We start from the raw sequence: 70,730 nt of genomic DNA, 5'->3' as shown, positions 1-70,730 counted from the left end.
TACGAGAGTGAGATCTGATAGATATGATAAGATAATTTTTTTGGTATTTTTGTGATAAAGATGCAAAGTAAAATAAAGGCAAAGTAAAAAAGAAAAGGAAATAACTAAGTAGTAGGAGATTAATATGATGAAGATAGACCCGGGGGCCATAGGTTTCACTAGTGGCTTCTCTCGAGAGCATAAGTATTCTACGGCGGGTGAACAAATTACTGTTGAGCAATTGATAGAATTGAGCATAGTTATGAGAATATCTAGGTATGATCATGTATATAGGCATCACGTCCGAGACAAGTAGACCGACTCATGCCTGCATCTACTACTATTACTCCACTCATCGACCGCTATCCAACATGCATCTAGAGTATTAAGTTAAAAACAGAGTAATGCCTTAAGCAAGCTGACATGATGTAGAGGGATAGACTCATGCAATATGATGAAAACCCCATCTTGTTATCCTCGATGGAAACAATACAATACGTGCCTTGCTGCCCCTAATGTCACTGGGAAAGGACACCGCAAGATTGAACCCAAAGCTAAGCACTTCTCCCATTGCAAGAAAGACCAATCTAGTAGGCCAAACCAAACTAATAATTCGAAGAGACTTGCAAATATAACCAATCATACATAAAAGAATTCAGAGAAGATTCAAATATTGTTCATAGATAGACTTGATCATAAACCCACAATTCATCGATCTCAACAAACACACCGCAGAAAGAAGATTACATCGAATAGTTCTCCACAAGAGAGGGGGAGAACATTGTATTGAGATCCAAAAAGAGAGAAGAAGCCATCTAGCTAATAACTATGGACCTGTAGGTCTTAGGTAAACTACTCACACTTCATCGGAGGGGCTATGGTGTTGATGTAGAAGCCCTTCGTGATCGATGCCCCCTCCGGCGAAGCTTCGGAACAGGCCCCAAGATGGGATCTCGTGGATACAGAAAGTTGCGGCGGTGGAATTAGGGTTTTGGCTCCGTATCTGATCGTTTGGGGGTATGTAGGTATATATAGGAGGAAGGAGTACGTCGGTGGAGCAACAAGGGGCCCACGAGGGTGGAGGGCGCGCCTGAGGGGGTAGGCGCGCCCCCTACCTCGTGGCCTCCTATTTTGTGTCTTGACGTAGGGTCCAAGTCTCCCGAGTCTTGTTTGTTGAGAAAATCACGTTCCCGAAGGTTTCATTCCGTTTGGACTCCGTTTGATATTCCTTTTCTTCGAAACCCTAAAACAGGCAAAAAACAACAATTCTGGGCTGGGCCTCCGGTTAATAGGTTAGTCCCAAAAATAATATAAAAGTGGATAATAAAGCCCAATAATGTCCAAAACAGTAGATAATATAGCATGGAGCTATCAAAAATTATAGATATGTTGGAGATGTATCAAGCATCCCCAAGCTTAATTCGTGCTCGTCCTCGAGTAGGTAAATGATAAAAACATAATTTTTGATGCCGAGTGCTACCTGGCATAATTTTAATGTAATTCTTCTTAATTGTGGTATGAATATTCAGATCTGAAAGATTCAAGACAAAAGTTTAATATTGACATAAAAATAATAATACTTCAAGCATACTAACAAAGCAATCACGTCTTCTCAAAATAACATGGCCAAAGAAAGTTATCACTACAAAATCATATAGTCTGGCTATGCTCCATCTTCACCACACAAAATATTTAAATCATGCACAACCCCGATGAGAAGCCAAGAAATTGTTTCATACTTTTGGTGTTCTCTAACTTTTTCAATCTTCACGCAATACATGAGCGTGAGCCATGGACATAGAACTATAGGTAGAATAGAATGGTGGTTGTGAAGAAGACAAAAAGGGAGAAGATGGTCTCACATCAACTAGGTGTATCAATAGGCTATGGAGATGCCCATCAATAGATATCAATATGAGTGAGTAGGGATTGCCATGCAACGGATGTACTAGAGCTATAAGTATATGAAAGCTCAAAAAAAACTAAGTGGGTGTGCATCCAACTTGCTTGCTCATGAAGACCTAGGGCATTTTGAGGAAGCCCATCATTGGAATATACAAGCCAAGTTCTATAATGAAAAATTCCCACTAGTATATGGAAGTGATAACATGAGAGACTCTCTACTATGAATATCATGGTGCTACTTTGAAGCACAAGTGTGGTAAAGGGATAGTAACATTGTGTAACGCCCCGAGATCGATGTGCCAGGTGTCCTCCAGTTATTCGCTGTTGTTGCCATGTCATTCGCTTGCTTGTTGCATCTTGTCATGTCATCATGTGCATTGTGTGTCTGTATTCATGCATGTTACACTGTTGCTTGCCCTATGCATATGGCCCATGTATTATCACCTCTCCTTTCCTTCTTCCTCATGTTTTTGCAAGTGACATTATTCCCTCCTCCTTTAATGTTCATTTATTTCCTGATGATCTTACTCCATGCCTTATACCTCTCTGTCAAATATCATCCATTTTGGAGTTGTTTTGGTAGGGTTCAAAAATGGCTCAAGTTTGAATTAAATTCAAACTTGAATTATTTTTCTGTCCTTAAAAATTCCCAAAGCAATTTATTCAAATTCTGCACAAATTCTGGACTCCAGGGATATTCTTATATCTCTCAAAACGCTCTCCAGTTCCTCTGTGCTTTTGCTCTTTTATTTCTGTTTGAAGAAATAGAAAAGGAAGAGCAGCAGCAACTCAGCGCAGCAGGGAGCAGCCCGGCAGTGGCCCATCTTCAGCGCACCCGCAACAGCCCACCTAGCCCTCCAGATCCTTTTTCCACCTGATACTCATATACCCCTCTCTCTCACTCGTCCCACGTGGCATAGCTGGACCCACGCGTCAGTGGCTTTTCTGTAGCACTAACCCACCTTTCTCCTACCTCTCCCCTCTCCTTTACATGCACGCCATGGCCACGGTGGCGAGCCAGCCGAGCCCGCGCCCCCTATAAGACCTCCCCGCTCCCTCTCCTAGGGTTTCCCCTCTTCCCCTCTTGCCGCCGCCACCTCCTTCCCATCCCTCTGCTTCTTCCACAAATCAGATGCACCGAGAGCAGGGAGATAAGCCTGTCGACGTCCGTCGTCGTTCTCGCGGCTAGAGGGCCTCAAGCTCGTCTTCGACATGTCCTCTTGCACCCCGTCTCCATCCTCGGCCGATTCTGATGGGTGGTCAAACTGGATCGCCTCCATGCCGTCGTCCATGTCCACGTCGCCGTCATCTTCCCCTGCTTCCTCTTCTTCAGGAGACCGAGCTTCTCTCTGTCGTGATCCGACAAGCAGCTGTCGTCTTCTTCGTCCGGAGCCTCTTGTGCCTCGTCGTCGTCTTCCTCGACTACGCACACATCCACACGGTCCCGTAGCTCCTTCCACGACGTCCTCTACATCGTCTTCTTCCTCCGGCTAATCCATCGCCGCCCCGATCAGCGCGCCTTCTCGCCGTCTTCGGTCTCCGACGACCTCGTACAACTCCAGCAGCCTCCCCTCGGTGAGCATACGCTCCTCCCAGCCTCTCTCTTGTTCAATCCGTCGCCGTAGTCATCTTCTCGAGCCGCCAACTCCATATCCGCCATGGCTGAGTTTCTGGAACTCACCTCGCTGCCCCTGCACACTCCCGCACGCGCTCAACCCTCTCTGTTCGCGCTCGCACACGCAAGACCGAAGCGCTGCACGCGCAGCAGCCGCGGAACACCACCCGCGCGGCTTCGGTCGTCGTCTTCCCCATGTCCGAGACGAGCTCCTGCTCGTGCACAAGTGCCTGCACGCACGCCACCCCCGGAAGCAGCCTTCGCTCGCAAGAGCGCACCCTAGCACATTTCCGCACCCCCGCCGATGATCCGCTGCACCTGTAGCCGCTGCTTTGCTCGTCCTCGTCGCCTGCAAGTTGCTGTGCGTTCATGGCGGTTCCAAGACCGAGCCTCTGCTTGTTCAAAAGAACTATGCCCCTTCCTTATCACAAACACTCAGTCAGGCCAGCTGGTCAACGCTCTGCTCCCCTACGCAGGAGGTCGTGGGATCAAGTCCCAGCAGGCCCCATTTTTTGCTCTATTTTCCCCTTTACTGCTGCACACACACGCAGCGCTCACTCGGGCCTCATTCGCTCCCGGGCCGCTACAATCAGGCCCGTGCATGTTTTTTTTCACTCTGTGATTTTGGCATATTTCCAGTGCATGCATATTTTCAGAAATGCCATTAATTTGCTTTGCTCATATCTAAATACCCATGCATCTTAATAAAGCATGTAATATATATATAATGCTTAGGATTTGGCCCCATTTTTTGCTCTATTTTCCCCTTTACTGCTGCACACACACGCAGCGCTCACTCGGGCCTCATTCGCTCCCGGGCCGCTACAATCAGGCCCGTGCATGTTTTTTTTCACTCTGTGATTTTGGCATATTTCCAGTGCATGCATATTTTCAGAAATGCCATTAATTTGCTTTGCTCATATCTAAATACCCATGCATCTTAATAAAGCATGTAATATATATATAATGCTTAGGATTTCATGTACTGTCATAATATGCACCTTTCACCCTTGGCAAAATGTTTTAAATGTTGTTTGTTTAAATTTGCTTAAATAACTTGCTAAAATGATTTAATTCATAACTAAATAACCATAACTCGGTTTGTAATAAACTTTATATGTAAATGGGGTAGAAAAATGCCTAGTTTAACATGTTGCACTCACCTAGCATGTTTAACAACTCCAAAATTATGTTTAGGGCAGAACAGTAACAAACCTAATATATGCATATGAGGAGTTTCCGGACTTGTTGTTTTGTTGTTCCGGCCTCATTTAAACTTGCCTAGATTAGATAGTTTCATCATGCTTCACCTCTTGCCATGCTAACAACATTTAATCTTGTTGGGTACATAAACGAGAGAGAACTAAATAAGTCATGTGGTGTTTTTCTTCAATATGTAACTCCGTTGCATATTGAGCTCCACTTAATTTGTAGTGTTGTTTGTTGCACTTTGCCATGCCATGCCCTCTTTAAACCGGACATGCATCATACTTGTTGTGCATCATGCCATGTTGTTGTAGTGGTTGTTTACTATGTTGTTTGCTTCTTTCCGGTGTTTGCTTCTTCGGGTTGGTTCCGGTAGCATCGTGTTTGTGAGGACTCGTTCGCCTACGCCCGTTTGTCTTCCTCATGGACTCGTTCTTCTTCCTTGCGGGATTTCAGGCAAGATGATCATACCCTCAAAATCACTTCTATCTTTGCTTGCTAGATGCTCGCTCTTTTGCTATGCCTATGCTGCGATACCTACCACTTGCTTTTCATGCCTCCTATATTGTTGAACCAAGCCTCTAACCCACCTTGCCCTAGCAAACCGTTGTTTGGCTATGTTACCGCTTTGCTCAGCCCCTCTTATAGCGTTGTTAGTTGCAGGTGAAGATTGAAGTTTGTTCCTTGTTGGAACATGGAGATGTTGTTCCTTGTTGGAACATGTTTACTTGTGGGGATATCATAATATCTCTTATCTAATTAATGCATCTATATACTTGGTAAAGGGTGGAAGGCTCGGCCTTATGCCTGGTGTTTTGTTCCACTCTTGCCGCCCTAGTTTCCGTCATATCGGTGTTATGTTCCCGGATTTTGCGTTCCTTACACGGTTGGGTGATACTGGGAACCCCTTGACAGTTCGCCTTGAATAAAACTCTTCCAGCAATGCCCAACATTGGTTTTACCATTTGCCACCTAGCCTTTTTCCCTTGGGTTTCGCAGACTCAAGGGTCATCTTTAATTTAACCCCCCCGGGCCAGTGCTTCTCTAAGTGTTGGTCCAACTGAGCGATGTCCGAGGCTACCAGGGGCAACTCTGGGCTGGCTTACCTGACGTCTGGCTCATCCGGTGTGCCCTGAGAACGAGATATGTGCAGCTCCTATCGGGATTTGTCCGCACATCTGGGTGGCTTTGCTGGTCTTGTTTTACCATTGTCGAAATGTCTTGTAACCGGGATTCCGAGTCTGATCGGGTCTTCCCGCTAGAAGGAATATCCTTCGTTGACCGTGAGAGCTTGTCATGGGCTAAGTTGGGACACCCCTACAGGGATATGAACTTTCGAAAGCCGTGCCCGCGGTTATGGGCAGATGGGAATTTGTTAATGTCCGGTTGTAGAAAACCTGAAGTTTACCTTAATTAAAATGCATCAACCGCGTGTGTAACCGTGATGGTCTCTTTCCGGCGGAGTCCGGAAAGTGAACACGGTGTGGAGTTATGCTTGACGTAGGTTGTTTTAGGATCACTTCTTGATCATAGTTTCTCGATCGTGCTTTGTCTTCTCTTCTCGCTCTCATTTGCGCATGTTAGCCACCATATATGCTAGTCGCTTGCTGCAGCTCCACCTCATACCTTTACCTTACCCATAAGCTTAAATAGTCTTGATCACGAGGGTGCGAGATTGCTGAGTCCCCGTGGCTCACAGATTACTTCAAAACCAGCTTGCAGGTGTCATTGAACCATGCAGATGACGCAACCAAGCTCAGGAGGAGCTCGACGAAGATTGTGTCCTTTATGTTGTTTCGTTCTAGTTGATCAGTAGTGGAGCCCAGTTGGGGTCGATTGGGGACCGTGTCGCATTTGGGGTTCTTCTTTTATTTTGGTTCCGTAGTCGGACCTTGATTGTATTTGGATGATGTAATGCTTTATTTGTTGGGGAACGTACCATAAATTCAAAAATTTCCTACGTGTCACCAAGATCTATCTATGGAGTCATCTAGCAACGAGGGAGGAGTGGATCTACATACCCTTGTAGATCGCGCGCGGAAGCGTTCAAGAGAACGGGGTTGATGGAGTCGTACTCGTCGTGATCCAAATCACCGATGATCCTAGCGCCGAACGGACGGCACCTCCGCGTTCAACACACGTACGGAGCAGCGACGTCTCCTCCTTCTTGATCCAGCAAGGGGGGAGGAGAGATTGATGGAGATCCAGCAGCACGACAGCGTGGTGGTGGAAGTTGCGGCATTCCAACAGGGCTTCGCCAAGCACTGCGGGAGGAGGGAGATGTGTCATGGGCGGGAGAGGGAGGCGCCAGGGCTTAGGTATGGTTGCCCTCCCTTCCCCCCACTATATATAGGGCCAAGGGAGAGGGGGGGCGCAGCCTTGGCCCTTCCTCCAAGGAAGGGTGCGGCCAGGGAGGAGTCCCACCTCCCCAAGGCACCTAGGAGGTGCCTTCCCCCTTTAGGACTCTTCCTTTCCCTTATCTCTTGGCGCATGGGCCTCTTGGGGCTGGTGCCCTTGGCCCATACAGGCCAAGGCGCACACCCCTACAGCCCATGTGGCCCCCGGGGTAGGTGGCCCCACCCGGTGGACCCCCGGGACCCTTCCGGTGGTCCCGGTACAATACCGGTGACCCCGAAACTTGTCCCGATGGCCGAAATAGCACTTTATATATATAATTCTTTACCTCCGGACCATTCCGGAACTCCTCGTGACGTCCGGGATCTCATCCGGGACTCCGAACAACTTTCGGGTTACCGCATACTAATATCTCTATAACCCTAGCGTCACCGAACCTTAAGTGTGTAGACCCTACGGGTTCGTGAGGCATGTAGACATGACCGAGATCGCTCTCCGGTCAATAACCAACAGCGGGATCTGGATACCCATGTTGGCTCCCACATGTTCCATGATGATCTCATCGGATGAACCACGATGTCAAGGACTTAATCAATCCCGTATACAATTCCCTTTATCTAGTGGTACGATACTTGCCCGAGATTCAATCGTCGGTATCCCGATACCTTGTTCAATCTCATTACCGGCAAGTCTCTTTACTCGTTCCGTAACACATCATCCCGTGATCAACTCCTTGATCACATTGTGCACATTATGATGATGTCCTACCGAGTGGGCCCAGAGATACCTCTCCGTTTACACGAGTGACAAATCCCAGTCTCGATTCGTGCCAACCCAACAGACACTTTCGGAGATACCTGTAGTGTACCTTTACAGCCACCCAGTTACGTTGTGACGTTTGGAACACCCAAAGCATTCCTACGGTATCCGGGAGTTGCACAATCTCATGGTCTAAGGAAATGATACTTGACATTAGAAAAAGCTTTAGCATACGAACTACACAATCTTTGTGCTAGGCTTAGGATTGGGTCTTGTCCATCACATCATTCTCCTAATGATGTGATCCCGTTATCAACGACATCCAATGTCCATGGTCAGGAAACCGTAACCATCTATTGATTAACGAGCTAGTCAACTAGAGGCTTACTAGGGACATGGTGTTGTCTATGTATCCACACATGTATCTGAGTTTCCTATCAATACAATTCTAGCATGGATAATAAACGATTATCATGAACAAGGAAATATAATAATAACTAATTTATTATTGCCTCTAGGGCATATTTCCAACAGTCTCCCACTTGCACTAGAGTCAATAATCTAGTTCACATCGTCATGTGATTAACACTCACAGGTCACATCGCCATGTGACCAACATCCAAAGAGTTTACTAGTGTCACTAAACTAGTTCACATCATCATGTGATTAAGACTCAATGAGTTCTGGGTTTGATCATGTTTTGCTTGTGAGAGAGGTTTTAGTCAACGGGTCTGCAACATTCAGATCCGTATGTACTTCGCAAATTTCTTATGTCATCTTGTAGATGCAACTACTACGCTACATTTGGAGCTATTCCAAATAACTGTTCTACTATATGAATCCAGTTTACTACTCAGAATAATCTGGATCAGTGTCAAAGTTTGCATCGGCGTAACCCTTTACGACGAACTCTTTTACCACCTCCATAATCGAGAAAATTCCTTAGTCCACTAGTTACTAAGGATAACTTTGACCGCTGTCCTGTGATCCATTCTTAGATCACTCTTGTACCCCTTGACTAACTCATGGCAAGGCACATTTCAGGTGCGGTACACAGCATAGCATACTGTAGAGCCTATGTCTTAAGCATAGGGGACGACCTTCGTCCTTTCTCTCTATTCTGCCATGGTCGAGCTTTAAGTCTTAACTTCATACCTTACAACTCAGGCAAGAACTCCTTCTTTGGCTGATCCATCTTGAACACCTTCAAGATCATGTCAAGGTATGTGCTCATTTGAAAGTACCATTAAGCATTTTGATCTATCCTTATAGATCTTGATGCTCAATGTTCAAGTAGCTTAATCCAGGCTTTCCATTAAAAAACACTTTCCAAATAACCCTATATGCTTTCCAGAAATTCTACGTCATTTCTGATCAACAATATGTCAACAACATTCATCAGAAATTCCATAGTGCTCCCACTCACTTCTTTGGAAATACAAGTTTCTCATAAACTTTGTATACACCCAAAAACTTTGATCATCTTATCAAAGCATACATTCCAACTCCGAGATGCTTACTCCAGTCCTTAGAAGGATAGCTAGAGCTTTGCATACTTATTAGCATCTTTCAGGATTGACAAAACCTTCCGGTTGTATCACATACAACCTTTCCTCAAAAATCGTCGAGGAAACAATGGTTTTTGGCATCCTATCTGCAAGATTTCACAAATAATGCAGTAATTGCTAATATAATTCCAACAGACTCTTAGCATCGCTACGAGTGAGAAAGTCTCATCGCAGTCAACTCCTTGAACTTTGTCGGAAAACATCTTAACGACAAGTCGAGCTTTCTTAATGGTGATACCTACCATCATTGTCCGTCTTCCTTTTAAAATCCATATGTACCTAACAGCCTTACGACCATCAAGTAGTTCTCCCAAAGTCTACACTTTGTTTTCATATATGGATCCTCTCTCGGATTATATGGCCTCGAGCCATTTTGGAATCCAGGCCCACCATCGCTTCTCCATGGCTCGTAGGTTCATTGTTGTCTAGCAACATGACTTCCAAGACAGGATTACGTACCATTCTGAAGTAGTACGCATCCTTGTCATCCCACGAGGTTTGGTAGTGACTTGATCTGAAGTTTCATGATCACTATCATAAGGTTCCACTTCAATTGGTGTAGGTGCCACAGGAACAACTCCCTGTGCCCTTCCACACACTAGTTGAAGAGACGGTTCAATAACCTCATCAAGTCTCCACCATCCTCCCACTCAATTCTTTCGAGAGAAACTTTTCCTCGAGAAAGGACCCGATTCTAGAAACAATCCCTTATTGCTTTCGAATCTGAGACAGGAGGTATACCCAACTATTTTGGGTGTCCTATGAAGATGCATTTATCCGCTTTGGGTTCGAGCTTATCAGCCTGAAACCTTTTCACATAAGCGTCGCAGCCCCAAACTTTTAAGAAATGACAGCTTAGGTTTCTCTAAACCATAGTTCATACGGTGTCATCTCATCGGAATTACGTGGTGCCCCTTTTAAAGTGAATGTGGTTGTCTCTAATGCCTAACCCATAAACTATTGTGGTAATTCGATAAGAGACATCATGGTATGCATCATATCCAATAGGGTGCAGTTATGATGTTCGGACACACCATCACACTATGGTGTTCCAGGCTGTATTAGTTATGAAACAATTTCCACAATGTCTTAATTCTGTGCCAAACTCATAATTTAGATATTCATCTCTATGATCATATCATAGATCTTTTATCCTCTTGTCACGCCGATCTTTCAACTTCACCCTGAAATTACTTGAACCTTTCAATAATTCAGACTCGTGATTCATCAAGTAAATATACTCAACATCTACTCAAATCATCTGTGAAGTAAGAACATAACGATATCCACTACATGCCTCAGCACTCATTGGACTGCACACATCAAAATGTATTACTTCCAACAAGTTGCTTTCTAGTTCCATTTTACTGAAAACGAGGCTTTCAGTCATCTTGCCCATGTGGTATGATTTGCATGTCTCAAGTGATTCAAAATCAAGTGAGTCCAAACGGTCCATTTTGCATGGAGTTTCTTCATGCATATACACCAATAGACATGGTTCGCATGCCTCAAACTTTTCAAAAACGAGTGAGCCCAAAGATCCATCAACATGGAGCTTCTTCATGCGTTTTATACCGATATGACTTACGTGGCAGTGCCACAAGTAGGTGGTACTATCATTACTATCTTTTGGCATGAACATGTGTATCACTACGATCGAGATTCAATGAACCATTCATTTTAGGTGCAAGACCATTGAAGGTATTATTCAAATAAACAGAGTAACCATTATTCTCCTTAAATGAATAACCGTATTGCGATAGACATAATCCAATTATATCTATGCTCAACGCAAACACCAAATAACAATTATTTAGGTTTAACACCAATCTCGATGGTAGAGGGAGCGTGCGATGCTTGATCATATCAACATTGGAAACACTTCCAACGCATATCGTTAGCTCACCTTTAGCTAGTCTCCGTTTATTCCGTAGCTTTTATTTCGAGTTACTAACACTTAGCAACCGAACCGGTATCTAATACCCTGGTGCTACTAGGAGTACTAGTAAAGTACACATCAACACAATGTATATCCAATATACTTCTATCGACCTTGCCAGCCTTCTAATCTACCAAGTATCTAGGGTAATTCTGCTCCAGTGGCTGTTCCCCTTATTACAGAAGCACTTAGTCTCGGGTTTGGGTTCAACCTTGGGTTTCTTCACTAGAGCAGCAGCTGAATTGCCGTTTCATGAAGTATCCCTTCTTGCCCTTGCCCTTCTTGAAACTAGTGGTTTCACCAACCATCAACAATTGATGCTCCTTCTTGATTTCTACTTTTGTGGTGTCAAACATCGCGAATATCTCAAGGATCATCATATATGTCCCTGATATATTATAGTTCATCACGAAGCTCTAGCAGCTTGGTGGTAATGACTTCGGAGAAACATCACTATCTCATCTGGAAGATCAACTCCCACTCGATTCAAATGATTGTTGTACTCAGACAATCTGAGCACAAGCTCAACAATTGAGCTTTTCTCCCTTAGTTTGCAGGCTAAGAAAATCGTCGGAGGTCTCATACCTCTTGACGTGGGCACGAGCCTGAAATCCCAATTTCAGCCCTCGAAACATCTCATATGTTCCGCGACGTTTCAAAAAACATCTTTGGTGCCTCAATTCTAAACCATTTAGCATTACACACTGAACTATCATGTAGTCATCAAAACGTGTATGTCAGATGTTCGCAACATCCACAGACAATGTTCGAGGTTCAGCACACTGAGCGGTGCATTAAGGACATAAGCCTTCTATGAAGCAATGAGGACAATCCTCAGTTTGCGGACCTAGTCCGCATAATTGCTACTATCAACTTTCAACTAAATTTTCTCTAGGAACATATCTAAACAGTAGAACTGAAGCGCGAGCTACGACATAATTTGCGAAGACCTTTTGACTATGTTCAGGATAATTAAGTTCATCTTATGAACTCCCACTCAGATAGACATCCCTCTAGTCATCTAAGTGATTACATGATCCGAGTCAACTAGGCCGTGTCCGATCATCACGTGAGACGGACTAGTCATTATCGGTGAACATCTTCATGTTGATCGTATCTACCATACGACTCATGCTCGACCTTTCGGTCTCTTGTGTTCCGAGGCCATGTCTGTACATGCTAGGCTCGTCAAGTCAACCTAAGTGTTTCGCGTGTGTAAATCTATCTTACACCCGTTGTATGTGAACGTTAGAATCTATCACACCCGATCATCACGTGGTGCTTCGAAACAACGAACTGTCGCAACGGTGCACAGTTAGGGGGAACACTTTCTTGAAATTTTAATGAGGGATCATCTTATTTACTACCGTCGTTCTAAGTAAACAAGATGCAAAAACATGATAAACATCACATGCAATCAAATAGTGACATGATATGGCCATCATCACTTTGCTCCTCTTGATCTCCATCTTCGGGGCTCCATGATCATCATCGTCACCGGCATGACACCATGATCTCCATCATCATGATCTCCATCATCGTGTCTTCTTGAAGTTGTCACGTCATCTATTACTTCTACTACTATGGCTAACGCTTTAGCAATAAAGTAAAGTAATTACATGACGTTTATGTTGACACGCAGGTCATAAATAAATTAAGACAACTCCTATGGCTCCTGCCGGTTGTCATACTCATCGACATGCAAGTCATGATTCCTTTTACAAGAACATGATCAATCTCATACATCACATATATCATTCATCACATCCTTTTGGCCATATCACATCACATAGCATACCCTGCAAAAACAAGTTAGATGTCCTCTAATTGTTGTTTGCATGTTTTACGTGGCTGCTATGGGTTTCTAGCAAGAACGTTTCTTACATACGCAAAGACCACAACGTGATATGCCAATTGCTATTTACCCTTCATAAGGACCCTTTTCATCGAATCCGATCCGACTAAAGTGGGAGAGACAGACACCCGCTAGCCACCTTATGCAACTAGTGCATGTCAGTCGATGGAACCAGTCTCACGTAAGAGTACGTGTAAGGTCGGTCCGGGCCACTTCATCCCACAATGCCGCCGAATCAAGATTGGACTAGCAACGGTAAGCATATTGAACAAAATCAACGCCCACAACTACTTTGTGTTCTACTCGTGCATAGAAACTACGCATAGACCTAGCTCATGATGCCACTATTGGGGAACGTAGCATAAATTCAAAAATTTCCTACGTGTCACCAAGATCTATCTATGGAGTCATCTATCAACGAGGGAGGAGTGGATCTACATACCCTTGTAGATCGCGCGCGGAAGCGTTCAAGAGAACGGGGTTGATGGAGTCGTACTCGTCGTGATCCAAATCACCGATGATCCTAGCGCCGAACGGACGGCACCTCCGCGTTCAACACACGTACGGAGCAGCAACATCTCCTCCTTCTTGATCCATCAGGGGGGAGGAGAGGTTGATGGAGATCCAGCAGCACGACGGCGTGGTGGTGGAAGTAGCGGGATTCCAACAGGGCTTCGCCAAGCGTTGCGGGAGGAGGGAGATGTGTCATGGGAGGGAGAGGGAGGCGCCAGGGCTTATGTATGGTTGCCCTCCCTTCCCCCCATTATATATAGGGCCAAGGGAGAGGGGGGCGCAGCCTTGGCCCTTCCTCCAAGGAAGGGTGCGGCCAGGGAGGAGTCCCACCTCCCCAAGGCACCTAGGAGGTGCCTTCCCCCTTTAGGACTCTTCCTTTCCCTTATCTCTTGGCGCATGGGCCTCTTGGGGCTGGTGCCCTTGGCCCATACAGGCCAAGGCGCACACCCCTACAGCCCATGTGGCCCCCGGGGTAGGTGGCCCCACCCGGTGGACCCCCGGGACCCTTCCGGTGGTCCCGGTACAATACCGGTGACCCCGAAACTTGTCCCGATGGCCGAAATAGCACTTCATATATATAATTCTTTACCTCCGGACCATTCCGGAACTCCTCGTGACGTCCGGGATCTCATCCGGGACTCCGAACAACTTTCGGGTTACCCCATACTAATATCTCTATAACCCTAGCGTCACCGAACCTTAAGTGTGTAGACCCTACGGGTTCGGGAGACATGTAGACATGACCGAGATCGCTCTCCGGTCAATAACCAACAGCGGGATCTGGATACCCATGTTGGCTCCCACATGTTCCACGATGATCTCATCGGATGAACCACGATGTCAAGGACTTAATCAATCCCGTATACAATTCCCTTTGTCTAGCGGTACGATACTTGCCCGAGATTCGATCGTCGGTATCCCGATACCTTGTTCAATCTCGTTACCGGCAAGTCTCTTTACTCGTTCCGTAACACATCATCCCGTGATCAACTCCTTGATCGCATTGTGCACATTATGATGATGTCCTACCGAGTGGGCCCAGAGATACCTCTCCGTTTACACGAGTGACAAATCCCAGTCTCGATTCGTGCCAACCCAACAGACACTTTCGGAGATACCTGTAGTGTACCTTTATAGCCACCCAGTTACGTTGTGACGTTTGGCACACCCAAAGCATTCCTACGGTATCCGGGAGTTGCACAATCTCATGGTCTAAGGAAATGATACTTGACATTAGAAAAAGATTTAGCATACGAACTACACGATCTTTGTGCTAGGCTTAGGATTGGGTCTTGTCCATCACATCATTCTCCTAATGATGTGATCCCGTTATCAACAACATCCAATGTCCATGGTCAGGAAACCGTAACCATCTATTGATTAACGAGCTAGTCAACTAGAGGCTTACTAGGGACATGGTGTTGTCTATGTATCCACACATGTATCTGAGTTTCCTATCAATACAATTCTAGCATGGATAATAAACGATTATCATGAATAAGAAAATATAATAATAACTAATTTATTATTGCCTCTAGGGCATATTTCCAACATTATTCATGTATTGTGTGAAGCGGCGATTGTAAGCCAACTATGTATCTTTGTCCCTTTTGTATTACATGGGTTGTTTGCGAAGATTACCTCACTTGCGACATTGCTTTCAATGCGGTTATGCCTCTAAGTCATGCTTCGACACGTGTGAGATATAGCCGCATCAAGGGCGTTACACATTGTCCCTTCTCTCTTTTTCTTTTTTTATTTGGGTATTTTCTCTATTTTTTATGGCCTCTTTTCTTTCTATTTTTTTCGTCCGGAGTCTCATCCCGACTTGTGGGGGAATCATAGTCTCCATCATCCTTTCCTCACTGGGACAATGCTCTACTAATGATGATCATCACACTTTTATTTTTCTTACAACTCAACAATTATAACTCGATACTTAGAACAAAATATGACTCTATATGAATGCCTCCGACGGTGTACCGGGATATGCAATGAATCAAGAGTGACACGTATGAAAGAATTATGAATGGTGGCTTTGCCACAAATACGATGTCAACTACATGATCATGCTAAGCAATATGACAATGATGGAGTGTGTCATAATAAACGGAACGGTGGAAAGTTGCATGGCAATATATCTCGGAATGGCTATGGAAATGCCATAATAGGTAGGTATGGTGGCTGTTTTGAGGAAGGTATATGGTGGGTGTATAATACCGGCGGAAGGTGTGCGCGGTATTAGAGAGGCTAGCAAAGGTGGAAGGGTGAGAGTGCGTATAATCCATGGACTCAACATTAGTCATAAAGAACTCATATACTTATTGCAAAAATCTACAAGTTATCAAAGCAAAGTATTACGCACATGCTCCTAGGGGGATAGATTGGTAGGAAAAGACCATCGCTCGTCCCCGACCGCCACTCATAAGGAAGACAATCAAAAAATAAATCATGCTCCGACTTCATCACATAACGGTTCACCATACGTGCATGCTACGGGAATCACAAACTTTTAACGCAAGTATTTCTCAAATTCACAACTACTCAACTAGCACAACTTTAATATCACCATATTTATATCTCAAAACAATTATCAAGCATCAAACTTCTCATAGTATTCAACACACTCATAAGAAAGTTTTATTATTAATCTTGTATACCAAGCATATTAGGATTTTAAACAAATTACCATGCTATTTAAGAATCTCAAAATAATCTAGGTGAAGCATGAGAGATCAATAGTTTCTATAAAACAAATCCACCACCGTTCTCTAAAAGATATAAGTGAAGTACTAGAGCAAAACTATGTAACTCAAAAGATATAAGCGAAGCACATAGAGTATTCTAACAAATTCCAAATCATGTATGGCTCTCTCAAAAGGTGTGTATAGCAAGGATGATTGTGGTAAACTAAAAATTAAAGACTCAAATCATACAAGACGCTCCAAGCAAAACACATATCATGTGGTGAATAAAAATATAGCTCCAAGTAAAGTTACCGATAGAAGTAGACGAAAGAGGGGATGCTTTCCGGGGCATCCCCAAGCTTTGGCTTTTAGGTGTCCTTAGATTATCTTGGGGGTGCCATGGGAATCCCCAAGCTTAGGCTCTTGCCACTCCTTGTTCCATAATCCATCAAATCTTTACCCAAAACTTGAAAACTTCACAACACAAAACTTAAAGTAGAAAATCTCGTGAGCTCCGTTAGCGAAAGAAAATAAAAGAACACTTCAAGGTACTTTAATGGACTCATTCTTTATTTATATTGGTGTTACACCTACTGTATTCCAACTTCTCTATGGTTTATAAACTATTTTACTAGCAATAGATTCATCAAAATAAGCAAACAATACACGAAAAACAGAATCTATCAAAAAACAGAACAGTCTGTAGTAATCTGTAGCTAGCGCAAGACCTGGAACCCCAAAAATTCTAAAATAAATTTCTGGACGTGAGCAATTTATCTATTAATCATCTGCAAAAAGAATTAACTAAATATCACTCTCCAAATAAAAATGGCAGCAGTTCTCGTGAGCGCTGAAGTTTCTGTTTTTTTACAGCAAGTGTAATAAGACTTTCCTCAAGTCTTCCCAACGGTTCTACTTGGCACAAACACTAATTAAACACAAAAAACACAACCAAAACAGAGGCTAGGTAAATTATTTATTACTAAACAGGAGCAAAAAGTAAGGAATAAAAATAAAATTGGGTTACCTCCCAACAAGCGCTATCGTTTAACGCCCCTAGCTAGGCATAAAAAGCAAGGATAGATCTAGGTATTGCCATCTTTGGTTGGCAATTCTTCAATGAGACATCTACCATCTTTAGGAATTTCTTCCTTTTTATTGATTATCAAATTTTTAGGCACAAGATCGAAAAAATCATTTGTAATAAATGGTTCCTTAATGATAGCAAAAAGATAGGGATGAATACTTATATATTTGAGATCCACGGTTTCCTTACTAGAGGATTCACCCTTATTCTTAGGACATACATAAGCTTGGCAATTTTAGCGGGAGTACTTGGAGTGTTCTTTACGAAAGAAAAAGCGGTTCCCAAGTTGGTAATAATATCCTCAAGTTTATCGATCCTAGTGGAATCATGATTTATTTTCTCATTAACTATGGGTTCCTTTTCTTTAATATTTTTCAAAGTAACGCCGACTTTAGATCCATATTGAGAGATTCGGCTATGGATATTTTTATCCAAATTTTCAATTAACTCTACGGTAGCAACCTTATTTTCAATAATTTCAAGTCTTTGCATTACATGCTCCAAAGTTAATGCAGTTCCATTAACCAAAAGAGGGGGGAGCCAAATAAATCTATCATAGCATTATAAGAATCAAAAGTATGGCTACCCAAGAAGTTCCCTCCGGTAATAGTATCAAGAACATATTTGTGCCAAGGAGTAATGCCTACATAAAAATTGCGAAGAAGAACGGAAGTAGATTGCTTCCTAGTAGATCTATTTTGAGCATTGCAAATTCTATACCAAGCATCTTTTAGATTTTCTCCCTCCCTTTGCTTAAAATTTAGAATTTCACTCTCGGGAGATAACGGAGAAGATAAGGGACTAGCCATAACGACAAATAAGCAAACTAACACAAGCAAACAAAAAGCAAGCGGGCAAAAAGAGGCAAATAGAGAAAGAGAGGGAGGATAGAGAGAGAGAGGGCGAATAAAACGACAAGGGTGAAGTGGGGGAGAGGAAAACGAGAGGCAAATGGCAAATAATATAATACGGGATATAAGGGTATGTGATGGGTACTTGGTATGTTGACTTTTGCGTAGACCTCCCCGGCAACGGCGCCAAAAATCCTTCTTGCTACCTCTTGAGCACTGTGTTGGTTTTTCCCGAAGAGGAAGGGATGATGCAGCAAAGTAGTGTAAGTATTTCCCTCAATTTTTGAGAACCAAGGTATCAATCCAGTAGGAGGCTACGCGCGAGTCCCTCGTACCTGCACAAAACAAATAAATCCTCTCAACCAACGCAAATAGGGGTTGTCAATCCCTACACGGCCACTTACAAGAGTGAGATCTGATAGATATGATAAGATAATATTTTTGGTATTTTTGTGATAAAGATACAAAGTAAAATAAAGGCAAAGTAAAAAGCAAATGAAATAACTAAGTAGTAGGAGATTAATATGATGAAGATAGACCCGGGGGCCATAGGTTTTACTAGTGGCTTCTCTCGAGAGCATAAGTATTCTACGGTGGGTGAACAAATTACCGTTGAGCAATTGACAGAATTGAGCATAGTTATGAGAATATCTAGGTATGATCATGTATATAGGTATCACGTCCGAGACAAGTAGACCGACTCCTGCCTGCATCTACTAATATTACTCCACTCATCGACCGCTATCCAGCATGCATCTAGAGTATTAAGTTAAAAACAGAGTAACGCCTTAAGCAAGATGACATGATGTAGAGGGATAGACTCATGCAATATGATGAAAACCCCATCTTGTTATCCTCGATGGCAACAATATAATACGTGCCTTGCTGCCCCTACTGTCACTGGGAAAGGACACACACGATTGAACCCAAAGCTAAGCACTTCTCCCATTGCAAGAAAGACCAATCTCGTAGGCCAAACCAAACTGATAATTCGAAGAGACATGCAAAGATAACCAATCATACATAAAAGAATTCAGAGAAGATTCAAATATTGTTCATAGATAGACTTGATCATAAACCCACAATTCATCGATCTCAACAAACACACCGCAAAAAGAAGATTACATTGAATAGTTCTCCACAAGAGAGGGTGGGAACATTGTATTGAGATCCAAAAAGAGAGAAGAAGCCATCTAGCTAATAACTATGGACCCGTAGGTCTGAGGTAAACTACTCACACTTCATCGGAGGGGCTATGGTGTTGATGTAGAAGCCCTCCGTGATCGATGCCCCCTCTGGCGGAGCTTCGGAATAGGCCCCAAGATGGGATCTCGTGGATACAGAAAGTTGTGGCGGTGGAATTAGGGTTTTGGCTCCGTATCTGATCGTTTGAGGGTACGTAGGTATATATAGGAGGAAGGAGTACGTCGGTGGAGCAATAGGGGGCCCACGAGGGTGGAGGGCGCGCCTGGGGGGGTAGGCGCCCCCCTACCTCGTGGCCTCCTCTTTTGTGTCTTGACGCAGGGTCCAAGTCTCCTGGGTCTTGTTTGTTGAGAAAATCATGTTCCCGAAGGTTTCATTCCGTCTGGACTCTGTTTGATATTCCTTTTCTTCGAAACCCTAAAATAGGCAAAAACAACAATTCTGGGTTGGGCCTCCGATTAATAGGTTAGTCCCAAAAATAATATAAACGTGGATAATAAAGCCCAATAATGTCCACAACAGTAGATAATATAGCATGGAGCTATCAAAAATTATAGATACGTTGGAGACGTATCATCACTTCGGGGTTAACGGATCATAACACATAATAGGTGACTATTGACTTGCAAGGTAGGATCAAGAACTCACATATATTCATGAAAACATAATAGGTTCAGATCTGAAATCATGGCACTCGGGTCCTAGTGACAAGCATTAAGCATAGCAAATTCATAGCAGCATCAATCTCAGAACATAGTGGATACTAGGGATCAAACCTTAACAAAACTAACTCGATTACATGATAAATCTCATCCAACCCATCACCGTCTAGCAAGCCTACGATGGAATTACTCACGCACGGCGGTGAGCATCATGAAATTGGTGATGGAGGAAGGTTGATGATGACGATGGCGACGGATTACCCTCTCCGGAGCCCCGAACGGACTCCAGATCAGCCCTCCCGAGAGAGTTTAGGGCTTGGCGGGGGCTCCGTATCGTAAAACGCGATTAATCCTTTTCTCTGATTTTTTCTCCCCGAACACGAATATATGGAGTTGGAGTTGAGGTCGGTGGAGCGTCAGGGGGCCCACGGGGCAGGGGCGTGCCCAGGGGGGTAGGCGCGCCCCCACCCTCGTGGACAGGGTGTGGGGCCCCTGACGTGGATTCTTCTTCCAGTATTTTTTATACATTCCAAAAATAATCTCCGTTGATTTTCAGGTCATTCCGAGAACTTTTATTTCTGCACAAAAATAACACCATGGCAATTCTGCTGAAAACAACGTCAGTCCGGGTTAGTTCCATTTAAATCATGCAAGTTAGAGTCTAAAATAAGGGCAAAAGTGTTTGGAAAAGTAGATACGACAAAGACGTATCACTGAGCCAGTTTTGAAGCACCCTCCCCCTTGCTCCGCATCCTCCTTTGTGAGATGTTGATGTGTTGATATTCCTAGGTCTCGGTTGGAGACAAGAGACCGGAATATCCTGATATCTGCACTAAGTTTATATCCAAAGCCACATAGGTTGATTTCTGCGTTGAGATCTCTTGTTTGTTGACGACTTCGTTTCCTCACAAGTTATTTCTTGTAGTCTAACATGTGAATATTCTTTCCCCACTGATGAAAATAATAATGTCAATCGTCAATTGATCAACTTGCTATCGGCCCCTGCATAAGTACTATCTTTGATTTTTCTGACTTCTGAATTTTCAAGGAAGATATGAGAAAAAACTTCTAGGGACACAATCATGTTTCCTTCTTTTCTCACGTGCAACTGTGCATTTTATATTACTTATTAGCATATAGTACATTTTTAATAACCGTATGTATTTCTTAGTTGCCAAAAAATGTCTTTTCCTTGTTTCCGACAATTTGTTTGACAATAACATGTAGACTATGAGGAAATGATTTGGAAATTTTCTTGAATCCATTATACCACATTGGGTGCAAACACATAAACCTACATGGCAGGTTGATTAACAAGGTTAGTGGATAAACACGCTCTCCTTAAAAGTAAAAAGATTATTGCTCTGGCAATACATATTTATGTATATGATGGCCGATGAATAGCCTGAGTTGTGATGCTTTTGGCGCATGAGGAATTCCGACGGGTGCCTTTCGAGAGCAGTAACACCAAGAGTTTGTTTGTTGTTTGTGTAAGTTCACATTGCACGTCTGTACACGGTTTTGTTGTTTGTATTGTACAATGCATTTTTGCATATATGGTGTTTGATGAATAACTTGAGTAGTTTTTTTCTCGAGAATATGCATGATTATGCATATCATATAATGATAGGAGGAAAGGGGTGGAAGAGCACCCGTCCACAGAGTTACCCTTTGTCTGAACGGACAAAGAAAGATTACAAGAACTTAAATTTCCCCAGCACTCCACCTAGACAACTTCAGCAAACATGATCTCATGTCAACCTGGAGGAAATCTCCCTGTTGATACGTCTTCAACGTATCTATAATTTATAAAGTATTCATGCTATATTTACATGAGTACTGCATGGTTTTGGTGCACTTTTATATTATTTTTATGGACTAACATATTAATTTAGTGCCCAGTGTCAGTTCCTATTTTTTTTGCATATTTTATGTTTCATAAAAAAACATACCAATCTATGTCCAAACACGATAAAAATTTACGACGATTTTTGTCGGAAGGAAAGAAACCCAGAAAGCTTCGGGAGGGAGGAGCCAAAAGGTGCCGGGGGGACCACAAGCTCAAGGGACGCCCCCTAGGGCACGCCATGCAAACTTGTGGGGCCCTTGGGACTCCCCCTAATGTGAATCCAATGCTGAAAAATCTCATAAATAGAGAACCCTCTGAAAAGTAACCTAGAACTTTTACTCCATCGCCGCAAGCCTCTTTTTCGAAGCGATCTCATCTAGAGGTCTTTTCCGGTACCCTGCTGGAGGGGGGCCATCGCAGAGGCCATCTTCACCATCCTTGCTGCCTCCATGGCGATGCCTGAGTAGTTCATCCTCGGGGGCTGAGGGTTTGTAGTAGTAGTTATGTGTTTGATCCCTCTCTCGTGTTCTTGATTTGGCATGATCTTCATGTACCATGAGCTTTACCAATATAGTTGGATCTTATGATGTTCTTCCCCTCCATTTCTTTTGTGGTGAATTGAGTCTTGCTCTTCGAAGTTTCTTTGTTATTGGATTAAATAGTCTGGATTTTAGATCACTTGATGCACGTCTCACTCGTGGATTCTCGTGGTGACATTGGGGTAATCTAGGTGACATAATAGTTGACTGATGCATACCACATGATGTTATCATAGTACGATCTCTAGAACTATTCGTAACAATTTGAGGGTCGTTCAATAAATTGATTGGAAAATACAACTTTGAGGTGGTTTACTACCTACGCGATTTCATCCTACTTTCTCCGATAGGAATAGAAACCTTGGAGTGATTTTTTACCGCACTTTGAGGGATTATCATATGATTTAATTATGTTAGTAACGTTCAGAGATTGCACTAGTAAAAGTATGAACCCTAGACCTAAGCATTGAGATACCGTTTTGCTCGTTTTTATCACATGCTACTTTGCCGCTTTTTATCTATTCAAATTATAAAAAGATATTTCTACTATCTATACCACACATCTATCACCATCTCTTCGCCGAACTAGTGCACATATACAACTAACATTTGTATTGGATGTGTTGTGGACACAAGAGACTCTTTATATTTGATTGCAAGGTTGTTTGAGAGAGACCATCTTTATCCTACACCTCTCACAGATTGATAAATCCTAAGTAATTCACTCGAAGGAATTTTGCCATTGTCTTATAAAACTTTGCGCTTGGAGGCCCAACAAAGTGTACAGAAATAAAGTTGCGTGGTAGACATCACCTGCGTCCACTCTCTACTAACCGGCATAATCGGCCGGAGATACACCGTCGAAGACCGCCGCATTACAATGCTTGCACGTTTCCCAGAGAACCAAGGTTGTGAAAATGTTGTGGTCCTTCTGGCATTGCGGATCAAGAGAGATGGAGGAGCAACAATGCAAGAGCTGATCGTCAGGGCCGAAGGAATTTGTTGTTTGTATCATTACCTGAGTTGTGATACTTGTGTGTTCACATGGCACAAGAGGAATTCCAGTTGGCGCTTTTTGAGCAGTAAGAAAGAACGAGAGTTTTTTCCGTTGATCGAGTAAGTCCACATTGCAAATGTGTACATGAAAATGTTGTTTGTGTTGTACAATGAAAATACCTCTGTTTTTTTCTTTGTTTTACAATGTAATTACTACGGAGTCATTCTCACTCTTGTTCTTGACATATTACTGGTACCTAAAGAACACACTGTAATGTAACATTTTATAGGAATCATTTGTTGTAGGCAAGGAGAATCACTGTACTTAAGAATCAACATTTTTTTCTTTTGTTGATCGGCCTATATGTGCGGGCAAATCAGCACGACTGCCCACTATTCAGGGCTATTTCTTTTGACAACTTTAAAATAAGTTGTAGCCTCCTTAGGGCCTCTTTGTTTCATAGGATTGCAAAAACACAGGAATAGGGAAAACGTAGGATTGGAATGGCATATTCATTGGATCCCTATAGGATTTGAGTTTATTTGATTATGTCACGAGAAAAACAAAGGATTTCTTTCAAGAGATTGGAGTGGATGTTGGAATTCCTGTAAAATGTAGTACAAATGAATCCTTAGGAAAAAATCCTACAAGATTCAATCCTACGAATCAAACAATCAACGTAGAAAAAATTCCTAAGGATTCTAATCTTTTAAAGATCCTGTGAAAATCCTTTGAATCAAAGAGACCCTTAGCCTTTTTCTTTAAGCAGCCTTCATTATTCATTGAGGCTTTTAGGTATGAGATAATTAATTTAGAAGTCTTAAAACTTTATCCAAATGATAAGTGCCACACGTATGACACGAAGCACTCCGGTCCTGATATTTTTTACAACTGAAGTTGCTATATGAAAAAAAACCAAACCTAAAAAATAAGCCGAAACTTGCCATCCGAAAAGAAAGTTTTCATGCTTGACAAGTAAAGTTGCCATTCTCGTGCCACTAATTTTGCCATAAAAAACACTCGGAGTTCTCATGTGTTAGTGCGGCACTGATAGGGTCCAAAATTTAAAAATGGCTTAATTTCTAAGCTGGAAGAGAGGCATTTTTTTTAGCTCCGTCAAACCGAGGCTCCAAAACCGGGCTCAGTTGGAATGGCACAACCAAACAGAAAGCGAACCCCGACCGAGCTCGGCACAAAAAGCTGTGGCCGGGGCCACCGGTGAGTTTCACGGGAAGGGAAGGGAACGGGAAAATTTCCCGGAACGCGCCACTGCAAAATCCGGACCCCGCCCACGAAAACCTCAAAACCCCAAACAAACCCCGCCGCGCACCGTTCCCCACCGCCCGCCCCCCCTACTCGCGCTCTAGGGTTTCCCCCCGCCTCTAGCCGTCCCCCGCCCCCTCCTCCCCGCAGAGGCGCGGCGCTCCGATGATGGCGTGGGCGGAGGACGAGGCCATCGGCCCCGACGTCGCCTCGGCGGGGCTGCACGTCTCGGAGCGGATCGGCCGCGACGCCGCCGCGCAGCCCGACCTGGAGGAGGCGCTCGAGGCCTCGCGCTACGCCTCCCACCCCTACTCCTCGCACCCCAAGGAGGTAACCCCCGCGCCACCGCCCGCGTAATGTGTTCTAGGGCCTGCACGCGCTCGAGCCGTTGATCTGTGACAGCGTATATTCCCCTTTTTGGTGTATCCGAGGCTTGCAGCGGAGCTACGCGTAGGTTAAGCAGCATTAGTTCTGGGGGATTCGCAGGCGTTTTTTTAGTCTTTTGCTCTCCCTGTTGGGCTGGAAGCCGTCGAAGTCTGAGGAGAACACGATGGGGTTGAAATTGAACCTGTTTATTTGGAACTTGGTAGAAAATCGAGGTCAAATTTTGACATAGATGCAGCGGTATATCATTTTTCAAGTTTGGCTGCCTATGTGAAACTTCGCGGCAAATCCCGTGAAATTTCATGTAAATTCTGGGAAACAAACGAAAGTTATAACCGTGCACATTTGGCAATTTACACGGGAGACTAAATCAGGGGTGTTCTAGTGTTTTTGGGACCTCCCTGTTTTGGGGTTGTACACAAAACACAAGATGAAAACAGTGTAAGCTTTGCAACATCACCGACCACCGTGCGAAGCAGTGAGCTTCCTTCTTTACTAAGATTCATTCATGTGAGCAGGCCTAAGCATATAAGCGAAACCACAAAGGATGCATCTGAGCTCAAAGGAGAGCTTAATCATGTCTCTCTGCAAGCTCATTGGTGTTGTACAATGCTATTTAACAGTAGTAGACCATCTAACACTAGACCTCCATATTGTAAAATGCACTTGTGTTTCTAGGCGTGTATTAGTATTTACTAGAATGCATGCATATATTCACTTATAATTTATAATTATGCTTAGCTTCAGCTTAAACTCAATAATCTTTTGAGTCTGAGTTTGGGTTGATTTGGTGCTGAGCTCGTATCTTGTTGAGCTGAGCTTGTCTGCAACATTACCTGCAACTTCTCCTTGTTGCCCGTGAATTCTCCAACATCCTTTGCAGAACAGATTGATTAGAGTGTATGCCAGCAAGACACAGTTTAATTTCCTTCGAATCTTTCAACCTCCAGTGGTTAAAGCAACCTCTGTTTTACATTCGAGAGTCTGCAGCACAGTACTACCAGCCCAATGGCATTCTTGTTCTTGCCATGCGGAGGTTATTTAAAATTTGCTTTTCCCACCCACTTTAAAACTCTTTTAGGCAACGAGCATCCTTCATTTCTGGTGACAGATTCTAAGTTCTACCCCCTCCATTCCATAATTCTTGTCGTGGTTTTAGTTCAAATTTGAAACAAAATTTTAGGATTTAGGTGCTATTGTTTTTTCTTGCTTGTTTCTGTGGGAAGTTTTTGCCTCAAACGCAGTTGATCCTCGAGTCTTGCTAATCAACAATTTTCATGATACTGGGTAACAATTGTTGATATTAGTGACGGAGATCTTCCCTTACTCCTTGACTGTAAAAGTTTACCTTTTCAATCACTTAAATACATTGGTTTAGTAAGGCCTAGTCTTTTCTACCTTCTGTGTGAGTTGTAAGTTATATTCTGAAGTTATTATGCATTTTGAACACAATTTTTTTATTTTATTCTTGTGAAGTTAATAACTATATAAGATACTTTTATGTTCTACTGCAGTGGCCTCCTCTAGTGGAAGTTGCAGAAACTCGGCAGCTTCCTCCTATGCTGATTGAGAGATATAATGCAGCTGCTGGTGAAGGAACAGCTCTTTGTGGAATATTTTCTGAAATACACCGGGCCTGGGCAACTGTTGACAATTCATTTTATGTCTGGCGCTTTGATAAGTGGTAATTCATTATTTTTGTTTGTTCATCCCCTTTGCTGACACACAACTTAAGCTAAAAAACACCAGTGCTACTTTATGACGCGGCTCTTGTTACTTAGCATCTCAAAGTTTGTGCCATTGTTATGAATAATTTGCCAGGTGCAGCACAGTCCCTCTGTTTTCTTTTCTAGAGAATGCCTTAATACCATTCCTTTTGATATGCATGTGTGTTTGGTCGAAACTGAGTGTGATGAGTCTATGATGTGTTACCTTCTATTAAACCAAGCATCTATTATTGTCTATGAAGTTGTACCTTCTTTTATTGTACACCACATTTAGGCAACATCACTGTATAGTAGTTGTTGAAAATTATCTTCCTGTATTTCTGTGTAATTGCATAGATGGCAAAGATCAGGTCTGATTAGCAAAAGTAACTTCACCTTTATATAGTTAAATCCAGTGATTAGCACAAATGATCTCGCTTCTCAATTCTCATCAAAATTCAAATAGTAATCCCCCTCACTTGTGATAGGCCATGTTTGTCGCTAACCATCTAATAGATGGCATATTTTTTCTCTATTTATCAGGGATGGCCAGTGTCAAGAGTATCATGCAGATGAGCAAGCAATTTGTGCTGTTGGACTTGCTAGAGCAAAGCCTGGGATTTTTGTCGAAGCAATCCAGTACATTTTAGTTTTAGCAACTCCTGTGGAGGTAAGAATGCTTGCGGGTTCTCCTGGGCAAAATTTGAGATTCAACCATTAAATTGAGAACTTGAAATAATTTGTTAACCTGGGAAAATGAAGTTTGGAAAAGAGAGTCAAATTTACTCTTCCCACTAACCTATTTTCTTGCAAATATCGAGGTAGAACAGAAATTTATATTTTACAAAATGATGGACACAACTCTTACATCTATTCTTCAGTTTTTTTTTTTGGGTTTGCATGTGACTATTTTGGCGTTCCACAATGCTTGACTAGTGGAGCACTGGATGCCACCCCTATCTGGCTAGTTGCATATAGCTATGTCATACCCTGTAGTTCTGCCAAGGTGATTAGATCACCACTCAGCATATTTAGGGATGTATGTGCAGTGAACTATGAAAAACATCAGCATGGAGCTTACCAACACAATACCAAACTAGCCATTATTTTCTCTCATTCCCATCAACATCTGTATAGGAACCTAACAATGCCCTTGTGTGGCTTGCTTGTTAGATAGAAATAATCTGTAAACAACAATGGTTATACCGGTACGAACGGTTAGTCGGTTACCAGCTGGACCATCTAGAATTGCTGAATTATTGATATGCTCAGAATCCAATTAGACGGATAATTTTTGTTTGCTTGATAGAAAGAACTCATTCAAACAATTATGTTCATTCTTTCATTTAAGCCTCATGCAGTCACGTTACTGAGATCCCATTTTAACTAAGATTTATGGAAATAAAAGTTGCATATTCCTAACAGCTTCATGGCTGCTACTTTCTGTTAGGACAGAGAATGCTGTAGGTAGAATATTAGAATACTAGAAGTGATTTAAAGCAATCAATTATAGTGAAGTATCATTTATTAGAGGATGATACACATCACAGAAACGTCTTCTGCTGAACTGAGGTTGATATAAATCCTCTGGCTACGCAGCTGTTTTCCTTTTTCTGATTTTCCATTCATTGATTGACATTTACTGTTACGAACCTGCAAATCATGCAAGCTTTTACAAAAGTTACTATCTAGGATACTTATTTTCTAGTCAATAAATATACACTCACCTACATCTGTTGTGTCAGGTGATGCTTGTTGGAGTTTGCTGTTCTGCTAGTGCTGATGGAACAGATCCGTATGCTGAACTTTCATTGCAACCTTTACCTGAGTACATGATTTCTACTGATGGTGTCACAATGACATGCATCACATGTACAGATAAGGGTCAGATTTTCCTGTCAGGACGTGATGGGCATATATATGAATTGCAATACACAACTGGTTCAGGTTGGCGTAAACGCTGCCGTAAAGTTTGCCTTACCACGGGTTTAGGCAGTCTTCTTTCCAGGTATCAGCTGTGAAATAATCTGACCCTTTCCTTTGCCTTTTACGTGTTTCTGGTCACCTGCTTATTCAGTTAACTTGATTTTCAGGTGGGTCCTGCCAAGTGCGTTTAATTTCTCAGCTGTTGATCCTATAGTGGACATGGTTATTGATGAGGAGAGGAACACTATCTATGCACGCACAGAAGGCATGAAATTGCAACTATTTGATTTAGGAGCTAGCGGTGATGGTCCCTTGAAAAAAATCACTGAAGAAAAGAACCTTGTTGATCCACGAGATGCACCTTATGGTGGTCGAAGGCCTAATGCATCAAGAGCTGCACGATCCCCGAAACCATCAATAGTATGCATCTCACCTTTGTCCACCATGGAATCGAAATGGCTCCATGCTGTTGCTGTTTTATCAGATGGCAAGAGATTATTCATTTCAACATCAGGTGGAAGCAGTTCTTCAGTTGGACTGAACTCTGGTTTGCAGAGGCCAAGCTGTTTAAAAATTGTTGCTACTAGGCCTTCCCCACCTCTAGGGGTTGGTGGGGGACTCACATTTGGTGCTGTTTCTGCTGCTGGCAGAGCTCAGCCGGAGGATCTGGCGTTAAAAGTGGAGTCTGCTTTCTATTCTGCCGGCGCTCTTATAATGTCAGATTCATCTGCTACAGCTATGTCCTCCCTTCTAGCTGTGCAGAAAGATTCTGCTGCCCAGTTATCACTGCCCAGTACCTTCGCAACAGCTTCTAGAAGCTCTAAGGCTCTCCGAGAAACAGTCTCCGCTTTGCCTGTTGAGGGTCGGATGCTTTGTGCTTCTGATGTCTTCCCACTTCCAGATGCTGCTTTCATCATGCAGTCTTTATACGCTGATGTGGAATGCCTTTCAGCATTCAGAAAACCTTCTGAGAAAGCATCTATAAAGCTGTGGGCCAAAGGCGATCTTCCTACCCAGCATATCTTACCACGGAGAAGGATGGTAGTATTCAATACAATGGGTTTGATGGAATTAGTTTTTAACAGGCCTGTTGACATTCTGAGAAAGTTGTTTGATGGGAACACCTTGAGATCACAAATAGAAGAGTTCTTTAACCGCTTTGGTGCTGGAGAGGCTGCAGCAATGTGCTTAATGCTAGCTGCGAAGTTACTTTACACTGAAGATAGTCTGATAAGCAACGCGGTTTCTGAGAAGGCTGCTGAAGCATTTGAGGACCCTGGGCTTGTTGGAATGCCTCAACTTAATGGCACTACTGCTTTGTCTAACACTCGAACTCAGGCTGGAGGCTTTAGCATGGGACAAGTTGTTCAGGAAGCAGAACCTTTGTTTTCCGGTGCATATGAAGGGCTTTGCTTATGCTCATCCAGACTTCTGTATCCTGTGTGGGAGCTTCCAGTTATGGTGGTTCGGGGGCTGATAGGTTCCAATGACCACGGGGATGGTGTGGTCGTTTGTAGGCTTTCTACTGGTGCCATGAAAGTTCTTGAGAGTAAGATTCGTTCGTTGGAAACATTTTTGAGGTCCAGAAGAAACAAGAGAAGAGGACTTTATGGGTATGTTGCTGGCCTGGGAGATTCTGGTTCCATACTGTACAAAACAGGGCCTACCATTGGTGCCGGTATCCATAACAATGGAAAGAGCCCCTACCGCATTAGAGACATGGACTCTGCAGATCAATCTGCATCGAATAAGAAGCCACGGTCGCTTTATACATCAGCAGAACTAGCTGCTATGGAGGTAACATTTCTGTAATTTGTCAAGGAAGAGAAAATCTAAATTTGTTTGCTTAATACTTTACTTGTATAACAGGTGAGGGCAATCGAGTGCCTTAGGCGGTTGCTTCGAAGATCTGGTGAAGCACTTGTTCTACTACAACTTATTTGTCAGCATAATGTTGCTCGCTTGGTTCAGACACTAGGCAATGATTTGCGCAAAAAGTTAGTTCAGTTAACGTTTCATCAGTTAGTATGTTCTGAGGATGGTGACCAGCTTGCGATGCGGCTTATTTCTTCACTCATGGAGGTAGCACTCTTCTCCCTCTCTCTCTGCTCTGCCCAAACTACCAACAAAAAGGGAACAGCCTTGGTGATTCATCACTCATTGCATTTTAATCTGTACTTTTATTTGATTTTTGCAGTACTACATTGGCCCAGAGGGCAAAGGAACTGTTGAGGATATCAGCACTAAATTGAGGGAAGGCTGTCCTAGCTACTTCAATGAGTCAGACTACAAGTATTACTCCGCAGTTGAGAGTCTCGAGAAAGCATCTATGACAAACAACCAGGACGAGAGGGATATTCTTGCTAGGGAAGCCTTCAATCTCTTGACCAAAATTCCAGACTCTGCTGATTTGAGTGCTATATGCAAGAGATTTGAGAACCTACGGTTAGTTCCTTACTGAATCATCTTGTATATGATAAAACAAATCTATAAATCCTGAACACTTTGATTTATTTGGTCTGCAAGCTGACATTCTCTGTGTTTTGTTGGATGGGAGTTCAGATTCTATGAGGCAGTAGTGCGGTTGCCACTACAGAAGGCTCAAGCACTTGATTCCAATGCTGATGTTATTAATGGGCAAATTGATGCGAGGCATCATGATACTATAACTGCACAGCGTGTACAGTGCTATGAAATAGTTATGAATGCTCTGCGCACACTCAAAGGTGCGGGACGAAGTGGGGCACCTGGTTCAATGACCGCCCTTGATCCAGCTTCTCGAAGCAAATGTATCAAACAGATTATTCAGCTAAGTGTCCAGTGGCCAGACACAGCTTTCCACGAGCATCTATACAGGACACTTATTGAGCTTGGTCTGGATAATGAACTTTTGGAGTACGGAGGCTCTGATTTGGTTGCTTTTCTTCAGAGTGCTGGTCGTAAGCATCAAGAAGAGGTGAATCCTAATAACAACCTGGTATTGTTAGAGATGTACTCCCTCCGTTCCCAAATATTTGTCTTTCTAGTCATTTCAAATGGACACAACATACGGATGCATGTAGACATATTTTAGAGCGTAGATTCACTTATTTTGCTCCGTATGTAGTCACTTGTTGAAATCTCTAAAAAGACAAATATTTGGGAACGAAGGGAGTATTTAGTATGTTAACTCAATTGAAAAATTTGTTAACGTGTTGAATCTGAAGGCCTTGTAGAAGAGTGTAGAAGAATATCTTGCATTTTATGTTGTATTTTGTTGCATTTTTGCTTGAGCTGGCTGCCTTATCGATCCTACAGGCTCCACCACTGCCTCAACTTACCTCATCCGTGTCCATATTGTTCTCATCTTAATAAAATGGAAACTGAAATTATTAACATGAGTTCATTTAGTTTATATCCTGTTTAGTGTTAGCTAAAAGGTACACCATCTGCTAAAGTTTACGTGGAGCCTGCCCATCTCTTGTCTAATACCAGCCAGATTCAATCATACTATCATACAATTGTTCCTGCTACTTAGTTTTCTTTTTGCTCTGATAATCTAAAAGTGCCTTCTTCAACTTCTGGATATATGATTCCTTGCATTAGAAATGCTTGTATGTTTGCTAAATCTTTCCAAGTCATCATCATCTTAACTTGTACTGAGTTCAAGACATTACTGTGTTATAAAAGAATATACATGTTGTACTGTCCTGACCGTCTCTTTCTTCCACTTTTAAGGTTCGAGGGGCTCCTAGGTTGGATGATTTAGGCGCACCTATTTCTACCAGCCAAACGAAGTATCTTGAGCTCCTAGCAAGGTACTATGTTCTCAAGGGGGAGCATGTTGCTGCCGCCAGGATGTTATTGATATTGGCAGAAAGGCAGTGCTCCAATGCCGAAGAAGCTCCTGCTCTTGACCAGAGGTCTCCACATTTTGTTCTGCTTCTTTTCTTTACCTCCGTATGTCCATGTGTTGTATCTATTAACACCTAACTTTGGAATCCAGGTATCAATATCTGAGCAATGCTGTGCTACAGGCCAAAAGTGCAGGCATTGCTGCCGATTCGTCGAGAAATCCTATTGACAGTAGTACAGTGGATCTACTTGAAGGCAAACTTGCAGTGCTTCGGTTTCAAATGCAAATTAAACAAGAACTGGAGTCTATGGCTTCACGGCTTGAAACTATCCCAGGCAGTGGTGAATCACCCAGTGACCCCTTTCCTCGTGATAATATTCTAGCTGATGCAGAATCTGCCAAGGAGGCCAAGGACAAGGCGAAAGAGCTTTCACTGAATCTTAAGAGCATTACTCAACTATACAATGACTATGCTGTTCCATTTAATCTTTGGGAGGTACGATTTTCTGTGTTTCATGGAATTCAAGTTGGATCACAACATTGTTACATGATTTCAACTCTTGCCTTTATGGAGCTGAGGTCTTAGCAAATGGACTTCTCAAAACAGCCTTTCATGTCCTGTTCGTTAGCATGCTCATGTGCATTCCACTTATTCACCTAAAATTTTGAACCCTAACCAGGATTGAAGTTGCATGAGATGTTTGTTGATGTGCACTGTAAGATCATGCTGGCTTATGTTTACTATGAACTACTCCCTCTGTTCCCTAATATAAGACCTTTTTAGCTATTTCAAAATATTGGCTACATACATACTGAAATGAGTGAACATACACACTAAAATGTGTTTAGATACGTACGAATCAAGAAAAAGCTAAAAGGTCTTATATTAGGGATTGAGGGAGTATGAAGTGTGCACTACTGGGAAATCTTGCTGCTAGTATCATTATGTTTCTTTTCTCAAAAATAAATCATGGTGCTCAATAAGTTTGCCTAGTTCCAAAACAAAAGAACCTCAAGGCAAACTGATGTTCTGGCTTTGGTGTTCTTGCCTTTCTGTTGTTGGGTCATGCATTTGTACTTAGGAGTGCCTTTTACTTCGTAAGGCTTACATCTGTTTTGGGTAATTACTCAAAAAGTTGACTGCTTAAAGCTTCTTGTTGTTGTTGTTGTTAGGTTTGCCTGGAAATGCTCAACTTTGCAAATTACTCTGGAGATGCTGATAGCAAAATTGTCCGGGAAATTTGGGCCAGACTCCTTGACCAAACACTGACAAGAGGTGGTTTAGCAGAAGCATGTGCTGTGGTGAAAAGAGTTGGCTCAAAACTAGAGCCTGCAGATGGAGCTTGTTTACCTTTGGATATAATATGCCTTCATCTTGAGAAGGCTGCATTGGTATGTGTACATGGCATCTATATATGTATTTTTCATACTTAGCAGCAGTGCACTTCACAGGGAGACTTATATCATCAAATGCTCCTATCTACAGGATAGGTTAAGTTCAGGACAAGAATTAGTTGGTGATGAGGATGTTGCAAGAGCCCTTCTCGGAGCCTGTAAAGGTCTAGCCGAGCCTGTGCTTGCTGTGTATGATCAACTGTTATCGAATGGCGCAATCGTGCCCTCACTTAATCTGAAGCTGCGGCTTCTGAGATCAGTTCTCGCAATCCTTCGTGAATGGGGAATGTCGGTCATTGCCCATAAGCTAGGCACCACAACTGCTGGGGCTTCGTTCTTTTTGGATGGAACATTTTCGCTCAATCAAACAGGGTCTTTGCAGAAAGGTGTTCGAGATAAAATAATTAGTTTGGCAAATAGGTAAGCAACATAATCCCCGTGAGTCAAATCACCAATCCTTTTTGTTCATACTTGCTATTTTAATGTTACCTCCTGCAAATCACATAAGCTCCGCAATTCTACATGCTCACATTGTGTTTGCATCTTCAGGTATATGACTGAGGTGAGGCGATTAAATCTCCCACAGAACCAAACAGATAATGTGTACCGAGGTTTCCGTGACCTAGAGGAGAAATTGTTATCACCTTACTAGCCATTCTTTATTTGTCCTCTCAACATTGTAAAGTGTGGGATGCGCATTTGTTGTTGTACCAAGTATGGGAATAAAGCCAAGACAATCTTGATTCAACTGGGCATTGATCTCTCATACGCTGTTTATCCATGTAGTGGAATTTTGTGCAAGAACCCAGGAGGGGGCTCATCACGGATCAAATTGTTTGCGTGTCTCGAAGATATTGGAAACAGGGCAGGCAACCTCATTTCTTTGCGCGTCTCGAAGATATTGGATTGTTACTGCATTGTTTCCGTAGTGATGAGGTTGTACAGTTCTGTAGTTAAATGATTCTTCAAGCTAGTTGTTTCCGTAGTGTTGTTAGTTCCTAGTCGGAACATCAGTTTCTTCTATAGCTGAAATCTTGTTGGTCCTTTTTGCAATGTTAGTTGTTTCCGTAGTGTTGTCAGTTGCTGCATACAGGTTAGTGTTTGCAGAGGCTACACGTGGAACCCCTATTCCTTTTGCAAATCCACGCAACTGTTTTGTGAGGGATGCAAATTTGGAACCTAAAGGGACTTGAAGAGATGCAAATTTATTAAAAAAAACACTATTTTTTCAAATGAGGTGAATTCGGTATACCCTGGAGGTTCCAAATTTGCATGCCTATGTATTGGGTTCCAGAAGCATTTTAAACCCATTTAAAAATTGATGCTTGTTTGAAACTGAACGCAAGTTGTTGTACTGTCAACACACACAACAACAAAAAAGTCGTTAGCATTTGGATACTCTATTAATTAATCTTTTGATATTCTACCCAAAAGATTTGTTGTGAAAAATATGACAAAAGGAGTGCAAACACTCATTTTGCACAGGAAATCTTAGATAGACTTTGTATAACTACATGTATCAGTCAACGTCTTGTCCACTTGCCCACAATGACCGAGTCTGACAAGGTTATTCCTCTGCATCACCAAAATCCACACTGCCTGTCATACTGTTCTCTCCTCCCAATTCCTTCATTATTTGTTGTGACTCAGCCAGCAAATCTTGGATATGTGGTGCATTCATGTAAGGAGTGCGCCGAGTACCACCGACGATGGTCCTCCAGCATTTCATGTAGTGCGCCCTGAGGGCGTTGGACACTATGTTTCGTGTACGAGGCTGCAACAGTAAATATCATGTTAAAATGGTTATTTAGTTCTGTAGTCCGTGCTGACTGCAGATCATATTAAGCAGAAAGGCTGGAGGACCGACCCTCTCCTGCATGGTTCAAAAAATAAACAAATGAAATTCACAGTCCAAGGACCCAACACATACCTCATTGTAAAGTGAAACCCACTTGCGCAGAGCTTGTTCAAAATTTTCATAATCAAACTGAAACAGAGAGATCCAAGTCAGCTAAGACACCAAAGGTAAATTAGGTATGAATACCGTAACACAGAAGGAAATTGGTCAAGTATGCAGAAGCAGCTGTATCCTTGTTATTTGACACAGTTTTAAGTGTGGGATTTGTAACTTAGAACAATAAAACAAAATTTTGCCATGCATATACCATAAAATAATAAACTGAACGAGACCATTACAATTAATGACCGAATTTTAAAATAAAACGCAATCACTTTATAAATTCTAGAGCAATAAGTCTCATCCCATCCTTAGCAAAACAAATTCTAGAGAATCATCATTTCTGTTGACCCACCGAGAACGAAGTGGGAATTACGGAGTATATAAATAAAGCAACATGCATTACTACAACAAAAGCTAAATGAAGAAACTGTATATAAGCAGACAAGTTGATAAAACGTAATTATTACATGATTAAGTAAATTCAACATGCAACAGTGGTGTATCGGACCTTTTCAAATTTATTAAAATGGATTCGTAGCGTGGTATATCGAAGACTTATGCGATATTTTGCTGGCCATATGAATAGCCAGCATTTGTCTGGTATGCGCACAACATCAATTTTGAAGTATCCATGCTTCATATGTTCCCGAGGAAGCCTTAGCAAGAGTACCGAGTTCTAGAGTGAACATTGTTTTGTTAGAAGCAAACAAAAAAGATTATGTATCCAATAATTGCCAAATGCATAAATGAAGCACAGGAAAAGTACCGCTGGTGCCCATTCTTGTATTGCCATGTTTAAACAGTCAAGAAGTCCAACAATTTCAAGTGCTTCCAACTACAATAACAGTATCATCAATAGAAAAAACATGGCATCACACATCTACCTGGCTGAGAAGACACTAACAACACTTTAAGTAAACAAAATTCCAACGTTTCACAATCCTAGCTACAACTCTGCCGCATCAGGTTACAAATGGATTCAAGGATGCCGGGAGATAATTCCTATGTAAACAATTTCGGATATAATGCTAGTGTTTGTGTTATGTCTTCATTGGAAAATGGGGTTGAAAAGTATTTGGGTGCATGCTTGTCTATGCTGACATGACTCAAGAGAAACCTAAATAGAAAGGGAATATGATAAGTCACATTGCGGCATGCAAAAATAGGAGAAATGTGAAGGCATGGTGATGTTAAAAGGAAGCTTTATGGTAACCATGACAAACATGAAATTTAATGCACCAATTGTTTATGTAAAAACACAATCCATGGAATCCTGAGAGTTGCAAATCTATTGGATTCTTAATCAGTGGAGAGAAAACTAAATAACCACAAAAGCAGGGGAAGAAAAATGTAAAAATGGACAAGGGTTGGACATCATGAACATATAAGTGGAAGATAAATCCCTTTGTGGGTGGGTGGGAAACATACAAGTATTCCTGTTGCTGCAATCCGCCGCTCCAATTCGATACCAAAGGCATTCTTCGGTTTTTTCTGATCTTCCCTCGAAGGATTCAGTATTTTTTCCGCTATCCTACCATGACGAAACATAGATTCACAAAGATTCAAACAATTTACTACACTACTGCACTTAGTATCTAGGCATCTTTTTAGTTTTGATGTGCCGAATGGAACTATGGAGATTAGGAACCCAAAACGTGTAAAAATATGGAGCTAAAAGGAATACCTTATCGAATCATTGACAAGTCTTTTTCCCCTCACAAGGTGAGATCTACATAGGTCATTGTTCACTTTGATATCACTAATAATTCTAAGCAAACTTAGCTTTGCCAAGTGTACCAATATACTTGCTACCTGTAACAATGAGACAGGTTATTAACCACTAATAGTATGTGACTGTTTAACAAATTTGTGTTAATGTTTCAGAAGCCAGTCCCAGACTGGCTCCAGCAAGGTGGCTGGTATTACCATCAGGTTCTATGCTTCTAACAACAGCAGAGAGAGTATTAGGCCACATGAGCCAAGTCATCCCATATACAAATATCAGGTGTAACAAAGGATTCAAACACCTGTTTACATGTTCTTAAAAAACTTCACAAAGGTATTGTAAGATAAACAATTTTAAGAAGGCGGAGGTTCCAAGTAACGGAGGTTGTGATATACTACCAACTATGACCATTTGAGACAACTGGCCACAATGCTTTCATCTGGTAACACAAGATGACTTTCTACCATAAATTGAAAATCAGCTCAAAAGCCAAATATTATAAGGCAATGGCAAACCTGAATATGGTCTTCAGATAAAATCTTTTTTCTGACTGCAAGGCATCTAAACATCGTAAATCATTGAACCTGTAAGTAAGAAAACTTTAAAACTGGCCAAAGAACCTAAAAGTAACCTTTTTACCTTTGCAATAATTCTTCTGATTCCCTCAGCTTCCCTAGGGTTACAAGAGTGACACTTAATTGTACGGCTGCGACTGTAGTACCAAACGAATCCCATCCCTAGCAAACAGTTCCATAGATAATTTTCAGTAGTTTACGTAGGGATGATGTGACAGGCTCTGGTCAAGAGTGCCTGTCACCTTTCTCCTTTTCTGTTTTCAATCAGCTTTTATTTTGTTTCCTATATGCTTTATCAGAAAATAGTATGGACTGCCAATTGGACTAGAGTTTCACAAAATATGCCACATCAAAACTATTTCAGACTTTCTACTACTTGAGATGTTGTCAAACAGTCAAGAATCATTGTATGCTATTTTCTGGTAGAATTTCAACCCATTGAAATGTCAAGGATCACTGTGAATGCACTGGTATTTCCCCCCTAGCCATGTTGGCATGTTAAATCCACTGTTATACATAACGAGTAGGACAAAGCTGAAGCTCTTGATATTTCATAAATTTGCACATTTAGGATCACCGTGATGCTATTTCGCTAAATTTGCACATCTGGTCTACGTACTACCTCCATTCCAAAGTAATTGAAGTTCTGGGTTTGTCCTAAGTCAAACTTGTTTAAGTCTGACCAAGTCTATAGAAAAATATATTGACATCTAGAGCACCTAATTAGAACCACGAGATTCTTTATGAACTATATTTTCGCATGTGTATTTGGTTATGTAGATCCTAGCACATTTTACTATATAAGTTGGTCAAACTTAAGCTAGTTTGACTTAGGACAAACCTATAACTTTAATTATTTTGGAATGGAGGGAGTAAGAATGAGGCAAAAACAATAGTGATCTGTGCTTCAACGCACTTGAATGCGTACTAGTGGTTGGGGCGCCACAGGGCTTAAGAGAAAGCTGTGCGCACATTTTCATTTAAAAAATACATAGAGTCATCGCCTCCGTCTAAAAAAACATCTCAGAAAAAAAATCATCACCTTCATCTAAAAACAGAAGTAAAAAGAAATTTTTTTTACCACCGCAGCCTACCAATAGGTGCCACTTTGCATAACCGTCTATTTAAAAAATACCGAAGGTCCTCACCTCCATCTAAAAAGAAAAAAACGCATTTAAAAAATAATCCACACCTTCATCTAAAAAAAATTCAAAAAATTTCTCACCGCGGCCAACCAGCTTGCGCCACGTGGCATAGCTGGTTGGCCGCCCTTTGCGCATAGCTTAATGTGTTTAATGTAGTGATACATTATCCTTCCTTGCCACCCCACTCAACCTTGAATAAACAAACAACTAAACACGACTTGTGTTTCAGGCAAAGTTAATGCAGAACTTCACAAAAAATCAGTGTCACCAACTAAAGCACCAATTTAAGGCCCACATTATGTTCATGCCTGATTTCGTACGACAGACTACTGAAGAAACATTGTAGGATTACAGCTACATGTGCATACCTTCGAAAGCTCCATAATATGTAATATCTTCCTTCGCAAATTTTCAGCTTCATCCAGTTGTTTCAGATTCATCAACTCCTGGAAAAACTGGTAACATGAGTACGAAGCCACAAAAAATGCACTCAAGAACAAAGTAAAATCACAAATTACGATCATAAAATCACAAACTGGTAACACTTGGTTGGGGGAGTGGATGTACAATCCTACCACCTGGGTTCAAGTCCTCACGATGCAAACTTACGTTCCTATTCATACTGTAGGGCTCTCCCCTACAGTTCTACTAAAAAAAGCAGTGTAGGGCATAGAATAAGAGAAAAAAGAGATGCAATCATTGCTAGGAACTTAAAAGGACTGATCAGCAACCTAGACCACGATGAAGTACGAATGATCTATGGCACAACTTCAAGTTACAACCATTCTTAGCATTTTACCTAGAAAATGCTTCTGATGTAACAATTTAATAATCTGTGTAAATTTGATGCCAATTGTCAATCAGCGCTGAAAATGATGAAATTGATTTTCAAGGGAGTATGTTAGATCCGTAACTTTATTTCACTGTCTCCTTAACACTAAAAAACAGACACAGTGTGCAAGACCTGACGTGTTAACTTTCATGTTAGGAACAGACTCCTGCGATTTTTGTCTAATTAGTATTCAACTCAGAATGGATTATACACACCACAATTTCTACATACACTATATGGTTTGTGTCTAAACTAATTTTCTGTAAGAAGTATGCAGAAATGGAACAAACCGTTGAATACAATTGCTGCAGTCCAATGTTTGCCCTATTATATTTTTCTTTTTCGAGAAAAATGCAGAAGTCTTGCACGATAGAGAACAAGCTCTGTACAAGCCCTAAAAGGGGCAACACCCTAAATTACAATGCCACACTTCTAAGTGCTAGGCATCGCTGGGAGAAGCTCTAACAAGGGCAACCGACTATGTGCCTTTCCGCACCGCTGATGGGGTGGAGAGGATGACCTGATGCCACCATATCACAACAACTGGAGGTCGCGCCGTGGATCCACAAGAGCACCTCATGCCCTAAGGTGCAGGAGAAAGGGCAACCTATCAGTAGGTGGGTCATGCTCTCCTCAGATTGGCGACAAAGACATGCCGATGTAACCTGCAGCCCCCTGCCAAGCCTAGCGTATTTTAAACAAATAATTAGGGATCTGAACAAAATTTAGCATATAAAATTTTGGGGATACTTTTACGCGTCATCTAGTCTTTCCATTCTCTGTCCTCAACCCTATAATATCCGTCAAAGAGCATCTCTAGCAGACCCCGCAAACGGCCGGGCCGTAAAAGTCGTTTGAGGGCTCCCGCAAAAATTATTTACGGGACGGCGAGCGCTCCGGCGGAACAGTTCCCGTAAACCCGTCCCGCAAATGTTTTGTGGGACGCGTTTGCGGGATCTATTCCGCGCCGGAGGGCTTGCCGTCCCGCAAATACAATAATAAGCAAATATTTAGCAAGTTCATCATGACAAGTTCATCATCATATATATACATCACTAGTTGATCATCATACTAGTTCATCACATCCAAAATCATGTGCAACAAACGAGGTATCAAGTTTAGGTTCATGAATGCGCGATAAAACAAGACAAAAGATGCTCAAACGACATTGATCAATCAAGCAACATTCTCATTGTTGCGAAGAACGTTGCCACCAACACTGCCCCTAGCACCTCCATCGCCACCATCCACATTGACCGAAGAGCTCGCACCACCATCTTCACGAACTTGAACCGGAGAGTGAGCACCTCCATCTTCACGAACTTGAACCAGAGAGTGAGCACCACCATCACCACCATTCACTTGGACCGGAGATTGAGCACGACCACCATCACCACCATTCACTTGGCTTGCCGAAGCACCACCAACCATGCCGAAGCCACCTCCGCCACCCATGTCGAGGCCACCACCACCATTGCCGAAAGAAAAGCCCCCTCCAAACCCAACACCACCACCGGTCATAAGATTTTGGAGCTCCATCTTCCTCCGGAGCATGATCTCCATTCTTTTCATCTCCCAAAATTCTCTTGCCATTGCATCCATGCTCTCCGGATTCATCATCATGAACCGGTCCTCCTCGGCGGTCCTCTCGTCCTTCCTCCTTTGCTCCTCTAGGATGAGCTTGCGCTCCTCGAAGGCACACCTCTTTTCCCATTTCTCCTCTTCGTGCTTCTCTTTCTTTCGGCCATGGCAACTTTTGCATCCCAATGCTTGGCTAGCATATCCTCCATCTTCGCTATCTCACCAATTTGATCCCTCAAAGTGATTGCCTCGGAATTCCTCTTGACTCTTGCTTTCTCCTTGTTTCCATCTGGCTTGCCCTTGTTTCTTCCTCCTCTTGGTGCATCATCACTATCATCATCATCTTCAACCTCCACTTTGATGCCTCTTTTAAGGGGATCCCTTGTCCCTCACCCTCCACTTCTCATTATACCGGAGCCATTTCCAACAATGTTGACGATTGAATTACCGGACATTGGAGGCTGGGATTTGGTTGTAGTACTCGTTGGCGATGCGATCCTAAACACAAACATTGAGACAAGTATGAGCTCATAATCGTCCTATGCACAGCGCTGGGGACTTGATGAAGAAATGCTCACATAATCATCAATAGTGACGCCACTTGGTGGTGCATTCCACACTTGCTCCAAGCATCCGAACCAACGGGAGCAAGCTTTGTTGATGGTGTTCCAACGGCCTTGAAGGCCTTTCAAGCTCCGACCGGATGGGAATGGTATCATTTGATGAAATTTGTCTTCAATTCTTTGCCAATAGTTGCCATATGTTTGATCCTTGCCGGTGATGGAGTCAAGAGGGATGCTTTCCCATGCTTTAACTAAGCATGCATCCTTCGTCTCCATGTAGTTGCCGGTCCTCCCCAACCTAGCATCATAGTCGGCCTCTAGGATCTCTTGCACATCATCATCATCTTCATTCTCATCGTGCACCTCCACGTCGACCTCAACATATGATGCATCGAAATCGCCAAGAGGGGCACTCAAATTCACCATGCTCTCGGCCAACATCTCCGTATATGTGTAGGGCACATTTTGGCTACAAAAATCAACGGCCAAAGCTCAAGCAATTGTTCCGGAAGGCCGAAAAATGATGACAGGAGCAAAGCAAGCAAAATATTTTTTTACCTCCCGGCCGCTTCATTGAACACGTCGTAGGCGTGGCCGGCGGCTTTGTCATCAATGTGGATGCCGCGGTCGGCCGGAGGCGGAGGAGGAGCCCGACCGCTTGGCGCGATTGCCTTCTTCCTCGGAGGCTTCGCCCGCGCATTGGCGGGGCCGGTCGAGGCGGTCTTCTTCCTCTTGGGCGGGGCGCGTGGAACCGGAGCAGGGGCGGCGCTCGGTGGTGCCGTGCCGTCTGCGCCGCTTTGAACGAGATGGCTCCCTTGGCACTTCCTCTTGAGGGCGGCGGCGGCAGAAGTTGGAGCCCTAGGAGGCCCGGGCGGACGGACCGGCGGCGGTGGCTCCATCCGGCTGAATTCCGGCGCTGCGAGGCCGAACGGCGAGGTCAGAGGATGGATGGGCGGTGGCATTGGGGCGGGAGGCAAGAAACGGAAGCCGGCGGAAGTGCTTCGCGCCAACCGAAAGGGGATCCGGCAAAATCGGGTGGATTCCTGCACATATGGAGGAAATGGGCTCGCGGATGCGGGATCCCACAAAAAAAAATCCGGGACGGCCCGATTTGGCTGATATGCTCGGGCCGGGGATACGGGATGGATCCCACAAACCGGCGGTTATTTTAGCGGATGGCCCGGTTTGCGGGATCTGCTAGAGATGCTCTAACTGATTGTACAGAACCATGCTGGATACTGTATTAAAGGAATCCATGAACCTTGAAAGGATGCCTCGCTAAATGAGTGAACTAAATTTTAGAGACACTGGTCTAATGCTTGGGAGTACAAGGGTTTAATCACCATGTTGTTGCATGGTTGTCAAATGTATTTTATGTTTTCAATATGCAACTTTGTGGCATACATGCCATGTGTTTGAACACTAAAAAGCATCACTGCATATTCCATTTGTGAACATGAACACAGTTGAAACCCCTATGCACAAGTTCAGAAAGTGCAGTGGTTATTGAGAGGCAGGAAATAAGAGAGGTGCTTACTGTAGAGTGAAACATCATTCTTTGTAAGCAAGCAGGGGATTCGCCAAGTCCAGCTTCCTATTTTAATCCTCATTAAGCCCCCTTTCATGCCAAAAAAAGATTAAATCTACTCTGAAATGGTAAGCATACCTCAAGTATCCTAATAGATTCCCGGACAAGAGCTTCTGCATCTTTTCTTTTTCTTTGTTGACTTAGCACCTAAGAATAGACAAAACAATAGGTTTAGCTTTTGTGACATACACAATAGGAATATGTTTTAGAAGGCATTTCCCTGGTAAATCCATCTATTTAGGTTAAGGGAACCAACGAAAAGGAGGGAAATCTCAAGAAAACACAGTTTAGAGTGAGCTCAAGAAGAGTATATATATGAAAACACTTCATGCAAGAATAAAATACAGTTCTATGCAGCAGAGCACACACAACCATATGAGCTTCATGGTGATATAACAGTTAGATTCTCAGAGAGAGAAACACATCACTACTGCCTTGCAGGAAATCGACAAATCATGAACAATGTATGATCCATACGGCCACACATGTGAAGACACTGGGTTTTATTTCAAACTGACGAACAGCTTCGAAGCCATGTTTTCTCACGTACTTTTTTTCCTCGAACGCGCAGGAGAGCTGCGCATCATTTTCTCTCTCTCCCGAACGCACAGGAGAGCTGCACATCATTATATTAAGAGGAAAGAGTCTAAAAAGACTCATACAAGCCCATTAGGCAGGGGTTTTTCTCACGTGCTCTCAGAAGGCACTCTAATCCAATCTTTCTCAAGACATCATACATTTCACAAGTTCAAATAGAAAATATTTTTTTTGGACAGAAAGAACTGGAGGATGTGCACCAACAAAGGGAGCAAATGCTGAAACAAATGCTCCTGCTATTTTCATATGGTAGGATGCCCTGTGTTAGGCTACACTTCTCGACTCCTGACACACGAACTGTAATAACGGAGGTTTGAAAGCAAGGAGGCACAACTGTGGAGGCAGCTGCAAGCTCCTAACTGTTCCAGAACCAGTAACTGTATGAGGCAATTAATTAATATTGCAAAAGGAAATGTTGCACGGTAGGATAGTAGCATGAATCACAAGAGGCGGGAGGGAGCCTTGATGGCAGCCGGACCTGAAGGGCATGAGAGACTAGAGGAAGTAGGAGACTGAGATAAGACTGATTTATTTTTGCTTAATTAGTTCCTCATAGAGGGTCCTCTTTGTTATGAGCAAAGCAACTTGATCTACTGCTAAACTTGATATATATTTCTCTTGATTATGTCTTACCGGCTGATTTATCAGGTGAATCTCTTGAATTAACATCTTTACTCATTAATCAAGTAACATGTTTCTAGGCCAGATGCAGTTTTCAATTAGCATGACCATTAGATAATAATTAATATCCATGAACTTTACATAGTTTCCACCAAACAATGTCAGTGTCAGATATGCTTAATCGATACATATTTCCTTTCCTCTTCCCTCAGTGAAAAAGGCTTGAGCATCATTAGAGCCATGTTCTGTGAGATCAATTCCATTCTTCGCTTAACTTTATATTGATTTCATGTAGTTATTGTTCCAGAGACTGTAATAAAGCTGCACATTCCACGGCAACATTTGGTGCTAAGCTGGTCCTAGAACCCTCCCTAGATGCGGCCAGGTCAGGCTCCAGACATCCCATGAGGTGGCCAACGATTTGATTGGACCACATGGTTAACTGAATCAGCAAGGTTCCAGGTAAAAGAAAAAACTTGTGAGGCTCAGGGCCTAGTTTAGCTTGGTGTGTGCGTGTTGTATCTGGCCCAGTGCCTAGAAAGGAAATAAATATCTTCTAGCAAACAATATACGTCGTTTTGTTGGCCTGTGGGGTTCAGGACCTAGGTTAGCATAGACGTGTACTCGTTCTCGCTGTATCTGATTTTCCCTTAATTAATTGTGCAATTCTATTCTTATTAATGAAAGGCAGAGATCCTGCCCTTTGAGAGAGATGTCTCTAGAAAACAATAAGAGAATACAGTACATAACAGTACTTATACAGCAACAGAGCAGTTGTACTTGTACCCTGGCTAGAAGGTACATTGTATTTGCATAATCTGGGTGACCAGGCCCCACAACACTTCCTTGTATCTACACCAGAGTTAAACCAATGAGCGTTAGAACTACAAAAAAATATCCGAAAAATTAGTCAATAGTATTATTTCTGTACAAAAGTGAGCACACATATAGTGATACGTAACTGATATGCACCACTCACAAATATTTGATGATTAAAAGAAAACAAATAAAACAGTCAGCAGAATACTATGACTAAAGCTGTTTACTCATAAACACGATCTACTAATACTTGCTCATGCTGGCTTCAACAGTGAGTTGCAAGAGTTGTTCATGTTATTCTCCATCGATTAACATGCATACATTTTTTTAGTGCTTTGTCCAACGGGTCATGACTCAAATAATGATATGTTTTCCTGATGGCCTATCATTTAGTCTGCTTACGTGCCAACAGCAGAACGATGTGCATGCCAGATAAACTAGTGTGTACTGCTTAACTTGGATGTTGTTAATATGAAGTATCTCAGTGGCATAGAGAAAGGAGGTTCAAGAATTACCTTCAAACATGCAAAGAGAAAGGAGGTTCAAGAATTTAGTATTACCTTCAAAGCACGCTGAAAATAATAATTTCAAACATGCATAGAGAAAGGAGGTTCAAGAATTTAGTATTACCTTCAAAGCACGCTGAAAAAAAGAAACAATAGAAATAGAAAATGATATAAGAAGCAAGTTTGAGCTGAAGAAAACATGCATAAATCATAGAAAACTGATTCAATAATTGTATGAAAATCACAATGGCAAATTTTTTTTTTCCTTTCAAAGTTTCTATTCCACAAGCAGCCTCTTTAATATTTTTGTTGCGCATGAGCAGACGACGAGCAACTCAAATAAGCAGAGATGCTTAAATTAATGAATCACATTAACAGCAAGATAGAAAATGGCCGCCGTGCTAATGCTTTCATACAACACAAATGAGTATTCACATGAGAACTTCTGCAGTGTTGTGGATGCTATGTAAGAACTCTATGGTATATAATGATGGTATGTTTCTTTAAGGGGACATTTGATTCCTATGTTCGATTTTGCAGGCTCTAGGAAACGTTCATAAAATATGCAAGTTAGAATCAGATTGTGCAAATTATTCAGGTTTGCAAAGATAAATGAGTAAACGGCTCCACGATTGATCTCATCAAGATAAATGAACTACATATTAAGGGTAAGCAACAGAAAGTGGTTCTGTTCTGATATATTCAAGCCATACAAACTATTGCCTGCTAGCTGTTACATTTTTCCCCCAGAACAGTAGGGGAGAGTTCTATTGAGCTATTATATGACATTTCACTCAAACACTTCTTTTAGGCCAACCATCTGACTTTAGTAATCACTTCAACACTTTTCAAACTGTATAGCATAACACAATTACAAAAAAAATTGAAAATTGAACTCGAAAAGATTCATGAGGTAACAACAGGTACCTCATAACATGTCTGAGCTTGATCAAACCTGTTCTGAAGATGATAGTGTTGTCCAAGATTACGCAAAGCTGTTCCAACCCTACAAGAGGTATGTATAACATGTTTTATGCAGAACAAGGTAATTCACCAAAGTAGGGAATTTAGATGGAACTTCATAAGCATCGACAAGTGTGATCAATCATGCAAACACAGAGTGATCAGGATATAATATTAAGTTCTCTGCTATTACAAAGGCGGAAGTGTACACCATTCTGCCGCTCATCAACAACAGTACACACCAAGCAGGCAGGGATGCATAACATGCACCATGTAATGGAAACAAATATCATGTCACCTATGCATCCCTTTCTATCCGCTCCAATTTAACCCTAAAAACTAGCCTTTTGCCCTTGAGATATAACCTTATGTTCACTCCTTTTACAAAATGAACCGAATCATAAGTTACTGAACAAAAATCTTAATCTAAAACTTACAGTACCGTATATCATCAGGTCCAAATGATTGCTCCAAGATTTCAATTGCTTCCAGAAATAACGGTTCAGCTTTCTCAAACTCTTTTCTTAACACATAAAACTCTGCCTGCAATATTGAAAACAGAGAACAAGAGGAATGTCTGTTCAGGCAAGAGCAGTACTGAGAGGTTTATGAAAGCCACCACAAGACAGGACGTAGCCTGGCCTTTTAAATTCTTACATGGAAACCATCGAGTGCTGGTGTGTTAAATGCAACCTGTACAACTTAACATACTGGGAGAACGTAGTGATACATAATGAATTCAGTACATGATGCACTGATGCCAAGAATTCGGGTCATTTAAAGTTGTTTGGTTGAGGGATCTTGGCTGGTTACTGGTGCAATGGATATTCACTTGGTAGAAAGATTGGACCCTAAAAATAAGTGCATGCAATCTAATATTGATACACCCAAGTATTTTAATTCTAAAGCATAAAAACTAGTTGATTCAATCGTGGCCACATCCTACATAGTGTTAAGTTGTCAGTACCCCACCTCCAGAGGGCTTATGTGGTATACAGCCTTATATGCAGTTTAAAAAAAGTGATACCTACGACGAACTAGGCATCAATTTCAATTTCAATTAAGGTAGAAGCAAAGGTTCGAACCCAGGCTGGCTAGCCCACCATCCATGGTGCTAGCTAGTAAGCCGATTGGCGCCTTCTCTTGTGCAATTTAGAATTAAAAATAGACAAGGACTAGAAAAGTTGGGCGTGCTTCGCTGTGCTGTTGGTGTTGGTGGGATTTCATTTTTTTATTTGGTTTGGCGCATGTGGAGATGATGGGGTGTTTTTTTTATATAATATAATGCGGTGTTTTGGTGAGCCCTTCCTGATGGCGTGACTCTGTTATGTGCTAATCAATGTGGGGAAGTTTCCTGCGCTGGTGGCCGCATGTACTGTATAGGTGCTAGTGTCGCATGCTGGCGCTTCTTTTTTGCCAGGTGGTGAGAGGTGCGCTGGATTGATGTGTTTTTATAGGCTGGTGTTGCCAATTGATGTGAGAAATCGTTGGCCCAGTCAAAACCGTAAACCAAATACAAAATTGAATACCTCAATCAAATGAGAGAGCTCCTTAAGAAATCGTTTACCTCAAAATCGTAAACCAAATCCAAAATTGAACACCTCAACCGAATGAGAGACCTCCAAAATTAGGGATCATAGTGAATTTAAAGATGTGTTAAATGCGCACGAATTTACCAGGTAAGTGAACAAGGATATGTAAGAGATTGTTTGGTTCAACGTCTAACCTTGCCAAACTTTGCCACATACTTCTTGCCAAACTCACGTTAAGTTAGGTCAATAAAATCTGAGTGCACTTTAGCATCACTAAGAGAATCTTGCCACACCTTTTTAGTCCATGACACACAAGACCCATCTGTCAGAAAATTAATCTTTCCTAACGCGTGACAACAAACTAAATCCCATACCTAAATCGGTCAAACTTGCCCACCTTAGAGTGTGACAAAGTGTGGTTATGTTTGGCATTTTGGCTATGAACTCAAACAGGTCATAAAACTCATAAAGCTTATGGAGTGCAAGAGTTCCGTTCATTAGAGAGGAAAACAGAATGTTACTTCAGTCTCCAGTTCATAGTCAGAGGTGACAATTACCAAGTTTTTTAGTGCCGATGCAGCATGTGGATCTCTCAGTCCAAATCCTTCTTTAGCTTGATGTAGGGCTGCCTTGAAGAACCTTTCAGCTTCATCTAGTTTTCCCTAAAAAAGGAGATAAATACATATAATAGGATAACAATAACTGTATTTCAAAGGTCAAACGCAGAGTAGGAGTAACTAAAGATGGACCCCTCCTTTCCTCCTTACGTACAGTCATACTCCAAGGAACATTATGGTATTAGAAACTTGTGATGCACATGGCATATGGTCCAAATGATCATAATTAATGCAAATGTTCAGCAGTCCCATGGTTTATTGACTCAAGCAAGTTTTAGAATATGTACTTATGGAAGTTGCTACACTCAAGCGTTCAAGCAATAGCAATCCAAAATATCATGACAAATTACTATTAAGTTTCAGCATATGAACATAAAAACAGAGCGTAGTTTAATGACAAGCTAAACCTTCCAGTTTCACAAGGTTTAATTAGGAAACTAAAGGGCTTTTGCCCATAGAAAGAGTTGTAGCAGGTGGCCAAACTGTGTGGACCAAACAGTTAGCATCATGTGGCAACACACCAAAGTTATCCTCTCTAGGTTATGATATATCAAGATGATCGTGATCGAGTTTTGCATCAAATTTAGATAACACATTAAAAAAGGGATCATGCTGGAACAAAGTGTGGAACTATAGGTAGTAATTTTTTTATAAGAAAGATAATGCCAAAAGGTGGGCTAGATGAAGCTAAGGACAAGAGGTACTTGCTTTTATGAAAAAAGCTTTTGCTTTATCCGTGAAGATTCTCCATTTGATCGTGTGTTCATTTGAGATCATTGAACCATCTTCAATCCGACGTAGACCAGTAACAATAGCATCAGCTTGCTTACTCATTGTAGCTGCTGGAGCAACTGAGTCATCCTGAGCCAATACAGAGCCGTCGCTCAGGCTAAGAAAAAAAGCTGTAACAAGAGCGAGGTTAGGATCACACGATATCAAATATGAGTTTTCCTTCATTAAATTTTGAAAAGTAAAATCATAATAGAGCTTCAAAGCTTTAGAGTGGGAATTCTATTAAGTTGCTGTGGATCAACTCTGGAGTATTGAAGACTGAAGTTGGGAAAATAATGGGAGGACTTGTGAGGCTTTTGGAAGTTCCCCACATTGGTTATTTTGAACGTAGCCACGTTGGTTGCTGAAAGGCAGCAAACCTAATTGAACATATTTGCTATAAATATAATTAAATTAGAAGTGGGGCAGTCCCCTATGTTAGCAAGGTAGCTTTTGGGAATGTGGATGCCTTTACAATCCTACATTCCTACAGTTGGTACTAGAGCCTGGTTCTGAGTTCTGACATCTCTGGCTTAATTGGACACTAGTGTGTGACTGACCGATGGACGAAGGTCCCTACGGGACTGTCGGTTGTACACTGAAGGAGCCAGTGAGTTTGAGGGGCCGTTAGTGTATGGTGAAGTGCTGACAGACACCGACTGTAAAGGGGAGGATTTTCCAACTAAGTAAAACATGAACTGAAAACAGTAACTACTGATTTTTTTCTGGGTTTTTCAACACCAATATCTGAAGAGGGAATTGCTGGAACAGTGGAGGTCAATGGACCTTAATTACAAGTTTTCAGCAAAGCAAAACAGGAACTAAACACGCTAACTATTGATCTCCCCCACGGGGTTTTCAACACCAATATGTGGAAGAGAGATTGCTGTAATAGTGGAAGGGCAATGAACCTAGTTGCATTAATTTAATAGTTTTTCTTGCTTGTTCCGGATCCTGTTTTAGGCTCAGTCTGCGGTTGCTGAACTTTGCAGTGCTGCACTTATATTTTATAATCTGCTGTGGAAAATTAGCCATAAAAGTAACGCTAGAATTAGGGAAAAGCGGGTGGGCCAAACAGGATTATGAGAATCCACCGCAATGCCAAACGCAGAATTAATTATAGTACTTTCAGTTTTAGCTTTCTAGTGTTTGCTTTAGCTCTTGTTAGTTCTTTTGATCTGGAAGCTTGCAACTAGTTGAGGAAGAATAGTTATGAATTTCCACTTTCACCGCTTGCTGGCTTTGTGAGATATCAGCTGTGGAACAAAACAAAATCAATCAACACTTCCTTATGGATTCGGCATTCTTCCTCATCGAATAAGCAATACCAACAACACATGTACACATGAAAGTTTTTTTTGGCACCGTTACTGGGGAAGCAACCACTGGAGCTTCTAATTTCTTGCTTTTGGTAGCTTAGTATATTTAGCTAGTTTAGTTATTTTTTTTCTTAGTTTAAAAAACCAAAAATATTAGTGGAAGGGCAAGGGATCTAATTTGTAAGTGCGGGAGCCCCTTACCTCATAACTGCATTGGGAATGAGAAGGCTTTTTTTTATCCAACAACCAATGTTGGCATCCACTTATTCTGATAAAAGTGAAGGTTCTATTGCTACTTGGTGCCGTATCCTCTACGTTTTCACTCATAGGACTGTGATGTTCGTATTTATCAGAAATAAACTGTAGTAAGCAGTAAGTAATTGTTTCGTCATGTGTGAAATGTGCAGGTCATTGCGTTTGTAACTTAGCTTGTAAACATGGGTGAGAGAATGCCTGAAATCATCAAAAGAAACAAGCTGTCCAGTCCATTGTTTCCTAAACTCGTGTCTAAGAACCTAGAAAATTATCGGTTGTTGCATGTGTGTTGGAAGAGAGTGGGCTCCAGAAATGCATTTTTTAGAAACATTAGCATGTTTGTTGTGCATGTCCAGAAGTTTATTGCTATACCATTTGCTTGTCTGTCGGCATGCACAGTTAGCGTGTTTCTCAATCTGGTGACAAGATAACCCTCCCTCAACTTTTCTCTTCCACCTCACCCAAATGCTGAAATTGCATGCACCCCACTTGGTAGCAAGTGATATAATAATACTTTTAGTCCAACTATTGTCTTGTACTAAAATTTATGAATTCAGCAACAGCTAAGCAGTCTGCAATGCATGAAAAGGGGATGGTGCATATGCATGAGACCAGACCTGCTTGTCCAATCAGTATAGCGCCAAACTTGAAACCCAGCCGTCGATTGGAAAAGTAACCAAAGTTACCATCATTAGATTCAGAACCTGGGGGAGAAAATCATGCGTTTTGTCAAAATGACCATGAAAGCAGACACGAGCAATGTCACTCTTGGCTGCACTAGAAACAATAGAAGAAGGTAAAACTATAATTTAAAACTCAATTTAATTGAAATAAATCAATCCAGAACAGTTCACTAACAAAGTACACAGCTACTATCATGGATCAACCAAGCTTTGGCGTTGCATATTTCGTGACAGCTGAACAGCTCCCCAGAGACTCAGATTCACCCACAGGTTGTAGCTTGCACATTCCAATTCCAGTCTGATCCCATGACATCACCGGCCTTGGGGGACATCATCAATTCTCCCTAATCTACTCTTAGTCCGTCGTGCTCCTCACCTATCTCTTCTCTCCATGGAAACAATCGAAGGCACGCAACACCATCCCCCAATATTTTGCCACTAAATCAACTCAATTTTACAACCCCAGAGCGCATCGCACGATCCAACCGCTCAAACCCGCTGAAATCACACTACTCCGCCTCGCTACAGCCATTTCCCTGCTAAACACGGCCCAGGGATCCTCCTGCGGGGGGTTAACGCGAGACCACGGAACAGGGTCACAGGGGGAAGCGCTCACCTGAGGAGGAGGCGGCAGCGGCCGCGGCAGCGGGTAGGTGGAGGCCCCTTGAAGGGGGCGCGCCGGCGAGACGACCTGCCGGGGCGGGGGCGGGGCCGAGGCGGCCGCTCCGCAGGAGCGAGAGCAGCCGCAGCCGCGAGGACATGGTTTATTCGAGAGCAGCCCTGGGCCTCCTGGTCTCTGGCCCGGGGGTTATGCGGTGCGGGGCTCTGGGACTGGGAGAGAGGAGAAACCTTTTGGGCCCCACGCGCGGGCCACACTTCTCGCTAGTCAAAGTGTGATCCCTCGCTCCCCCGCCACCACCGCCGCTGCCGCTGCCATGTCCGCCGCCGCCGCCGCCGCCGCCGCCGGCGGCCGAGGTCTCAAATCCGTCTCCCGCGCCGCCTTCTCCTGGAAGCCGGTGAGTGGGAGTCAGCGGAGGAGGCTGTCTCTAAACCCTGGAGCGCTGACTGGCTGTTTGACTAACCCCTTTTGCCCCCCTCCCACCAGACGGGCCGGGCGCAGCAGACGCTCGCGGCGGCGGTGAGCAGGTCGGGCGTGGGGCTCCACTCGGGCGCGCGCGCCACCGCCACGCTGCTCCCTGCGCGCGCCGGCGAGGGGAGGTACTTCGTCGTGGAGGAGGCGAGGGTGGCGGCGGAGGCGGGGAATGCCGAGCCACAGTCTCCGCTCTGCACCACGCTGCGGAGCGGGAGCGGGAGCGGCGGCGCGCGGGTGCGCACGGTCGAGCACCTGCTCTCGGCCATGGAGGCGCTCGGCGTCGACAACTGCCGCGTCGAGGTCAGCGGCGGCGATGAGGTGCGTGCCAGTCTCGCCTGATGCTGCTAACAGAGTAGTTGGGTAGACGTTCATGTCTGATTCCTAGTATCCACGATGTATTTCCGATTCATGTGAATTTATTTTCAAGCGATGACAGATCCCTTTGCTTGATGGATCAGCGCAAGAGTGGGTGGAGGCCATCCGGGGTGCAGGTCTGTGTGCGGCCGAGGATATCAGTGGACAAAAGTTGGAGAAACTGGCACCCAAAATCGACGAGCCTGTTTACCTGCGGAAGGACGATTGCTTTGTAGCTGCATTCCCTTCCTCGCAAATCCACATCACCAATGGAATTGATTTTCCAAAGGTATGTATGTCTCATGCCCTCCCCCTTTTTTTAAGTTCACGAAATGTGATTATTGTAGGGGGTTAACCATGTGGTTGATATGCAATTTGGTTTGTAGTACGATGTATCACTTCTCAAATTGAAAATTCTAAGTAACACTGGTGCATGACCGGGAATAGAAGGGTATTTTGTTGCTATGAAATCGATGTCAGGTCAGCACTGCCTGAAGCTAGCCTTTGACTTCCTTTTTCTATCACATATCTAGTGATTTGGTAGAGGCCATTAGATTGTTTTTATTTGGGCTTAGTTTGGCGGACTTTGCACATGTTTTAATCATGGTGGAAGCAAAGTTGGGAGAGCTCGAAGCCTGCCACATCCTGATGCATAGAACAGTAGTTGTTCGTACGGATAATGTGTGCCAGGACATCGACTGTGAGGTTTAATGTTTTTTGTGCATAAGGCTGAAATTATCCTTGTGTTTTTATAATCATTGATTTGATGATCATCATAGGAGTAGACATTTACGATAAAGTGTAAGCACAGTACCTTCATTTTTTATATGCATTAATAAAATGCTTGCCCAAATGCCTGCTGTTGGCAAGGACATGAACAAAAGGAATGTTGCCTAATTTTTATTACTGTTTTTAAGTAAAAGCTTTGATAGTGTGCAAAAAATGTTTCAAGGGACTTGAGCAAACTATGCATCCTATTATAGGCGCCAGCGATTGGTTGTCAATGGTTCAATACATTCCTGGATGCTGATATATACTCAAGCAAGATAGCTCCTGCAAGAACTTTCTGTATTTTTGAAGAGGTTTGCTCACACATGAACTGATGTTGATCTATAATCTATTATTACTCTTTTTACTGTATACTGGCAATATCATTCATTCTCTGGTACTAACAGGGGGAAAATCAATGTCTTTCACATATGGAATATATGATACTCACTCCATCCGGGTTTGTAAGGTCGGCACGCCTTTTATGTCTCCAATTTGACCAACGAAATGTGTCTAATATGCCACCAAAAGTATATTTTTGGAAACTTCATTCGAGGACGAATCCAATGATATATTGTTAGTGGCATATAACACACACTTTGCTAATTGAAGACCTAAAAAACCCATGCTCGCCTTAAAAAAACCCGGATAGAGGGAGTATCATAAAAATTTCTCCAATAATAATGGCATTGCAACTTGCCTAGCACATGGTTTGGTTCTCATGTATTTTATCATGATTTCATGGTGCATAACTTTTAAAAGTTTATATTCGTTTTCACCTTCCTGACTAATGAGTAATGTCATGAATCTTGCATAACTAAGGACTTCAAGTATTTCTTTCATTTCCCATATAGCTCTGTAGTACAATCTGCGTTTTATCCTTTCTGTTGGGGATTTTGCAGAATTACTGTCTATGTCTTACATCCCCCAGCAATTTTCTGGCCTCGTTCTTATGAATTACTCCCTCCTTTACGGTTTATAGGGCTTATTTCAACTTTTTTGTTTTTCCAATTTAAAGGGCTCATCTCCATCTCATTTTTAGTTTTCGAGGCGCATTAAATCTTTGCATGCAAGAATTAAAAAGGAACACACCAATGCATGTAATTTTCCTACTCATCTAGTGACCAAGCATGCATGCACTGCAATTAATCCAAATTAATGCATGAGTTTAAGTTGAGTAGTTTTGTAAAGTACGAGATACATTCCTCCACTCACAAAATGCCTTGGTTGATGAGATTTCTGATTTGAGCCCTATAATCCGGAAAGGAGGGAGTACATGTGAGTGCAGACACTCACTTCTTTGTTCTGCAATTCTGACTTCTTCAGGTTGAAAAAATGCGTGGTGCTGGGCTTATAAAAGGAGGATCACTGGAAAATGCTATGGTTTGCAGGTGAATAATAATATGATGAAATATTTGTCTTCTAATTATAGTTCATTTTAGCTTTCTGTCGAACTGTGGATTGGTGGTTTCATTGTTGACATAGTTTTAATAAATATATCTGATGATGCCTACATGAATGAATAAATGATCTGGTTTTAATAAAAAATATTTTTTTCACCCATAACTCAATTGCAGTACTAACAACTCTTTTGTCAAATCTAATTGAGGAATAACTGAATGATTAAGTAATCAACATGGTTAGTCGCCAGAGCTTTCTAAGAATATGCATGCTCAATGGTTTTGTAGAAGAGTAGTTAAGTACTCCCTCTGTAATGAAATATAAGAGCGTTTAGATCAGTAGAGGGAGTATAAGCTTAATTTAGTTGGTGCTTAACTGATTATGTAGTTCATACTTCACATAATATAGCTTTACAATAACACTAGAAGTGCCCGTCTTTTTTTAATCCGGTCAAATAACATCAGAAGTACTACTGTGTATGCATTATATTGGTATTGTAGTAATTGGCCATCCCCATGTCAATTTAGTCAGATAATGTGGTATACTTGTTTGGCAATTGACAGTATGTCTGGTGGTTGGCTTAATCCACCACTTCGTTTTGATGATGAACCTTGCCGCCACAAGATTTTAGATCTTATAGGTGATTTCTCACTTCTTGCACGGAATGGCAGCCAGGGTTTTCCAATTGCTCATATAGTTGCCTACAAGGTACGTTCTTTAACTTCATTTGACTACAGCATTCTTATTGTATAATGTAGCGACTGCATCTTATAAGTTCGTAGCGCATCACTTTTGTCACTGGTACTATAATTGTCTTATTCGTGGCCCATGATCATTTGGAGTATGCTTGTTTAGCACTGGTTAGATTTCCATCCAGTCCATCTGTGGGCTTGATTTACTCCAGCTCACCTTTCAAATTTATCGTGTAATTAAGAAGACCTTGAACATTTATCAAATCTCCTGGCTACTTCAAGAATATACTTGAGATTCTTTTGTTGTTAGGTGAATTTAAAATAATATTTTCATGTGATTCAGTTCAGCTTGTTTTTGGAGGGCTTGATTTTGTAAGTTCATGTGTCATTTTTCATGAGATTTTTTGTAAGTTCATGTGTCATTTTTTTGGAGGGCTTGATTTTGTGATCATCACGTTCACTTGCCTATTTTTCTTGAACACACACCCATATGTGTCATTTTGTATTAGAAGAGTGTCAAAATGGCGCAAAACGTGACCAATGTTAAGGAGTATTAGTATTGGTCTAGGAGTCCTTATTAGTCTATGTTTAGTTTCCTTGCACCTCAAGTCTTGTGTAATATATATATGCCCCTTGGGCCTTCAATAAAGATAAGTTGCTTTCCTAACATGGTATTAGAGCCTAGGTTTAGGTCTCCGGACGCCGCAACTCGTCCTTACGATCCACTAGTTTTTTTTTTCTCGGTCGATCTATTCTTCTCTGGGTCGATCTCGTCTTCCGCTGTCGTTCGCGGGGCACCTGCCGCCCAGCTGCTTCGCTGGATCCAAACTGGTGACGAGTGCGCCCATGACGTGCGCCTGCACAGCCGTGATCGCCTGCATGGATCAAAGCCCGCCTCGCCTGGTTGGCTACTGTGCTGCGTTCGCACCTGTGCGCCAGATCGGGTTACCTCGTCCAGCTCCAGATCGATGTGCGTGCTGCTGCGTTCAGGCTGCTGTGCTATAGCTGCTGCTTTGCTGCTGAGTTCGCTCCTGCATACTAGCTGCTGTCTTTCCGTTCCCATCTTGATTTCAACAACAAAAAAAAGGAGTCCAATGTCTTCTGCATACACGATGGATTTTGCATCTTTGTGTCGTGTATGCTTCCTAGATTTTACCTTCCTTGTTTTCTGCTGTGTCCACCAAATCCGTTGATATTTTGTGTTTCTCATGTCATGCGAGTCCATCAAACTTTTGTCCGTCAGCCTTTTTCTGGTCATTGTCCTCTCTATAGGATTTCTGTGGCCTCTCTTTGCATTGTTGATCTAAGCTCATTCTCTTGCCGCCGAGCTTCTTTCGCCGTCGGTTTTCATGGGCCATGATTCTTTAAGCAATGCTTCTTCTCTTGATGGCCATCTTCTTTTGACAACCCATCTTCTCTTGATACTTCTATTGTATCTTCTATTGGTGCGGTGTCTTCCTCTGATGTGCCATCTCTTCGTTATCCCCTTTGGCGACTCGACAGGTTTTGAAGACTCTTCATGCTACGACGACACTCTCAAGACGCGGATTTGGATTATCATTTTTTTTAGTATTACACTTCTTCAAATGCAATGCTATTGCATACGCTTTGCATTTGAGGGGGGGTGTTAAGGAGTATTAGTATTGGTCTAGGAGTCCTTATTAGTCTATGTTTAGTTTCCTTGCACCTCAAGTCTTGTGTAATATATATATGCCCCTTGGGCCTTCAATAAAGATAAGTTGCTTTCCTAACAACCAAATCGCAGTCAAAAAGAAAAGCAAGAAAATGAAAGCTAACAAAAGGAACAGAAAAAGTAAAAAACAGGACCACCACCACAACTGTACAAGCCTGTTGCTGATCAAGCACACATTAGCTTGGCTTCTCTAGCTTTGTGAGAAGTTCTCCCTTTATGAAGTAAACATCCAATGCCATTTGTAGTGGTAGGCAATAAGAACTATGTAGTTCATGACAATGAAAACTATGAATAATGACCCCTGGCCAGTGGTAGATCAGGGATCTAGTCAAAGTTAGGCAAAAAGTTACAGTTGATCCGAAAGGAAGCATCAGTTACCGTGTAAAAAGTATGATTATTCCGTTATTGCGACATTCTGAACTAAAGGTTTTGCAAGTTGCAATGACACTCATTGTCCTGATTGTGACCTTAAACTACAGACCACCTTTTTGTTTCTCGTGGCACATCACAACCTCTTGCTTTCACGTGTTGTGCCGAACATGTCGTCCTGAGACGATAGGGTTTATCTTAGGACATGGCATATTCCCTGCTAGAATTTTTTTCCTTTTTTGTACAAGAATAACCTATCTGATAGAATGAGTTGTAGAGTATTGTCCTCGTTTGGTACTCCTATGTTATCCTATTTATTATGCCGCCCTTAAAGTTCTGTAAATAAACTACTCCTCCGTTCCAAAATAAGTGTCGCTGATTTAGTACAATACTTTGTACTAGATCAGCGTCACCTATTTTGGGACGGAGGGAGCAGTTTGTGACATCTGAACTTGATATTTCTCCATTGACGTGACATAGGCTGGTCATTCCCTGCACACCAGTTTCCTACATCATTTATCGGGGAAGACTAGTGTGGACCAAGCAACGCTTGCTTAGCGATTTTGGAGCGCATGGTGGCGGGTATTGTTCATATGTTGGTGATAGTGATGCTCAACAAGAAGATGGCAGATTTCAGCATACGGTACTAACAATCATGTGATGGCCCTCATCCTGACAGTCGGACTGGTGTCAGCTCATAGTTAGATTAAAATCCTACCATATCTCTGAGTACTCATATATCTCCATCTCTGGCAAGTGATTTCTTTTGTTTCATGAACCGACACCAGAAAGGATGGCATTTGCGAACATTTTTCATGGCAGTTTAAGTTATGGGGGATGCCATTTTCTTAAGAAGAGCATGACAAAAAAAACTGTCAGTTAACATTACAGCAGTATTTCTCATGCTTTCTGAAGATTGATCTGAAGAATTATGTTTGTACTCCATGTTTGTTATGGTTGTAATAACTGGACATGACTCGGCGTGAACTCGTTTCAGTTATCCAAAAAAAAAAATCAATTCTGGACGCAGAAAGAAAGCTGCCTCGCTCGTGTGGTCCTACAGCCCGTGCTGGCCACGCCGGAGGTTCCTTGGGTTCTCCTGGCCTGGATAACTACGAAGGCGCCGTGACGCCAAGCCGCGAAAGCGACGGCGATGGGGCCGTGCCTTTACGGAGGTGGCAGCCGACTCGCTGTCTCGCGGCGGTGGTGGTGGTGGTCGGCTGATGGAGTGATGGAGATCTACCCGACCGAAAGCGCGGCGTTCCCCCTCGGGAGGTGGCGGCGGCGGCTCCAGGCGATGTGGCGTCGTCTCGTCTCGTCAGCCTGTGCAAGAGCCCGAGTCGCACTTGCCTTCCTCGACGAGGCGGCCGGGCTGGCGCCCCGGATCCACGCAAGATGGAGCAAAACGTGTGGAGCTGATGAAATGTTGCTTTTGTGATGAAAGTTAGGTTTCTGTTGCCAGGTGGTTTGGTTTGGCCAGAGTTGGAGGAAGGCATGCTAGAAATGGCCAATGGCTGCGTCTCTATTTGCGATCCCATGCAGAAACACCTGTAGCTTTTTCTTCCGGTATTCGACCAAGTTCTATATAAAACCCAAATGTTTTATACAAATCGATATCGACCACAGTGACTTGCACCACGTGCGTGGTACAAGTGGTTAAGGGCATCTCCAGCCGCGCCTCAGGAAGGCCTTCCCAAGCGTTTTTTTGCGCCGGCGCTGAAAAAACGGCCTAGTCGCTTCCCCAATAGCCCAATTTTCGCCGGTCTGGGCCGAAAACAGCGCCGGTGGATCCAGGCCGAACCCGGCGCGCTGGGGGCGCCCGGGGACGCCGGGGCGAACTGTTTTGGCGTGAAAAAGCCGCGGGCCAGCCGCGTTAGGGACACGGCGGCTCGTCTTCCCCCCAGCTGCCTCGGTTCCCGCAGGGAATCAATGGCAAGGCTGCCGCCGGTCAGCCTTGCCATTGATTCCTCACAGGCGGCGCGTCTCGGGACGGCGCGCCGACGCCTCCCCTCCCTCGCACGCGTACACACAGGCGCGGAGCGGCTGCCGGCGGTTCTCGCTGGTGCCCATACCAGACTCGCCCCTCGCCGCCGCCCAGTCCCTCTCTCTCCGTCTCCGTCTTCCTCTCCCGAGCGTCACCGGCAGCCCCTCCCTCTTCCTCTCTACCACCGCCGAGCCCGTCGCCATGGCAGAGCGCTTTCCCGGAGACGAGGCGGCGGCGAACGGCTTCGGCCGGCGTTCGCTCCGCGAACAGGAGTCCTGGCTCCTGTTCCAGGCGAACATCCAGCGCCGCCGGACATGCGCGCCGGGCCGACGGGGTGGCTGCTCAGCGACGGGGGAGTGCCCGTTCCCCCGTTACCCGACGCCGTGGCGAAGCCCACGTACTTCGCCGAGAAGGTCGAGGTCGCGCGCGCCTCCCTGACCGACGACGAGCGCTCCCTCCCCCAGTACGCCGCCGGCAATCACGCGGCTTAGGCGGCGTACTTCCAGCGCCGCCAGCAGCAGCGCCTGGCCTCCACCAACGGCGCGCCGGTGGTCGGCGGCATGAAGAACAGCGTGGGGCGTCACCTGTGGTGGGGCGTCCCGGGCCGCATGCTGGAGGCGTGCTGACGCACCTCGACGGCGGCAACAACCAGTCGTTGACCTATCCTGCGACGGGGGCCGCCCCGTCGCAACACCGACGCGCATGGGCGCCAAGGAGGTTCGCCTCCTCCTCGTCTTCCTCCTCTCGCTCATCTTCCCACTCCTCCGGTTCTCCGGCGCTTCTCGGCGTCAAGGCCGAGCCCGCGGCGGAGACGCCAATCGGTCGGCGCACTCGCAGCGTCGGCATCGTCATCAACGAGGGCGGCCGGCGCGCCCCCTCCTCGTCGGCTCCTCCGCGCTTCGTCAAGCCGAAGATGGAGCCGGGGCTGGCGCCGGTGAAGACGGAGCCGGGGCTGGCGCCGGTGGAGGCGGAGTTCGACGACGACGACGCGGCTCTAGAATGGGCGCGCCAGGACTCCATTGCGATGGAGAAGGCGCGCCGGGAGAAGGAGAAGGAACGCCAGCGCGCCGCCCTGCGCCGCTTCGAGGAGCGCCGACGCGGCCGCGCTGAAGACGGGGTCGTCGTCTTATGCGACAGCGACGACGACGACGACGCGCCGCCGCCAGTCCACCATGGTGACGCCGGGCAGGGGTCCAGCAGGGGCGCCCGCGTCAAGGAGAAGGCCGACGACGACGATGGCGGCGACGGCGGCGATGACTTCAGCCCTTTTCTTTTTTAGATTAGGTTAATGTAATGAAAATGCGCAAATTTCATCGAAATTTGCCATGTTTGGCCAAAATTTAACTAGTTTTTATCATAACTTCGCCGAACGGTCTTTTTTTGTTAAATACGCGCCTGGGGACGGCCCTGGGGCCGACGGCTGGGGACCGACTCGCCCCCGAGCCATTTTTTGCGCTGGCTCATCCTCAGGCGGCGCTTTTAGACGCCCCCTGAGAAGCCAACGGCTGGAGATGCCCTAACAACCAAACCTTCATAGGCCTGGCACCGCCACTACGATGCAATTATACTACACTATACTACGTCTAAAGCCAATCATGCACGTACCAGGATCTAGCGAAATTTGTGCGCTGCAAACGGCGCTAGAGATGACAGTTGCAAATTGTTTTCTACTACCACTGGAGCTACTTGCAAGAATGAAAAGGGGCGGCACACCTGTTCGTGCGTCCACCTGACTAAATGGTTCAGAAAAGAAATCCACTTGACCAGTAGCATTTTCAATACTACGTACTATAGACCGTGCCTGCCATGCACAAAAGATTCGCCGTCAGGTCAGATGGGTTTAGTTAATCATCATCATCTGCTACCGGCTAACGGAAACAGGCATGGCCACATATCCTCTCTCGGGGGAATCAAAGGAAAAATAGATAGTAGATTGACAGACGAGGAAAAGAACTCCGGAGAAAGATTCCCCACAGCATCTCTCGTCAGACACGCGCACCGCCAGATCTTCCCCCCGCCATGTGATGCTCTTCCATTTTTACCACGGCCGATCTACCCCGTCAGCTGATCGCTTCAACTGAAGCAGGGGACGCCCAAATGAGATGAGCGGCAGGAAGGCACTGGTGGTAGCAACTCTGACGCACTAAAACACTACTCCTACTAGAGAGCGGCTTAGATCCCTGATGATGACAGGGGGCCCCCTCGGCGGTTCGTAAGCGCTGTTTGGTGGCCTCTTTTGCGTTGGCGGCCGCCCGCTTGCTGTGTCGCTGTGCTTCTTGTGTCATTGGTCCATAAACCTAGATAGATCATGCCCTTGGCGGCCCAAGTGGCGAGTGACTTGTCCAGCTCTGATTGGAGCCAGCCGGGATGCGGTTTCGCGTCGGTATATGCCTGCGTGCCGTTTCTGTCATGGGAACGCATGCCATGTTTCACAAAAGGACAATATGGGATTCAAGCGGCGGCTGGCGAAGGCAGGAATAATTTTCGGGTGTGGCAGAGTTTACGATGAAGAAAAATCTTGTATAATACAACTATGCAAAATTTTACTAAAATGCTAAATATATATTAGTATTATCTTGTGCTCGCAACTAGAAGCAAAATCCTAAACTAATTGGTTGGTTTCTACAACAGGAGGTCACTATAATAGTGGAGCTTATTTCAGTCGACGGCAACAACATTTGCTTCAAAATTCAAAGTTCAGTTTCAGTTCTGGATTAGTTTCCATCATTTACTTGCTCTGTTCGCAATTTACTAAAATATGAAATATATATTATTCCGTGCTCGCAGATTTGATGTTTATTAGAGAACGCGCCGAGACCAAACGTAGAGTCTGGTATGTGAAGGGTGAAGGGGGCACGATCGGCTCTACTAAATATATCCAAGCAACATCCTGCTTATTTCTTGAATTAACCCGATCTGGACATTCATTGGCAAGATATGAATTTCGTCGAGGAGTTAATCGTTTACATTTGTCCATTCATACACCTTTTTTGCAGCCCATTCTCAGATGAGCTTGCTGAGGTGGCATTAGTATAGGTGATGATGGCAATAAATAAATTGGATTCTCTAGCTTTTTTTTTTTTGCGGATTGGATTCTCTAGCTTATGTGGTTCAATCGGAATGGATTTACTCCCAGTCTAATCTTGGAGTGAGCAGCTACTAGGCTACTAATGGTTTTGTTTCCACGAAATTTAGTAAGTGTTTGACAAAACCTGTTACCCATGTACCTCCCTCTTCTTCACCAACATCTAACGACACATCTAGTTATTTATTTTTCTAAATAGAAAGAATAATGTATATACTACTCCGTACGTACTACGCATGGTGCATGGATATCATATGAATCCTAACTACTACTATATGAGTATCTCAAACTGCATTTCCGGCGAGGAAATATACTACCTCAAATTGCATTATATCTATGTAACATGCTACCTCGTAGTGGATTTAGTAAATAGCCTACACCAGTTTGTTCATTTGTTTATTACGCCAAATTGATCATCTTGATTAATCAAAGAGCGAAGTAGCTTATCAAGTGCCACGAGAAGGGCACATTTGATTCGCCCCATCAAGCCCTTCCCTGGTTGATGTGCTAGCCTGGTGCATTTGGATCTTTGCAATTGCCCGTGTATTAATTAAAGGCCAAGTCCAATCACATGCAGCGCATATATATGGCGTCACCTCGCAGGCTCTGGGAAATCATGTATCCCCAACCACTAGTATACTACCTAGACCAATCATAGGATCATACAGCAGTCATGATATATTATTATTATGCGCCTTTCTGCGGCGTGGCAACTTTGCAGCCGTGCTATATGCCAGAGTGGTGAAACGGCGATATGTGATGGCTAATGAGAACCTTTGTGTTCATCCGTGCAATAATTTGATGAATTTCAGAAATTCATAAGCATAAACTTGAATCATCTCGCCGAGAAGATCATAAACCGCAATGCCAGTTTGATGCCCAGAATTTCTAGAGGATTGTAACCCTTGGGAATTTCTTCTATGCTGGTAGTTTGATTTGTATGATTGTAATGATTTTTCCATGTAAATATATTTTCACCACATTTCACATATTTTTATTTTCATAGACTTCAACCCCTATGAAAGGTTCATAGAAATTTCATGCAACCAAACATCCTTTTAATCACATACAATTTAAGATGGCATGATATTGCAATCTTACGTTTGTGAGATTCTTGCATTCTAGGGATCTTATGGATCAAAGAGACCTTATGTTGAAATAGGATGGGCCTTGGGCCCATCTAACAATTTCAGAAAATCTACAAGGGCCCATGTGGGTTTTATGGCAGCGGGTGTGGTGAGAAGTTTAGTCTCACATTGATAGTTGAGAGGAGTTGGACCCCCTTATAAGGGATTCCCTTCCACATGCTATTGGAACTTGAGAAGAAAAGTGGTTCCCGCACGCTCCTCCACTGCCGCGGGAACGAGCCAAGCCTAGCTCACAACTATGCGCTTATTTTTGCTAGTCGTGGGCCCAACCCACGTCTAGCCCCCACGAGACAGATCGCGTGTACAGCATCCGCGCCCACTGTCGTTCCTTTTGTTGCTGCTGCCGCCGGTGATCCTGTCACGTCCACCGCGTACACGGTTGATAGGAGAGCAGGCCTCTGAAACCCCGCCTCTCTAGATCATGTACGGGAGAGGGGCGATTAGGTTATTTTGGAAGCATCTCCTATGCGACTGCTCTCCACCGTTCGTGTGCATCTACTAGGTCTGCGTCGCCTTCGTCATCATCATGTCCACCGACGCCAAGAGAATCGCCGCCGAGAAGGCTGCCACTGGCAAGAAGGCGGCCGAGGAGGCCGCCGCCGCTGCTATGGCCAACTAGCCTACTGTAGGGTATAATACGCTTATGCCGCTCCTATTTTTTTCCTGTCTTAGTAGTACTAGAAATGTACGCAGATGTTTCGGCTATATGCATATGCACAGTACGTGCTTATCTAGATCTTAATCAGTATGTTATTGGTTCTGTCAATGCAATGTTCATGATTATTTGTGGATTAAATTAATCAAAAAATGCTAATATACTCAACAATCCAAAAACCTAATGTGTGTAGGCAATTTTCAGCCCATGGCTTTACCATTGCACTGAAATCGGATAAGTTTACTGGTACATACTTTAAGCGTTGGCAGACCAAAGCCACCTTATGGCTCACAACTATGAACGTGTTCCGGGTCACCGGTGTTACTCCCACGAGAACGATTGCTCATGATTAGGAGAAGGTGTTCAGGGAGGCCACCGCCGTCTTTCTTGGAGCAGTTCTAAGTGTGATCGGAGATAAGTTGGTTGACGCATATTTACATATGCAGGTTGCCAAGGACTTGTGGGAGGCGCTCAAATCTAAATTTGGCACAACCGATGCCGGTAGCGAGATGTATGCATCGAGCAGTTCCACGGTTACAAAATGGTCGAGAACCGTTCTTTATTTGAACAGGCTCATGAGATACAATGCATCGTTAAGGAGGTTGAGCTTCTTAAGTGTAACTTACCGGGAAAATTTGTCGCGGGATGCATAATTGCTAAGCTCCCTAATTCGTGGAGGAACTTTGCTACTACTCTGAAACATCACATATGAGAATTCTCAGTTGAGGATGTCTTCGGTCATCTAAGTGTTGAGCAGAACTTGAGAGCAAAGGACTCGAACGGAAAAGGAAATGAAGGAACTTCTGTAGCCAATATGGTACATCAGAGGAACTTCAAGTCCCACAAGCCCAAGGGAAAGAATTCTGTCCAACAAAATACCGACTTTAAGAAGAAGGGTAAGAAGACCCTCAAGAACAAGAAGGGAGATGTGTCATGGGTGTAAGTCTGACAATAGTGTATAGGGGTATGAATTAGATGGCAGAGCCTAGCTACGACGCAGTTGTTACACTCGGATTCACGAGTTCAGGCCCCTCATGGTGGAGGTAAAAGGCCTACGTCTCGGTGCTCTGGAGCTGTTGACTGAGTGTATGGTTTACAAAGGATGCGAACCCTTTCCATGAGGCTGAGGGTGGTTTATATAGAGTCCGCTGGCCCCTCATGAATGCCGCGATAACCAAGGGTTAAAGGGAAAGTTTAAGGGTGCCAGTTACTGGTAACGGACGTATTGATTACACTTGATGAGGGTGGACGCACGTCCTGACCGTTGCGGTTCTGGAGGGACTCATGGTCTTTGTCATTCGAGTGTTGGCAGGTTTCGTCGAGTGAAGGAGTTCGGTCGAGTGAGACTCTGTCCTCCGAGTGATGAGTATCTTCCGAGTGGATCGTCTGGTTACAGAGCTTCGAAATGCCAGCCTGGCCCTGTGGCCCAGTATAAGGTATACAATTTCTTAGGGTAGGCTCTGTAGGTCAGGCCTGTTACCCTACCCTTAGTACATGTCCCCATCATTAGCCCCCGAATCGGTCGAGGTTAATCAGGTCATGTCGAAACGAATTCTCAAGCGAGCTGAGTGCTACAGAGGCATTCAAGAGCTCCCATTGGTCGTTCGACGATCTCGTCTCCGCGCGACACCTTGGCGGATTCCGGATCATGCGACTTCTGAGTAAGAGTTGCATTGCAGGTCCCAGCTAGATAAGGGGTGTTTCCATCCGAGTGAAACGGCTTCTTACACGTTGGGTGGCAGACCAGACCCGAGCATTTTTTGAAAGACTTTCAAAGGAGAGCAATCAGATTGCTGGATCCTGGATTTTGCGGGATTTGAAACTGGAGATGTGCGCGCGCGAACGGTTGCGACGCGATGAGTGGGGGAAGTGGGGTGTGACACCTCGATTTTCGCCCCACTTTTCGCCATGTATCGCTGGATCTCCGCCAATGAGATTCGAGGAGATTTGCGGTCCAGCAATTCATTGGAGAGGATCGGCGGGCAGAGAGCTGGCGGTATAAAATGGCTACTGTATCAGGAAGGGGGGGCAGATCCCCTTCCCCCCTTGTCTTCGACCCTTCATTCTTCCCCTCCGCCTCTACTCCGTGTGAATCCGCTCGGCATCAGAGCGCTCTGCCATGATGGCGAAGGACAAGGAGACGAAACTGGAGAAGGCGAAGAAGGCGTCGAGCTCCAAGGTCGCGCCCCCGCAGGGATGGATCTAGGGCGTTTGGCCCCCGCCGACCACCACGATAGAGGACATCGGCAGGCTTGTCATCGACGGCCTGGTGCGGGAAGGGATCTGGAGACTGCCGGGGGAAGGGGAGATCGAGCCTGCGCCGTGGCCGAGGGATCGTGTGCTCCTCGTCACTCATGTGGAGTGAGCTTTTTCTATGCCGCCCCATCCTTTCCTCTGTGGTTTCTTGAACTTTTTTGTTTCCCAGCTTCACCACCTCCGTTCGAATGCTATAGCATACCTTGCTGCATTCATTTCCATGTGCGAAAACTTTTTAGGCTGCCAGCCGCACTGGGGGCTATTCAAACACATTTTCACATGTCGTTCTCAATCGGTCAAAAAGGCCGACCCCGAGGGGGAGAAAACCCATGTCGTGCGGCGGCCTAGGCATCCAGATGAGAGGTAGGCGTGCTTTCCCTACGATGACCTTCCCCGAGTCGGTTAGGGGTTGGCAGTCAACTTGGTTTTACTGCAATGACATTCCTTGTGCCGGTTCATTGACTGGCCTCCCTTCCTACATGCCTGAGAGGGTTAATGCACCTCCATCACTGACGGTGGACAAGGAGGAAAAGATGGAAGTGTGGATTTTGGTAGCTTCTGTAGTTGGCCTGATTCAGGGTGGAGTGATAGGATTGATTTGCTGGAGGTCTTCATCAGTCGGCGGATCCAGCTGCTACAGGAGTGGGCTCACCCCATGTGGCAGTACGCCGGGGCAAATGACCCAACTCAAGTACACCTGGAAGACATCGACAAGGAGACTGTAGAGCAGTGGATCAGAAGTATCACTAGCGCTTGCATGAACCCCCTGGGATCGAGGCAGATCCCGCCCTTCGATGATGCACACCCGCCAACGGAGGTGTGATATGCATTTTCGAGTGAATCATTTCTGCACAAATTATCCGACTGAACTTACTAATCCAATTGTCTTCATTCTTTGCGCTTTGTAGGAGTTCTAGAGGATGTTCTCGCATGTGCCAAACGGAGGCCACCTTGTCGAGAATGTGGTGAGCGACCACGGTAGCGTTGAGGACAGCTATGCGGAAGACAACGAGGAGGAAAGCGATGACTCGGAGGTGAGTGACGAGGCTGAGTCTTCTCCGTCTGCAGAGGTGCGTGCGGAATGTCGTTCCAAGCAGACCCAAGATCCAAGTGCCTACCAGAGCAAGACCGCGGCCTCAAGTGCTAGGAATCCAAAACGCACTCGGACATTGATGCCGGAGCCGACGGAGAAGACCGCCAACCAGCTCAAGGTCACCTCACCCAAACCTCAGAAGGCTCTGCCCAAGATCAAGGTCACCGTGCCCGTCACCTCAACGTGAGTGTTTCACCTTCTCTTTTCGCCTCAGTGAACTTTCCCACTCTTCTGACCGAGTGAATCTATGAACTAGGGCCGCTACTTTGACAACGTCACCCATGCAGGTCGACGGAGACCGTGTCGAGGCCGAGTCAGCGGATGCTGCCACCTCCCAGAAAGGTATTGTCGGTTTCTTTTTGGCTTCGTTCTATGATTCGACTGGATTGCGAACCGTGGGTGACAATGTCGGGTGGATGCAGTGCCTGCAGAGATCATCCACGTCGCGGACGATGATGAAGAACCGCCGCAAAGGGATGCTAAGAAGGGGAGTAAAGCTTTGACTGCCTCAAGGGCCACTGCCCAGAAGACACCACCAAGCAAGACGTCTCGAGTTCCACCTGCGCTTGACATGACCGCGCCTCCGGGGCAAGGTTCTTCCTGAGCCAGTGTTGACCCTGTTGTGGCTGCGTTGACTGCTCCAGCCCCGGCATCGACTCCTCTTGTCAACATATTCAATCTGCATAGAGTGCCAGAGGACCAAACTGGAGCCAGCAAAGAGGCGATGATCCAAGCAGAGTTGATGACCTAGCGCCTGAAGGAGGTGTGCGATACCAACAAGATGGCGTATGATGAGAGTGCAACTTTGCAAGAAAATGTTCGAGTAAGTGCCATTGTAAATTGGTCTCGGATTCATTTTTCTTCCGTAAGAGTTTCGTTCAGTCGATTTTCGGTGAACCCACTGGGGGTGCCTGTCCTATTGGGGCACACGGAGTGCACCCATAGGGTGTAGTCCCCGAGACTGCCATCGATTGTTGGCAATCGGCAGGAGCCTTAGAACTTGCTGCATTTCCATTTTTGGGCATCGCTTAGATTAGGTGGACTATTTTGAGTGGATATCGTTCCAATGGGGGCACATTGAGTGCACCCACTGGGTGTAGTCCCCGAGACCGAGTGGGTTGCACTAGCAACTCGTGTTAGAGGGTATTTCAGGATCTGGTACTGATCGAGCTTGTTCCTTTCGGGGGTGCTGATCCTAGGGTACTTGGGGTTCCTTGCTGACTCGAAGGTCAGAGGATACTTCAGGATTTGGTATTGATCGAGCTTGTTCTTCATACACTCGACGTACTTTTTATCATCGACGAACTCAATTTCTTTTCCCATAAACTAGAAAACTTGTGATCTCGGGGCTTAGTACATGTCGCTGGAGAAGGAGATGAAGCAGCTCCGACTAGATCTAGAGGTGGAG

The 70,730-nt window shown here is 43.9% G+C and overlaps 4 protein-coding genes across 12 annotated transcripts; 2 read left to right on the top strand and 2 right to left on the bottom strand.

Moving 5' to 3' along the window:
- The first annotated feature begins 24,896 nt into the window (after positions 1 to 24,896).
- NUP155 (nucleoporin 155) lies at positions 24,897 to 35,072 on the top strand. The gene is made up of 13 exons (XM_087518725.1): positions 24,897 to 25,162; positions 26,731 to 26,900; positions 27,466 to 27,592; positions 28,668 to 28,930; positions 29,016 to 30,645; positions 30,718 to 30,930; positions 31,046 to 31,293; positions 31,411 to 31,804; positions 32,566 to 32,750; positions 32,834 to 33,179; positions 33,857 to 34,075; positions 34,170 to 34,498; positions 34,628 to 35,072. The coding sequence occupies exons 1-13, from the start codon at positions 24,998 to 25,000 to the stop codon at positions 34,728 to 34,730; spliced, it is 4,392 nt and encodes a 1,463-aa protein (XP_087374851.1). The 5' UTR covers positions 24,897 to 24,997; the 3' UTR covers positions 34,731 to 35,072.
- Positions 35,073 to 35,453: 381 nt separating this feature from the next.
- LOC125527474 (uncharacterized) lies at positions 35,454 to 53,664 on the bottom strand. 7 transcript variants are annotated; one of them, XM_087518726.1, is made up of 19 exons: positions 53,348 to 53,664; positions 52,666 to 52,752; positions 50,412 to 50,605; positions 49,644 to 49,748; positions 47,997 to 48,097; positions 47,519 to 47,597; positions 46,716 to 46,727; positions 46,053 to 46,118; positions 44,127 to 44,195; positions 43,998 to 44,054; positions 39,853 to 39,930; positions 38,404 to 38,501; positions 38,280 to 38,325; positions 37,723 to 37,850; positions 37,425 to 37,569; positions 36,805 to 36,873; positions 36,547 to 36,714; positions 36,009 to 36,065; positions 35,454 to 35,852 (listed from the first exon to the last, which is right to left on the bottom strand). In XM_087518726.1, the coding sequence occupies exons 1-19, from the start codon at positions 53,490 to 53,492 to the stop codon at positions 35,646 to 35,648; spliced, it is 1,911 nt and encodes a 636-aa protein (XP_087374852.1). In that variant the 5' UTR covers positions 53,493 to 53,664; the 3' UTR covers positions 35,454 to 35,645. The 7 variants fall into 7 exon arrangements, with proteins under 7 accessions (XP_087374852.1, XP_087374854.1, XP_087374855.1 ...); XM_087518728.1 differs by having other exon boundaries at positions 37,467 to 37,569; XM_087518729.1 differs by lacking the exon at positions 43,998 to 44,054.
- On the bottom strand, positions 39,944 to 43,613 carry LOC125527475 (uncharacterized). The gene is made up of 3 exons (XM_048691983.2): positions 43,019 to 43,613; positions 42,476 to 42,929; positions 39,944 to 42,395 (listed from the first exon to the last, which is right to left on the bottom strand). The coding sequence occupies exons 1-3, from the start codon at positions 43,420 to 43,422 to the stop codon at positions 42,342 to 42,344; spliced, it is 912 nt and encodes a 303-aa protein (XP_048547940.2). The 5' UTR covers positions 43,423 to 43,613; the 3' UTR covers positions 39,944 to 42,341.
- LOC125527476 (putative UDP-3-O-acyl-N-acetylglucosamine deacetylase 1, mitochondrial) lies at positions 53,579 to 60,046 on the top strand. Of its 3 annotated transcripts, none has more exons than XM_087518734.1 (7): positions 53,579 to 53,747; positions 53,837 to 54,142; positions 54,261 to 54,467; positions 55,162 to 55,260; positions 56,273 to 56,337; positions 56,911 to 57,055; positions 59,582 to 60,046. In XM_087518734.1, the coding sequence occupies exons 1-7, from the start codon at positions 53,667 to 53,669 to the stop codon at positions 59,657 to 59,659; spliced, it is 981 nt and encodes a 326-aa protein (XP_087374860.1). In that variant the 5' UTR covers positions 53,579 to 53,666; the 3' UTR covers positions 59,660 to 60,046. The 3 variants fall into 3 exon arrangements, with proteins under 3 accessions (XP_087374860.1, XP_087374859.1, XP_087374861.1); XM_087518733.1 differs by lacking the exon at positions 59,582 to 60,046 and adding an exon at positions 58,543 to 59,556; XM_087518735.1 differs by lacking the exon at positions 59,582 to 60,046 and adding an exon at positions 55,354 to 55,415 and having other exon boundaries at positions 56,911 to 57,046.
- The last annotated feature ends 10,684 nt before the right edge of the window (positions 60,047 to 70,730 follow it).

This window comes from Triticum urartu, chromosome 4A (genome assembly GCF_056163025.1).
Source record: "Triticum urartu cultivar PI428250 chromosome 4A, HENAU_Tu73, whole genome shotgun sequence".
Taxonomy (NCBI): Eukaryota; Viridiplantae; Streptophyta; class Magnoliopsida; order Poales; family Poaceae; genus Triticum; species Triticum urartu.
The sequence above is the reverse complement of the archived record's forward strand: the minus strand, read 5'-3'. Positions and strand labels throughout refer to the sequence as shown.

Excerpts from the sequence above, each read along its gene's own strand:
- NUP155 (XM_087518725.1), top strand. The coding sequence starts at position 24,998 with ATGATGGCGTGGGCGGAGGACGAGGCCATCGGCCCCGACGTCGCCTCG. Across the intron at positions 25,163-26,730 it reads ACTCCTCGCACCCCAAGGAG|TGGCCTCCTCTAGTGGAAGT; the intron begins GTAACCCCCGCG and ends GTTCTACTGCAG. Across the intron at positions 28,931-29,015 it reads TTAGGCAGTCTTCTTTCCAG|GTGGGTCCTGCCAAGTGCGT; the intron begins GTATCAGCTGTG and ends CTTGATTTTCAG.
- LOC125527475 (XM_048691983.2), bottom strand. The coding sequence starts at position 43,422 with ATGCCACCGCCCATCCATCCTCTGACCTCGCCGTTCGGCCTCGCAGCG. Across the intron at positions 42,930-43,018 it reads TTCAATGAAGCGGCCGGGAG|CCAAAATGTGCCCTACACAT; the intron begins GTAAAAAAATAT and ends TGATTTTTGTAG. Across the intron at positions 42,396-42,475 it reads GCGTCACTATTGATGATTAT|GATCGCATCGCCAACGAGTA; the intron begins GTGAGCATTTCT and ends GTTTGTGTTTAG.
- LOC125527474 (XM_087518726.1), bottom strand. The coding sequence starts at position 53,492 with ATGTCCTCGCGGCTGCGGCTGCTCTCGCTCCTGCGGAGCGGCCGCCTC. Across the intron at positions 38,502-39,852 it reads ATATTATGGAGCTTTCGAAG|GGATGGGATTCGTTTGGTAC; the intron begins GTATGCACATGT and ends ACTGTTTGCTAG. Across the intron at positions 36,715-36,804 it reads TACAAGAATGGGCACCAGCG|AACTCGGTACTCTTGCTAAG; the intron begins GTACTTTTCCTG and ends TGTTCACTCTAG.
- LOC125527476 (XM_087518733.1), top strand. The coding sequence starts at position 53,667 with ATGTCCGCCGCCGCCGCCGCCGCCGCCGCCGGCGGCCGAGGTCTCAAA. Across the intron at positions 54,468-55,161 it reads ATGGAATTGATTTTCCAAAG|GCGCCAGCGATTGGTTGTCA; the intron begins GTATGTATGTCT and ends ATCCTATTATAG. Across the intron at positions 55,261-56,272 it reads CTTTCTGTATTTTTGAAGAG|GTTGAAAAAATGCGTGGTGC; the intron begins GTTTGCTCACAC and ends TGACTTCTTCAG.